The sequence below is a fragment of the Dioscorea cayenensis genome, chromosome 2 (genome assembly GCF_009730915.1).
Source record: "Dioscorea cayenensis subsp. rotundata cultivar TDr96_F1 chromosome 2, TDr96_F1_v2_PseudoChromosome.rev07_lg8_w22 25.fasta, whole genome shotgun sequence".
Lineage (NCBI taxonomy): Eukaryota > Viridiplantae > Streptophyta > Magnoliopsida > Dioscoreales > Dioscoreaceae > Dioscorea > Dioscorea cayenensis.
Window position 1 is genome coordinate 21,650,083 of NC_052472.1, and position 58,209 is coordinate 21,708,291.

Here is a 58,209-nt window from a genome sequence, read left to right on the forward strand (position 1 = left end):
TATAAGGGGGTTGTTGGATTTTGAAGTCCTTTATGTATTTTTCAATAAAAATGAATAAATCACAGGTATTAAAATAAAAGAGAATCACAATGTTAAAGTTGCATTTTGTAACTTACCACTTTGTTTTTGGTTTTCTATGTCTTAAGAAAAATAAAACACTCCATCTAACAACAACAACAACAACGATAGTTATAATAATAACAATAATCATCTATATATTTAAAATAAATGTATAATCTGTTCAGAGAATATAATCTAGCTTAGGACCATTTCAACGAACAACTATGAATCTTTTTAAAAATACTTGATAGGGATGCAAGCATATATACCAATATTGTAATGAAGTGTGCTGAGAAGCAAGGTATCGATCTACAAATAAAACAAATCTACTAGTAATAATCTTTAATTTGAAAGTTAGCCTAATCAAGTAGTGCAATCTGAAACAACGAAAAAGAAAGAAAAATTCCAAAGTACTAAAGTAAATAGGGCTAAACAAGCAAGAGGACAGGGTAATTGGGCGTAGACTCCCTTTAGGGTTTTATAAGTTTAGGATAATGGTTGTAAGTGTAGTAATCCTAATTGAACTGAGACAAATCTTAAAGTATACTATTTTATTTCTCAAGGTAAATATTAACTAATCCGGTATGATAATGATATAGAGAACCTTACGATAGCATTGCACTCTATAAAATCTTAACACGAATGGAAGGAATTCAAAATGTAGATAATCCTTCTTTCAAAGTGATTACCGCTAATTCCATACAAAGTAGAACCAAAATATCTATCTAGAAGTACTCCCTATGATTGCAAAGAATACGGAATTACTCGCCAATTCACTTGGAAAGATTGTGGGAGGAGAACTCTCGATTCCAAATTACCTTATCTCTAGGCGTACTCACAATTCTCCTTCAATCGTGGCTTTCCTATGCTAGGTGGGTCTCATGACTCTTGACACAAGAACATCAAACAAGAATCTAGGTCTTTCACCTCAATAGCATTTAAGACAATAAGAACACATAATTAAATTCAAAAATAAAAGATTGCAATTGAAAATCAAAAAGCATGAAAGATCCACAACCAAAGTCAATCAAATATTAACTCTAGAGTTCATCTATGCCCAAACACCTACAAAATTAGTTCTCCATCAAAGGAGAGCAATCTAACAATTCACAAGAGACAACAAGTATGATTGAAAGCATTAAAACCCATTTTCAATTGTGCCTCTTGAGATTGCCAAAGAACTTCCTCTTTTCTTTCCACGAACACCGCCAAGGTGCTCTTGGATGGCTTCAACCCATGGGTAAGCCTCCTCTCCTTGATGAACCGCCCTCAGAAATCTAGAAAAAAAAACTCTCCCCTCTTTACCAAAGCTTAGCCATCAAAAGATTATTTCAAAACTCTCATCAGAATCTTTTATACCTAGTTCACTTATAGGCAGCTTACGACATAATAATGAGGCCATGACGAGCTGGAGATAATGAACCACGTGTCTTACGAGCATACTTATTGCCATAAGCGCTAGGTCGTAATTTTCTCTGGATTGTTCTTGTCATTATCCTTATAAGCGTATGGTCCTCCCTGAAAGCTCCTGTGGACAATATATGGTCTAACTTACAAGCGTAAGTCATGTCTATAAGTCCCTTTATTTAATCCTTATGTACCCCTTACAATCATAAGCATACCCTTAAGGTTCCCTACCTGAGGCTTACGGCCGTAAACACGGCTGTAAGGTACCCAGAAAGAGTTTTGTTTGGCCTATTCTTCAGTTATTGATGTTGAGAGAACTCCATCTTCTTCATTTAGCCTATTAATTATTTCTTTTGACTCTCTCTCTCTCTCTCTCTCTCTCTCATCCTTAAGCACTAGTTGGTACCTAAGAATATGTTTTTCACCATGTTTAGCATCATTTTTCATAAGAATACTTTAATATACATGGAAAAAGTGTACAAAAGGATATTCAATAATACACAAATGTAAAATTTTAAACTTACGGCTTGTCTGCCCGTAACACACGCGACAAATCATTTATAGCTCCTTACGACCTTGTTCTTACGCTCGTAAGGTGGTCGTAAGTGACTAGGTATAAAAGATGCCAATGAGGGTTTTAAGATATCTTTTGACCAAGCCTATGGTGAAAAGGGGAAACTTCAACAAACTTTCTAGGGCAATCGATTAAGAAGAGGAGACTCACATACCTTCGAGAAACATCATTAAAGCCGTTGAGGACTCTTTTCTCGGTGTTTGTGGAAGATAGGAGGAGAATTCATCGGCAACTCAAAGAGAAATATTAGAAAAGGGAGTTTTATACTTTCAATCATGTAAATTATCTCTTGTATTTTGTTTGATTGTTCTCCTTTGATGGAGAACTAATTTATATGTGTTTGGGCATAGATGAACTCTAGAGTTTATGATTTGATTGACTTTGGTTGTGGATCTTGAATGCTTTTACATTGATTATTAATTGCAATCCTTCATTGTTGAATTCAATTACGTATATCTATTGTCTTGAATTCTACTAAGGAGAGATTGATGAGTGTATAATTTTCATGTATTTTATATCATTCTGTACACTCTATCGGCATGTATGAGAACCATATTGTGGAACTCAATGCTAAATATTGTGTGTTTTGCATTAACATTCATAGGGTCACGCTTCAAGATGAGAGAGAGACAACGAAAGCATTTCAGATCTCAAACGATGAAGTTGGTGCTCTCTCAGTATCATTAGAACAAGGATAAGGCAGACTGGGTGGCTTACGGGCAGCTTATGGCTAACCTAACCACCGTAAGTAAATTCCAGAGAACCTTGCGGGCATGCTTATGCTATGAGAGATTCATAGCTAATTCAGAGGATCTCATGGGCATGGCTTATGCTCATAAGGATACCTGTAAGGGCTATCTAGAGGAGCTTACAACCATAGCATACGCCCATAAGGGTGATCGCAAGAAGCAGAACAATGAAGTTTATGATCTAGCGCTTACAACCATAAGCGGGATTGCAACATATATAGAAGATCTTACGGACGTGACTTACAGCAGTGAGTATTCTCGTAGGGCTCACGATTATCTTCTCAAGTTCCCTTACAGCCACATCCTTACGCCCGTAAACAACCCATAAGCAGTTGGGTATAAATAAACCTGATGAGGATTTTTAGGGCATCCAATTCTTTTCTTTTGGGCAATTCTTGGAGGCGAAGTTAGGGAAGATAAGAGGCAAATCTCCAGCACCTAAGGAGCAATTTCAAGGGGCATTTGGCTCAACATTCAAGGTGATTGAAGATTGTAGTCGTCAAGCTCATCATGACGGCGTGCACGGAAACTTCTTAAAGAGTTTCTTCGGCGATTATTCATCAATATAATTGAAAAGGGGGTTTTTATGGATTTCATGTTTACTTCTATTATTTGTATCTTGAATGTTTGCCCTCCATCAATGGAGGCTAATTTGTAGATGTTTGGCCGTAGTTGAACTATAGGTTTTACTTCTTTGACATTAGTTGTTAGATCTTTCATGCTTTAATTGTTTTTTTAATTGCAATCACTTCTATTTGAATCTAATATCGTGTTTGAATGCTTGGTTGCTAATGAGGCGAAAGCCCTAGCTATTATGTTTGATGTGCTACGTGATGAGTATAAATACCCACCTAGCATAGACATCAGTGATTAGAGAGAATTATACGTAAGCCTGGGTATAGGATACTTTGGAGCTAGACTCCGTCTTCCTCAATTCTCTCGAGTGAATTATTAGCAATCACTGTGCTCTTTGTAATTATGTGGAGTGGATTTTAGGAAAAATCACATTTATGCTCTGTATTCAGATTAGAAATAATCTCTCTTTGGAGGAGATTATCTACTTAAGAGATTGTCATTAGCCCACAATAAAGTTTCATAGAGTGTTACTGCAATCGTGTGGATGTCTGTATCAGCTTTGCACCTATTCAACTACTCTTCGCCTAAGAAATCGAGATTTAGTATAATTTTGGAAATCTTTCACTTCAAATAGGATTGCATATCTAGATGATCTTTGTCCTACACTTCATAACCTTAGAGGGATGCTACGCACAAACATCGCTCTCTTCCTTGACTTCTATCCCATTATTTCTCATATTTTCTTATTTTACTTGTTATTGTTCACACACATGACATTTGATCATTAAGGCTAATTTTCGGATTTAGAGTTACTACTAGTATTCACTTTCTTCCCTGTGGACCGACACTCTACTTTTAGCACAATATTATTACGCGATCAGCATGTACATTTGTGTCCCTATCAGAGATCCCTAGATTCATATTTGATGTGCTTGTGTGATGAGTCGAGAGACCCATCTTGCATAGGCAAGCTGCGACTGAAGGGGATTATTTGTTTGCCTAGAGATATGGTACTCTAAAATTGAGAGTTCTCCTCCCATAATCTTTTTGAATGAATTAACAACCAATTCTATTTGTATATCAATCACAGAGAGTAGTTTCAAAGAAAGATCTCGATTATATTTTGTATGGGATTAGGAACAATTACTTCAAAAGAAGAATTGTCTATATTTTGAATGATTGTTTATTCTTGTAAAGAATTCATAGAGTGTACTACAGTCGTAGGGTTGTTTGTATTAGCGCCATATAAGATTAGTTACTACTTACCTTGAGAAAGGGTAGTATAATTTAGGAACTTTCTCAGTTCAATTTAGATCGCTAGACTTATACAACCATTGTTATGGACCAAACAAACTCTAGATGAAATCTATGCCCGGACACCAGCTTTCTATGCATGTTTAGCCATACTTTCTTTTCACGTTTTCAATCTTGTTTTTAGCTTATTTTCACTCTTTACTAGTTGATTAGGTTAATTTTCTAGATTTAGATTTAGATCTAGTTCTAGTACTCTCCAGTTCCATGTTGACTGATACCCTTAGCACACTTTATTATTCAATCGGCATGTACACTTGCATTCTGTAGATGACCGAGATTCGTCCCTATCAAGTTAGCTCTCCAAGATGACTAAACATTAGCTTAAGAAATTTGATACATAACAAGACCAAATTATTTGACCAAAATGATTTAATTTCTTGAAGCAAAATGGCACTAAGAGAACAAATTGTTTTGAAAGGTTTAATGGAATATTCAATGCAAAATTAACGAATGCAATTAAACCTTTTCTATTACTAATGTCATAATTAATGCAAACAAATATTTAAGTGCAATAATATTTTTAAAATGATTCATAGTTGTTCCTTAAAATGTTTGTTATACATCAATTTTATATTTTAAAAGGATTCATAATTGTTTATTAAAATGTTCTAAAGGCGGTTATACATCTATTTTAAATATAGGGTAAACTACCTAGATTATCATTAGATTATGGGGTTGTTTATATTTTGGTCACTAAACTTTTAAAAATTTCAATTACATCCATGAACTAATTATTTCCTTCCAATTAAGTCCTTTTGGCTAATGGTGTTAACGATAAGTTGACTTCGCTCACCATGTCACTGGAAACTTTCCACGTCAGCTTGCCTCATATGCCACATTTCTCTTCCATATTTTTTTCCCTCCACAGTGAAAATCCCCATCTTTCCCAATTTAAACCTCAAAACCCTAATATTCTTTCTATCTTTCCAACAATCATTATGCTAGGTGAAGTGAGCTATTGAAGAAGAAAGTGAAGAAAAGAATCTGTGTATGAATGAGACAATGTTTGACAATGGCTTTCTATCTCCCAAATATGTGTATTGTTATTGAGTAATGACAGACAGTGTCGGCATACATGTACGACATGACCGCACAACTTCTTTCATTTTCTTTGCTATTTAGTTTGGATCTATGTATGAATGAGACATACAAAAGGACAAATATAAAAGTGAAAAAAAATCTCAAAACAATACTATCCAGACATGCAATCATTTTTTTTTACAAATAATTTCAAAGCCTAAGCTATCTGTCTTCAAGTTGAGATTCTTCTCTACTGGTCTCTATTTCACTTCACCTTATTATTACAGTTTTCAAAGCAAACTTACAAAAATCAACACTAAAATCAAACACCAAGGAGCTTCTTGGCCAGGGGAAGAGAAGAGGATGGGCTTCAAGAAAGGGTACCTACCTTAATATTATTCTCTACATGCTCACCTCTGCGGTAATTGCTCAATCTCTTGCCTGGCGCCATGAACATCAAGGTTTCCTTGTGGATAAACGAAAGGGAAAGTAAAAAAAAAATATATTTATTGTAGAGGGAAAAGAAACGAAGTCATGTGGCATTTGAGGCAAGCTGACCTGGAATGTTGCCAATGACGTGGCGAGCCACGTCAGATTGCCGTTAACGTCATTCGGCAGAAGAACTTAATTGAAAGGAAATAAATAGTTTAGGGATGCAATTGAAATTTTTTAAAGTTCAGTAACCAAAATAAGAACAACCCCATAGTTTAAGGGCTATCTAGGTAGTTTACCCTTAAATATATGTATAGACAAACTTAACGAATGCAATTAAACCTTTCTACTACTAATGTCATAATTAATACAAACAAATATTTAAGTACAATAATATTTTTAAAATAATTCATAATTGTTTCTTGGAAAGTTCTTTGAGCAGTTATATATCTATTTTAAATATATGCAAAGACAAAATTACTAAATACAATTAAACATTTTCTATTACTAATGCAATAATTAATGCAAACAAATATTTAAGTGCAATAATATTTTTAAAAGGATTCATAATTGTTCCTTGAAATGTTCCCAAGCCATTATACATAATACATCTATTTTAAATATATGTCTAGATATATAAATTATTATTATTATTAGAATGGGAACACTTATTAGATGGATTTAGATGGAGCATTTTATTTTATTTATTCTTTTAGACATGGGAATCCAAATTCACATAAAACCAAATACGCATATTAATAAAAAAAACAAAACGGTTACTTAAGAAATGCAACTTCAACACAGTGATTCAATATTATTTTAATACATGTGATTTATCTATTTTTTTTAAAAAATACATAAAAGACTTCAATAAAAAGTCATATACAAATTACATTAATTTATAAAATTCCATGATGAACGATCTATAAATATTACGCACAATTTTGAATCCAGAAAATCCATTTTTTTAAGCATGAAATTGGTTCTCATTCTCGGTCTTTGCTTCATCAATATTTTCAGGAATAACATCTTCCATGACAATTATTTTTCCATTATCTTGCAATGCCTTCCAACAAATGTTAATTATCTTTACTTTTCTTAGAGAGTTAACCACGAGAAGCTCCTTGAGGCAAAATATGAGCTTGTTCAAGCCTTGATGAGCTGCTTAGGGCAAAGTGAGCCTGTTAGCATCCATGCAAGCTTAGTGAGACAAGCAAATCAAGCTCACCCTAGCTAGTCTTGGCTAGCTCAAACCTTGCCCAAGGAACTCTTCGTGTTGAGAAAGCTTTATCAGTCTCAATGCGTGTTTGCTTAGACTAGTAAAGTGAGCTCACTCAAGCTCTCTTGGTGACTGAAAGCTCACACATGACCAGACAAACCCAGGTCAGCTCACAAGGCATGATGAAAGAAGTTAAAAGGAGTAAAGTGGTGACTTATTTAAGCATTAATGATGCATGATTTAGAAATTTTTTTTAAAAAAAAATAAAAAAGAGGCAGTCGTTATTGTTAAAAAGAAAATTCAGTCTCTTTACTTGTTTTTTTGAGAATTATCAAAAGCTGCAAATGTTTTTCCTTTTAATCAACAACGAACACATAACTATTTTATGAAAAATATTTCACAATTTTTTTTTATGAAATAATAATTTAAAATATTTAATAAATATGGGGAAGTCACGTGTGAAGAGTGAACACACAAGAAAAGTAACGAAAACGTAAGTTCTATAATATTTGTGCCCTCATTCTACGCAGTTAATTTCAAACTTGTCAAATTTACGGGACACAAACGTCCAACGTAAGAGAGATCATTGCTAACAAATTAAATGGTCTATGGTAAAATCATAATTTTATTATACCAAATAAGCTAATTAATTAAAAATATCATTTTTATGAAAACATGACCTTAATTAAGGTCCCATTACTCTTAGGCTTTGCTTGGATGAAGGTTTTGTGAGGTTTTGTAAAATAAAGTAAGGTAAAGTAATGGGAGGTAAAGAAAGGTTTTTAAACCCTTCCTTGCTTGGGGCAAGGTAAGGTAAATGGAGGTTATGAAACCTTGTTGTGTTTGGTTTGAAGGTAATTGGAGGTAAGGTTTTATAGCAATATTACCAAATTACCCCTATGTTGAAAGACAAAAATTGTAAATTCATTTACAATTAAATGAAATTTACATGATTCTCTCCTTGTTTACATAAATATCTCCATTGATTATTGCTATATTAATTAATATTCTTGATCATTTTGTAATGCTGATTCAATAATTTCTTTTAATGTTCTAAAGTAGATATTGAAATGTATCAAATGAGTGCATGTCAATCTTTCTATATTGCTTTGAACTGAAGCACTTTTGAGTAGGTTAATATGTAATTTTTATTTACAATTTTTTTAAATAGTTTAATTATATATGTGTATGCTTGTTGTGAAGATTGCTCTATGTTCTTCCTATTTCTTTCATATTCTCTCATTCACATCATTCTATGTAACCTTTCAGCATTATCATGCTACAATCAACACGTGAAGATGTTCTAATAAGCAAGTAAAATAAGAACAATGAATAACATAAATCAAAATAAAAACATCAAACAAATTAAAATGTTATACAAACACACAAAGAAAAACAAGAACAATGAACAATCTAGTTCCATTTTAGCACCAAAGAAAACAAGCAACTCCATCTCTGCTCTCAAAAACCACCACCACCCACCATTGAAGTTGATTAAAATCAACAATAAGCAAGCATACCTTGAAAAGGAGGGAGTAGAAGGCTGCGATGTGGCTGCGATTAGGGTTCGAATCGGGCTACCGCAAGAGAGAGAATGAAGAAGGGGCCAGAGAAAGCAAGATGAGCAAGTCTATATATGTTTATTTTTTTTAAATATGTTGGAATTGTTGTAAATGACCAAGGGCATTTTGGTCAACAAAAAATTAATTCCTATTCAAAACCTCCCTAACCCTCCAATTTGGAGGGTTGGAAAATTGGGGTTAGATGGAGGTTTAAAACCTCCATCTAACCCCCATAACCTTTACCTTCATCTTAAGTTCCTCCTCCAAGCAAGGTTCTTCCCAAAACCTTATTTTATTTTACCTCCCAAAACCTTCAACCAAGCAAGCCCTTAAGACTGCAGCCTCATAAATTTATTAAATAATTCATATACGCTGTCTTAATAAAAAAAGAAAAAAATTGTTCATAATGTTTTAGTTGGCTATGCAGTATTTAGTTTAACAATAATAAAGAAATCCAGACATGGGGAAGTGGAAAATATCAAACTTGGGAGGCACAGGATATTCATTTGTTATTTTATTTTGATAAAGATGTAGCCAAATTTGACCATATTCGAATGATAACATGACATATAAATTTACAATTGATTTATTACAGCAATCTAAAGGAATCTATCGATTTTAATTATGTAAAATTACTAAAATTTTAATTGATGGATGGTTCTACTGACTGGTGTAGTCAATAACTAATATTTATATGAGAACTCAGTTAGTGGAGTGTTTTATTGTTATTAGTTCTATCCATTAAAAATTAGAATGGATACACGTAATAGATAGATCTTTATTTATTTATTCAATATGGGAATCCAGATTTACATAAAACAAATTGCACACCTCAATCAAAGTAGTTAAGTACAGCTATATATATACATATAAAAATTGTTGTAATTAGTGCCACTTCCGCACACTAATTCACTATTATATAAATACCATGATTTATTTATTTTTATTAAAAAAGTACTGAGTACAGATGAATTACAAAGACTGCATAGAAGGCTTTGATATGCCAAAAGTTACAATTTATGTTTACTTGTACAATTCCATGACATAATAATAATAATTACATGCAATTTTGAATTTAGAAAATCCACTTTCTTTAGCAAGAAATTGAAATTCTTTCTCACTTCTTCCTTTTCCCCCAACAAAATAAGTTAACATAATAATATCAAGAAAAAGAGTGTTTCTTGCTTCTTCCGCATTTTCAGGAATAACATGTTCTATGAGAACTATTTTTCCATCATCTGGTAATGCTTTCCAACAGTTTTTCAAAACTTTCACACAATCTGCATCACTCCAATTATGAAGTGTTCCCTGTATGCAAACATCTCACAGTAATTAGGCCATTTTTTAAAATAAACTTTTCAATTATAATAATTATTATTGAACTACCAGGAACTAATCCATTTGAACATGAAATGAGCTGACTAGTTGTTTACATGCATAGTTTACATCAGAGCACCCACCAAGTCAAGATCAATGTGTGATATGGTTTTACTAGTTTTATTTTTAAATTTTATTTTACATTTGATCTAATACCTTTGAGTGAATGATGATAAGACAAGGTATAATCTGATCCATGTTTCTGACAAATATATTTAATACAAAAATTATTATACTCAATTCAAAGAATAAATCATCTAAAAAAGTCCTTAATTTAGTTACTATATATGCATGTCACTATTATTTATTACTTTTTTTATATATTTTTAAATGTATAAAAACTAATCAACTAACCTTGATGATGATGGCATCACCAGTTGGGACACTTTCAAACATGTCACCCCCTACAAACTCCACTCCTGCATTGCAAACAATCACAACCAATATTTTTTGACGTAAATCCATGCATAATTTCTAACCACATGCACATAGAAAATCAACTTTAAGTCAAATTATATAGGTCAAGATAAACCTTGAATGGGTTTTGCTTGAGAGACAACATGAGGTAAATCAAAGTTGATGGCTTTGATATGTGGGTACTTGGATAGTATGATGGAAAGAATACCACCATGGCCACCAGCCACATCCACAAGCACATTAATGCTTTCAAATCCATTGTAGTTTTCAAGTATCTTTTTCATGAGCCTGGTGCTCAGGTTGAACATGGCTTTATTGAACATCTCACTGAAATGGGAGTCTTTGTCCTCATACTCAAACAATGTCATTCCATAAGTCTTCACAAATGGGTTACTCCCATCTAACACTGCATGCTTTAGATTTGGCCTACATACATAGATAAAATCTCAGTAAACTCTACATACTCAAACAATGTCATTCCATAAGTCTTTTTACTTATTTATTTATTTATTTATATTATGAAATACATAAATAAATAAATAAATAAATAAATAAAATACCATGTATCTGCCCAGTCCTTGGAGAGATGCATGAGCAAGAGTGGAGCCAGAGAGGTTCCATCCTCATCTTTAGTGAAAAACTCGCAAACCGGGCCCAATCCATAACGCCTCTTGCTCTTCCCATCCTCTTCTCCGACCACCACCTCGCAAGTCACCACTTTGTGCGCGGCCAAGAACCGAAGCATTCTGTCGAGCACCTCGTGGGCGTCAGGGTTGCTGGTTTGGATCTTTGACGCGATCTCTTCCGGTGAAAGCATAGCGCCGGGCCCAACTGCTGCCATGACCTCCAGCACGTCCAGCTCGATCATGGCCTTCAGCGTCATCGGCAACGCGATGCTGCAGCACTGGCCCATGGCGTCGGCGAATGCTGATATGTCCCCCATGATTGTTGCACGGGAGGTGTTTGTGTTTATTCCCAAGAGAAGAGAGTTTGTGGTTACTTTGAGTAGGGATGGCAACGGGTAGGGTATGGGTAGGGTATGTCAAAACCCTTACCCGTACCCGTAACCCCTACCCCATACCCGCTGCCCTTCACCGTGCCCTGAGGGTAAAAAAATCATACCCTTATCCTTACCCTGCATGACGGGTGATACTCGCATGATGCATGCTTCCCGTTGTTCAAATTATCGAATTAAATTTAAATAATAATAAAAATAAATTAATTATACATTATATTACAATCTTTAAACACATCCATAAATTCAAAATTACAAGTTGATATATATTTGCTTATCTTAAATTATATAATCACATAAAAATGACGTCTATTTAGGACTCAATGGTAACTCTACCTTTTGTTTTGTTCATGTTTAACCATCTTGGTTTTTGTTTAAAATTTTTTCATATATCTACTATTTATATTTTATATAGCTTCAAATTTTATAAATATCTAGTAATAATATCTAGTAATATTTTGTTCTCATAAGTTATATCCAATTGATTTTTTATTAGTATCTTATTTTTCATGATGTTCTTATAATTTTTATATTTGTTTATTTTTTAATTTAATTATGATTCTTAATATATATCTAAAATTCAATTTTGATAATATTATCAAATATAAATATAGAAATTAAATAAAATTTAAAATAATATATTAAGAGAAAATTTGAAGTATTATTTTCAAATTAATCACTATGAAAATAGATATTGAGTAAATTGTGAGTAAATGTTTAGTTTTATAAAAAATTATATATATATATGAGAGGGTAAGGGTACGGGTACGGGTTTTACCCAAACCCTCTTTTAAGTAGAGGGTAAGGGTAAGAGTGCAGGGTAGGGGTGAGGGCATACCCTTGCAGCCCGACCCGTCATTGCTCAAAAACTAACGGGTATACGCGTGCAGTGCCGTACCCGGTCAAAGAGGGTAATACCCTCTTTGACCTGGTACGGTACTGCTGAGATACTCGCGTCGAGTAGGAGTACAAATTGCCATCTCTAACTTTGAGATGTGTTGTTGTCTTGCTTTGGTTTTGGGTGCATTTTATAATGAAATATTTACGTCTGAAAATTTTATATGGAGATATAAAAAAATTTATTTAATAATAATAATTTTTTTTTTTAATTTGATGTTACACGTGGCCAGCTTGGATTATTGGTTTCGACCTACCACGGTTTGATTAATATATATAGTTTGTTTATTATTATTATTTTCAACAAAAGAGGGACCATTTTAATTTATACATCAAGAGAAAGACAGCATTGGCTTTAGCCGGCCGGCCATTAGAAGCTATAGTCGAATATATAATTTTAATAATTAATATAAATACTTGAAATTAACGTTTTCTTTTTATCTAATAGATATTAATTCTTTTATGATATTATTATTTTAAATAATTAAATCTTATATAAACATTTTTTTTTATGCAAGAGTATTTGGTTGGAGCTTGCAGGTAGATAAAGATGTCAAGTGCCCCCGGACAATATAGTAGTGGAACAATTATGATGTATTAAAGATCATTTTAAATGTTTATTATATGGTTCAATTATGATGTATTAAAGATCATTTTAAATGTTTATTATATGGTTCAGGTTAACACACATGGCAATAGCCTACTCTGTGCATCCAAGATAATATATTAATAACCATAGCCCTCATAATATTAAATATTTATGTGTTGCAATCTTGCAGAGATGAATATTAATAAATGAGGGATTCGACCATTTGTTTCCTCACTCATGCTCACATGCCTTTTTTTCACACGCCCACATGCTTTTTCACTTTTCACTGTGATAAGCGGAGTTTGTCTTGTAACTCTAACAAAAGACAACCCATGTTACTCATTTTATTTTAATAAAAAATTATTATTATTATTTTTTGGTGATTTTAACTAATTTACATGGATTAAGAAAGTCAATTAAAGTTAATTAATAATATAAATTTATAAAAAAAATATTAGCTTTCCAATATTACCTTTATTTAAAATATAAGTTACTCCTAATAAAATGTGTCCTTCAATATGATTTGTTGGAAATTGTAGAAGTACATTAAATATAAATGATAAATTTAGAAAAAAAGTATTTAATGCTCATAAATTCTTAAAATGGACAAGTAAAAAAGACCAAAGAAAAGTTATAAAATAGATCAAGTAAAGAAAATGGGAGGGAGTACTTTATTATACTATTATTTATTTTAACGAAGTTAATTGTGATCTGTAGTAGAATACCATGCACCAATACTTTATTATTCTTCATTACAAACTATACTAACTAGAAACAAAATTTAGGGGGTGCTGAATTAAAATTTAAAAAATTTATGAATATTAAATAAATTTATTAATTCAAAATTGACATAATAATAATTAATAATTCAAAACTAAAATATACATCCATCTAAAAAATTTTGGTTTATGTATAAAAAACCTATCATATCTACATAATTAGCAAATAGCTCAACTATCAATTAGACACTAAATTGACAAATAAGATAATTAAAAAAACAATTTAGCACAAATTCACAATCTAAATTCATTTATGCAACAATTATTTAACAAATAATATACAAATAATCAATTTTTATAGCAATTAATCACAACAAATATCTAACAACTTTTACAACAATTTTCATAACAAATAATAAACAAATATTTAACAAATATCCAATAATTATTTAATAAATATAAAAATATTTTTAAACAATAAATAATCACACCAAAATTAACCAAATTAAATTAGATATAAAAAAATTTAAAAAAAAATACATAATAAGTCCCTAAAATGAAAGATAAAATATACTCGGAAGCCGAAAGTTGATCAAAGAAAGAAAACTCACAAACTACAATGATTTTATTAGAGATTTTGAGATAGCAATTTCATTTTTTTTATGGTTTTATTTTTATTTTTATTTGTTATTACTATTTTTCACATTAATATCCTAAAAAATTGATTATAATATATATTGATAAGTTAAATAAAAATATATCTAAATATAAAATTTTAAAACAAAAATATTTTAAGATCCATGTTTAGTTAGCCATAACACCAAATATCAATTTTATTTAATATAATAATCTTATTGTTTTTATTTAATTTATTATAGATATTGTGGGCAGAAGTTTGAAAAAAAATTAAATAAAAAAATATCACTTTCCATACAAATTATAATTATTAATATTGTAATAATTATATATATATTCAATGGCAAGGGGGTGCTTGAGCACACCCTTGCCCCCTCTAGATCCGCCTATGGTAAGAGGTCATTTGGTTCACAACAATAATATATCACCACGGTAATGAAATTATATGGTAATTTACAAATTGCATTTATTTATAAAATTCCATGACCGAAAAATTACAAATTTCACACACAATTTTGGCCCTGAGAAAATCCACTTTCTTCAGCAAGAAATTGGTACTCTTTCTCAGTTCTCTCTTTTCCAAAAAAATAGGTCAACATATTAATATCAAAATGCAAAGCCCTCTTTGCTTTTTCAATATTTTCAGGAATAACACATTCTATAATAATCATTTTTCCATTATCTGATAATGCCTTCCAACAATTTTTCAATATCTTCACGCAATTTCCATCACTCCAATTATGAAGTATGCTCTGCATAAAAACATCTCAATGTGATCAACTTAATTTTTAATAATTTGTAATTATATTAAAAGTGATTGGTCTTTCAAGAATCCATTTAAACATAAAATGAACTAAGTTATTTACATGGTTTATGTCATGAATGTGTGACATGTTTTTATTAGTTTTATTTTTACCTCATCCATACATGTATATAACTATATATACATATTTAAAGTCATACCACTCATGATGTTTTTTGAAAAATATATTTTAGAAAAAAAAATTATTATTATTCAATTCAAAGAATAGATCATCTAAAAGTCTTCAATTTAGTTACTATGCATGCATGCCACTACTACTTTTTTTTAATTAATTTTTTACGTTATTCTTTTGAATGTATAAAAACCAAACAACAAACCTTGAGGATGATGGCATCACCACTAGGGACATTTTCAAACATGTCTCCCCCCACAAACTTCACCCCTGCATGCAAACAATCACAACTAATTTTTATTGTGAATCCATGCATGCATATATATGGTTTCCAACTTTCCAAACATATATATGTAGATAAATAACTACAAGTTAAATAAGGTCAAGATTAACCTTGAATGGGTTTTGCTTTGGAGACAACATGAGGTAAATCAAAGTTGATGGCTTTGATGTGTGGATACTTGGATATTATGAGGGAAAGAATGCCACCATGACCACCACCCACATCCACAAGCACATGAACACTCTCAAATCCCTTGTAGTTTTCAAGCATCTTCTTCATGAGTACAGTTGTATGGTTGAACATGGCTTGGTTGAACAGCTCACTCATATGGGGGGTGTTGTCCACATGCTCATAAAATGTCATTCCATGAGCCTTCACAAATGGGGTACTCCCATCTATTACTGCATACTTCATATTTGCCCTGCATGTATATATAGAATCCAAGTGCAACTCTCATTTTTAGTTAGCTTACTTATTATATTCTTAAATAAATAAATAGCTAATTCACTGTTATTAAATATAAATATAACAAAACTATATCTTTTTTGAAAAATATTTAAACATTCAAAAGTTTTCTCTTAATTCATCATGATAAAGTTTTTTTTTTAAAAAAATAATAATAAACCATGATTATATGTATATTATATCATACTTATACAATTATATTGGCTATAATATACATAGGTTTATCTATAAAAAAATTTAATAAAATTAAATAATTAAATAGGTTATACTACCGGGCTTCCATCCAGTCACTGGAGAGCTGCATGAGCAAGACTGGAGCCATAGAGACTCCATCCTCATTCTTTGTGAATAACTTGCTAACCGGGCCCAATCCATAGCGCCTCTTGTTCTTCCCATCCTCCTCTCCGACCACCACCTCGCAAGTCACCACTTTGTGCGTGGCCAAGTACCGAAGCATTCTGTCGAGCACCTCGTGGGCGTCAGGGTTGCTGGTTTGGATCTTAGACGCGATCTCTTCCGGCGAGAGCAAAGCGCCGGGCCCTGCTACTGCCATGACCTCCAGCACGTCCAGCTCGATCATGGCCTTCATCGTCATCGCCAACGAGATGCCGCTGCCGATCTCCATGGCCTTGTTGAATGCTGCTATGTCCTCCATGGGTGTTGCACAGCAAGTGTTTGTGTTTATTCCTGAGAGACAGTTTGTGCTTTACTTTGTGATGTGTTGTCTGTCTGACTTTTTTGGTTGCATTTTAAGGTAAATATTTGCCTGTTAAAAATTTGATATGAAATTTTATTTAATAATTATTATTTATTTTTTTAATTTAATGTTGCATGTGGCCAGCTTGGACTACTAGTTTGATATTCTCAAACCGCTGACCAGCTTCGATCATAGTGCCAATAAAGAGTTGTTTTTTATTATTATTTTTCCACAAAAGATCAACCATATTAATTTATCTATAAAGGGAAAGATAGCTGTAGGCTATAACTATTAACTATAGCATGGGGGCCATCACAAGATATGACCGAATATATAATATTCATTAAAATAAAAGTTTGAAATTAAAATTTTATTTACCTAATAAAAAATTATTAATAAATAATTAAATATTTTGCGGATAATTATAATGAAACACAACCCATGTTACTCATTTTCTTTTGATTAAAAAATTTGAGCTTGTGATTTTTTTCTTTATAGAGTACGATAGTTATATGTAATGTTTTTATTTTTTTTAATTAAAAAAAGTATACTTTCATAGTTTCATTCCAGGAAATCAACCTCTAAAACACTAAAAAAAAACATGTGAGGATTACGTTCTCAAAAACAAAGATCAAGTATAAAAATAGAAACCTTTGTTATTATCATTGATCTTTTAACAAAGGGGAAACCTAAATATTGGAAACTCTTGACTAGATCTAGATCGCTTCAGTCATCAATAACAATACCCCATTTTAAGCTAGTAATATGAGAGTCCATTAATTTCAACAATCACCTTATCAAAATGCTAACTAATAAGAGCCTCTCACTCCAATACATTATGCCACTAGCGGATAAAAAAATATTTGATAAAAGTTGTACACCACCAACAATGAAAGCTCCAGTGGTGTCTTTGATCACCCCAACCTACACCACCCTTGTTTGCATTGGTCATCACTGTAACATCAGTATTTATCTTCACTAAATCTGGTGTAGGTTTTGTTCAGTTGATCACAGCAGAGGTTGCCTCAAATGCTTAATTGCTATTAATCTGTTTCCTAGCTTTTTGCCATTGAGATGACATTTTCCAAGCTAAAGTAAGCATGGCCTCTGATGATTTGAATTTCCCAACCCACAGGGCATGGCTCTATTATTGCAGTTATACCACAGACAATAGCATCATCAATGCTTTTTTAATGAACCCACGTATGGTCCCACATCGGCTAATTAAGAGAGTGGCCATGTGCTTATAAGGGTAGGGTTAACTCTCACTATTAGACCGGTCTTTTGGGGTGTGAATCTCACCTTTGTGTGCACAACATCGATGTTTTCATTAATATCAGTCAATGTGGGGCCCTGGTGGAGTGATCTAGGGGAGGCTGACTGGCTTCACGCTAGGGTCTCTTTGGCCTATGCATGGGTGTCGGCATGGACCTCCATATGAAGTCAAACCCTGGCGCTCAGAGCTAGCTAGCTTCGTGTTGGAGCTTGAAGGGGACGTCAGGTTTTGATTGCCCGCAGGGGGGGCTATGTAATTTATAAACTCTTTTTACCTTAAAGTCTCCCTTTTTGTTAGGAAACTATAACTTAAGAGCGCAGTCACAATCATAGAACAAGTTTTCTAATACCACCTTGCTCCAATGGCCATCATCAAGAATAAGCTCATAAACTCTGATCTCTGGCAACTCATAAGGCAAGACAATAGTAATTCTAGGATTAGTAACATCTAGAAGCCATGGATGATCTTTAGAAACTGAGATAGACGAATCATTTCCCACATGCCAACAACATTTCACATCAAGGCCTACCTAGCCATGATACTTTGCTATACGAAGCTAGACTTTTATCACATAAATAACTCCCAAAAAGATTGTTGTGGGAAGTATCTTGCTTTAAAGATCTTGGCCACCATTGATTCAAGTTTAGTGATGATTCTCTGTACTTGCTTGGCCAATAGAGATAAAGTAAAATGGGTAAACTACTCAGATAGTCCCTAAACTAGAGGGTTGTTCTTATTTTGGTCACTGGACTTTAAAATATTTTAATTTCGTCCCTAAACTATATATTTCCTTCCAATTAAGTCCTTCTGGCTAACGGCGTTAATGACAAACTGACGTGGCTCGATCGCCACATCATTGGCAACTTTCCATGTCATCTTGTCTAAAATGCCACATGGCTTTTTTTCGTTTACCTATACAGTGAAATTTTGTTTACTTTCCTAAACTTCTCACTTTCCCTTTCCTTCATCCACGAAGAACTTGATGATCATGTCGCTAGGCAAGAGATTGAGCAATCACCGTAGTGGCCACATGGAGGAGAATAATATTGAGGTAGGTGCCCTTTCCTGAAGCACATCATTTTCTATTTCCCTGCCCTAGAATAACATTGGTGTTTGATTTCAGTGTTGCTTTCTATAAAGTTGTTTTAAAAACCTGCAAGAACAAGGTGAAGTGCTATAGAAACCAATGGAGAAGAATCTAAACTTGAAGACAGATAGCTTGGGCTTCAAAATTATTTGTAAAATGATTGCATGTCTGATAGTATTATTTTAAGATTTTTTTTTCACTTCCTAAAAGGTTACTGGACTCGTTTGTGCTACATTCTCAATCATATTTGTCCTTTTGTATATGTCTCATTCATACATAGATCCAAACTAAATATAAGAGAAAATGACTTACTAGTTTACATTCGGCCCTGTTATTCATACTAAACAATAGTCCTCTTATTTACTAGTTTACATTCTTTCCTTCACTTTCTTCTTCAATAGCTCACTTCCTTCCTCACCTAGCATCATGGTTGTTGGAAAGATTGGAAAAAAGATTAGGGTTTTGAGGTTTAAATTGATAGAAATGAGTGTTTCACTACTATAGAGAGAAAAGAACATGGAAGAGAAGACGTGAGGCATTCAGACCAGTTGATGTGAAATTGGAAAATGACATGGCTAGCCACGCCAGCTTGTCATTAACACCGTTCGTTATACGGACTTGATTGAAAGGAAATAGATAGTTTAGAGATTTAATTGAAATTTTTTAAAGTTTAATAACCAAAATAGGAACAACCCCCATAGCTTAGGGACTATCTGTGTAGTTTACCCAATTAAAATTGTGAATAGACACTGCCATCTCATCCAATTATATGGGTTATGCATCTTCTACTCAGTCAAAATGAAATTACCATGATAAGATAAAAAATTATGGAAGGATAATTTAATTACAACTTTAATATAAAACATTTGTATTTTATTTTATTTTATTTTATTTTTTTTGAAAAACATGGATAAGTTAATCACAAAATATATTAAAAAAAAACATATGCAAATATCTTATATAACCATTATGAGTGATTATGTTATTGGATCACAAGATAAGAATGCAAAAAAACATTTAGGAAAAGATCCAAAAAAAACTAGTAGGTGAATGGATCATGATATATACTGAGGCGACTCAGCCATTCATGAAGCTCTATTTTTTGGATCCATGATCATGCTTACAAACTCACCAAGACCAGAAGAAAGAGCCGAGGAAGTGAAAACTATGCTTAATAATAAATACAAAAGTTTTTTACTTATTTCGTTCATGTCCAGAGCTATAGATAATTAATCAACACATAAGTATAATATCAAGTTTAATAACAATGAACAAGGGTGAGTTGAAACAATTAATTATTGGTGATGTGGTTAGTTCATTCCAACCAAATCTTCAAAACTGTTATCATAATGAGAATCTCCAAAAGAGTATCATAGGGGCAGAGACGACGACCAGACACGACGCAGTCGGGTCACGTGGTCGCTTCTCATTCACTTTTAATTTTTTTATTTAGAGTACACTGAAGATAAAATGAAATCTGATTTTGAAAAATTTAGGTAAAGATAAAAACCCTAGTGCCCTAGCTCGATTTTTAGCTCTCGCCGCCGCCTCCCTCTATACCCGATTTCAAGGTGAGCAGCCCCCACTGACCCCTCCCGCCGCTCACTCCCTCCTCTCTCTCTCCTGCATCACCGTGTGGCTGGGTCGTGTGACTGCCGAGATGGGGGCACATCAGCTGGGTGACTGCTCGCCTTGAAATCAGGTATAGAGGGAGCGGCGACGACGAGAGCTAAAAAATATGAGAACTAGGGCACACAAGATTTTATTTTATCTTTACCTTTAAATTTTTTAAAATCAAGATTTCATTTTATCTTCAATTTTAATACTTTTAAATAAAAAAATTAAAAGTGAATTGAGAGAGAGGAGCAGCCACGTGACCCAGCCACGTCATTCGTGTGGCTGGGTCGTGTGACTGCTTCGCCCCATATAGCATTACTCTCTCCAAAATATCCTGCATTTGAAAGTTGCATTATACACTATTTTTCCAACAATAGCGAAAGTTGCATTTCGTTGTTCCACAAATACTATACATTAAAACAACAATTATGAAATGCCAATATAAGACTTTTGAGATACAATTAACAAATTTAATAAATGATATTAAATTTTAAAATTAGATACCATGAATAACTTCTACCAACAATATTTACAAATATCCCTAAAATTGGTCTTTGTAATTGCTATTTTGTTAAACCAATGTTTGCAAAATGTCGATATAAGTAATTTAAGAGACCTTTAACAAATGTTACTATATAATCCATATAACAACAATTATAAATGTTGCAATATTTCAAAATTGATGTGATAAAAACTTATAGCGATATTTGCAAATGTTGCAGAAAATGAAAAAAAAAACGTTGCTCAAGCCACATACAATTATTGGAATAAAATCCATATTGAAATTGTTTACAAATGTTGGCAAAATATAACAATAAATGTCGGAATATATAGGTACTGAAGTTTTTTTTGAAATGTCATAACAAAGTATTCCGACTGTGGCAATTGTAACATATAATCGATATTTGATACAAAAGTTGGTATAGAGTTACTCTAATGGTTTTTTGTTATTTTAAGACATAACAAATGTCACAATAACCCTTTTTTGTCGTAGTATATACACATAAAGATTAATTAGAAAAACCTAGCAACGTTCATAACCACCACTTGTTATGGTTTGCAAGGCTCCGCATCTCTCCGCGAAGATATTCTAGAGGCGTTTATGATTTAAATTACTATTAAATGGCAGTGTCAAGTTTTAATATATATGGATGATGGAAATACAGATATCTTCCTGTAGGACTAGGGCTTAATTTATACTTAAGTGATGCTATTTTATTAACTCAATTTTATTTAAAAATTTCGGTCATCAGATGCATATTAAATGATGAAAATAATATCAAAAATGCTAATTAAGAAGAGGTATATTACTATATAGAAACTATCTAGGTATGTAGGAACTAGATATGCAGCCTTAGAAAAATGACTTTACTATACAAATTCATAATCAATCTTGTTAATTCTTCTAAAATTGATTACCTCTAATTCTAAAAGCCAAGAACTCTTAATTCTTTAAATTCCTTTGCCGAGTGTTAGTTGAAGTTACTCTTATTAGAACTTGGTTTTATATTTGGCATCATTTGACAAGTGTCAACGGTGACGTGGCAAAGTATAATAATATGGCACCAAGGATGATGTGGCAAAAGATGATGTGCCAAGATGACATGGCAATGGAGAAGTATCATCGTTAAGGTAAGAGCTATCTTTAGAAGAACTATTTTTTAGCAAGACAATCAATTTAGAGGGTCTCTCTTGAAGTGCAAGTTACATGTGAAGAACAAAGCTAAATGGAGACACATCTATATTTGGCAAGTGAATCAAGCTTATGTTCAACTACCTTGGAGGCCAATTTTGTTGAGGAGCCAAATGAAAACATAATTTCTAAATTAGAGATAAGCTATTTATGGGCGGATCTATTTAAAGACATTATCATATATGGAGAAGATTGAAGAACTAAGCTTGGATAAATAGAAGATAAAACTTAATAATGTCTTTGGTATGATTGATATGTGCCATATAGGGTGTGACTCTTGTGAGAGTAGACCTGAAGAGGCGAGCAAGTTGCTGGAAAGTTGAGATCAGGATGATTCAACTACATAAACTCTGTCTTAAACACAGTCAGGAGGATTAGAGACATTTGCAGGTCGAGTTGTAACAGTAGATGTGACTTAGTCAAGATTAGCAGGTGGGCCCATGTTACAAGCTTGGTTACAACAGAAGTTGTAACGTCTAAGTTTTGAAAGTGTCAAAATTAGGAGCCACGAATATTCTAAAAGAGGTATATGGTATAATTGGGATGTGGAGACGTCTATACAAGAGACCATGCTTTGAGATTTAGGATGAACCACTTAGACACCCAATGTGTGGGTAAGAATGAGTGGGTATCGGATAATCTAGAGAGGGTTTTTGTTTGCCTTTGTGAGGATGAGCGTCATGCCCTGACCTGCTGACCCCCGGGACGTGACAACCACCGTGACGATCCCGAGGAGGGACACTCCGCCACTCAACCCTCGAGTTGCAGCAAGGCTGACAAAACACCGAGAATCAACAACCTTAAACAACAATTACAAAATAGGGAAAGTCAAAGGTACGCAATGGAAGCATCAACCACAAGACCTGATAATAGAGTTCAAGAACTGCACTGATCACAAGTACAATGAAGTTTTCAAGAATTTAGACAAATATACAAACCATGCTTTTAGAGTTTCAAACACACTAATGTATCCATGCTCGACTATAACATATACGTGCTCAAGGATAACGTACATGAACGTGGTACTGAATGAAAACAGACAGTGGATGCCCAGCACACCGCATTAATACCGCATTACTGCCTACAAAAGCCTGGGGAGAAAAAGAGGGTTGAGCAACCTACGTCACTTAATGAGTGGGTTTACACAATACTATAAGAATATACCAAAATACACAATATAACTCACCGAAATAATGCTTTACTAATAATACCAACAATTTAGAACATAGATAAATATAACAGAAATCATCAATTCAATATAACAAAAGATAGTGTCAAGAAAGCCTTTTTACCCCAACTAGGGTTTTACAACAACAAATCCATGAAAGATCAAATACAGTGTTTGTACTACAAAACAAGTTCAACATCAAACCAAACTTTTATAATAATGCAAATGGATCATAATAGTTCCACTTATAACAACTATATAATACGAGTATCAAAATCCATAAAATAGATACTCACCGTTAAAACCACAAATTTAATATAACACTACAAACGGAACGCAACATGGTTTAAAAATCTCTCTAAACCTTCACCATGGCCGCAGCTAGGTTTAGAGCCATCAAGGAACTCATGTCCTTAATGTTGACCATCGGTCCACCGTGTGGTGACCCTGGCTTCCCGATGAACATCCAGTCAGGGCTCTATACTCTCACCTGAACAGGGCAAATAAGTCTGTCGGTCTTCGACGCCACCTCAACAAGCTGGCCGTGAAAACCACCTACTGTAGTAGGATGTTACCAACCAAGTAATACAAACATACATCTTGCAACGAGGAGTCCATAACTAGGATAAAAATCAATATCCAAAATATTTGTCATTTCCATACGGAAATGATAAATACAAGCATATCCAAAGATTTTGACATAAATCAACGCACAACTTACGAATCTTGTAACAATCCAAAAATCCTTTCCTTTGAACAATAATGCTTTTCAAGTATGAAACATCACTAAATAAACTCAATTTAAGTCAATCAAAACCTTGATTTAAGCATAGAAGAAAATAAAACTTTACTTCGCAATATAGAATAATTATAGGTATTCTCCTAGTAGAATTATGCATAATTAATCCCACTCACAATTTTGATGATACCACTTTCCCAAATACTAATCCTCTACCTGATCTTTGTCTCAAGCAAACGCTTCACCTCCTTGCCAAAACACAACAAAACATAACAAATATTAATATGAAAGCCAAACGAGAAACCCAAGTTTGACTTCTATCAAACAACCCTAAATCGATCCTAGGGTTGACTGAAAACTTGATTTATAGGTTACCAATAAATTCCTAATGTTCTGGGCTTTAATTTGGACCAAAGAAATACAAGAAAAGACCAAAGATTTTTGGTGCTACAGTAACCTCGGGAATGCTACGGTGACATACTGCTACAGTGCCAAAGCTGCTATAGTGAATAATGGTTATAACAATGAGTGACAGTGTTGTACTCATGTTTATTTCCCTCTATTTTAGTGGAATTTTATCTCCAAGATTGGGCCCCAGACGTAGGCAAGCGTTGTAACTAACTGGGTTACCAATTTTGTGTGCCTCCTTTTTCTTTTAGTTTGTGTATGATTGTGTGAGTGCTTGCATGCAGAAATTGAGTGAATTCTCATCCCACAATACACCTACCAAAACTAACAACTCTCAAACATGAATTTAATATCCCTATCTAAATTCAATATTTAAGAATTCATTTAAGTTCTTAGCTCTCGTTTAAGAGGCTTCCAATAGATCATAGGTCTTATGGCTCTATGTTCTCTATGTTCTAAAATCTAACCTAAGACTACCTTTCATATATAAGTATTAAATCTGATCATTAACCTATGGCTAGTACATCTGAATCTTTTGAGAATGTAAAAAAGAATAAACATTTAAGATTATATAGTTTGTAAAGTTACATTATCCTTTAGGAAAGAAGTTTAGCAATCCATAAGTTCTAAAACAAGGAGTCTAATAAAAAAAAGTAATACATCTTTGAGAATACACAAAGAATGAGCAAGAAAAGGAAATTATAATATGAAATTCAATTGTTAAAAACTCTCCTTCCTAGCCTTGGGTTGTTGTTACTCTTCTTCTTCAAATCTAACACTCCATATGGACCATACTTTATTTTCAATTGTCTTCCATTTTTGTAGTCTTTTTGTTAGGGAACTTTGGATTTTATTGCACTGGAGCTACCGGTGTGGCTCTTTGTTACTACAGTGCTACATTTTTTTGTTTTTGTAATAACTTGCCCCTTGCTTTTGAGAGCTTTTACGACCCTACTAATGAGTATGTTAAACAATTATAATAATGAGCCTCCTAGGGAGCCCGCTAAACGAGCCTGTCAAATGTGCATTTTTTTCTCAAGTAGGGCTGCAAATGAATTGATACATTCATTGAAAGTTTGAAGGCTCGACTCATTAGAGCTCAGCTCCATTGCTTATTAAGGTAAATGAGTGATTTTTGAGTGCGAGTTCTAAGCTCATAGTTAGGTAAATAAGTGGAGCTTGAACACCACTAAGCTTGACTTGTTAAGACTCATGAACAGCTCATTTATAGTATTAATACAAGCTCATTTAAAAGAATCATTAAAAAACCGCATATATAAGAATCATTACTAATATTGTTTATAGTATCATTAATATGCTCATTAATTTATAGAATTGTTTATAGAAATGTAAAATGGTTGTTGATGAGATCAGTAATAATAATATGTTACAAAAATATTACTCATCAATTTAGTATATATTTAAGTAAAATATAAGATTAGTTTATAATTTTTATTATAAGAAGGTTTAATATTATTTTTAAAATAATAATAATAATAATCCATTATTTATGAAAAAATGGCCAATATTTACCAAGCTAATGAGCCGAGTCTAAGACTTAGAATTTCATGAATATCGGAACAGGGTCGAGCTTAACTCGGGCTTGATTAAAGAAGCCTCGAGCTTGGCTCAAGCTCGGTTAAAATAGTGCTAAACCAAGCTTGATCATGGTCAAGCTCCGCTCGTTTGCAGCACTACCACCACCTATTCCATCTATCCCTCATCATCCTATGATAACTCGCACTTGTGATAATACCTATGTCCCACATATGCTTTCTGATTACATCACTTTTTATACTACTACACCTTCCTCTCATTATCCTGATCCAACTTCCCACACTTAAGCAAAGAAATTCCCTCATTGGAGACTTATACCTACCCCATCTAATGCCAAGATCGTTGGTTGCAAATGGGGGTTTCGTACAAAATGTAAACCTGATGGTTCTCTAGACCATTACAAAGCGTGTGTAGTTGCTAGAGGTTACCATCAATCACCTGGTATTGGCTATACCAATAATTTTAGTCTTGTTGTCAATCCTACAACCATTCACATTAACCCATCACTCACAAAAAGTTGGCTAGTCAGACAACTTAATGTTAATAATGTCTTTCTTCATTGTAACCTTCATGAACCAGTCTATATGAGTCAACTACTTGGTTTTATTGATCCTTATAACCCTCATTATGTTTGTCTCCTCCACAAAACTCTTTATGGTCTCAAACAAGCTCCTCACACTTGGTTTCATAGACTAACTCACAAACTTCTAGATCTAAACTTCACCCCCTCGAAATCTAATACCTCTCTTTTCATTCACACCACTCCCCTCTTTCTTTTAGTCTATGTGGATGATATCTTGGTTACATGTTTTTCACAATATTTTCTTCCTTCTTTTATTAGTGACTTGAATGCCACTTTTTCCCTGAAAGACCTTTGCTCTCTACATTATTTTCTTGCCATTAAAGATACATTCACACCAAATAGTCTATCTCTCACCCAAACCATGTACACCAAAGATCTTCTCACTTGAACTTATCTTGACAACTCCAAACTTGTGCCTACTCCCATGATTATTGGCACCATAATCCAATATCTAGAAATCTTGACAAGATAATGAGGAAGAAAATAATTGCATACTATAATTACCAGAAAGGCATGAATCATGTAAAGTTTTGAGGATTGTACCAGCAAAGTTAGCTGAACTAGTAAATTTTGTAGAATTATCTTTCGTTAAATTCTAATTCAAGAAGTTTTTCAATTTGTGGTACTATGAGTTGGTAAGTTCTAGAATATGTGCTGTATTTAGAACATCATTAGATATGTTAACATTTGAGCTCTCTCATTGAACATTAGTCACAGGATAGCCATGCATGTATCTTAAAACATTTTTTGTTCACATGTCCAGGCTTCTTACAAAAATCACAAAACCGATCCTTTCTTCTCTCGCATCTCCTCTTCCCATCTAATTTCCACCTCTATGTGTATTATGAGAAACCTTAATATTCATAGATGTTGAGTCTCCCAAAAATTGTGAAGAGGTTTCCCTCTAGTTTTCATCTTGAATAAGAAGGGAATAAGCTTATGCCACTTGAGGTAAGAGGTTTCATCATAAAAAATATTTCTTCATACTATAGTACATTACTCATTAAGACCCATGAGAAACTAAATCAACCTTTTTTCTTCAAATTTCTACAAGATTTGTGCCGAACCACAAAACAAGGTGGTAACAACCATAAAGACTGCAATCTATCCCCCATTTTTCTTGATCTTGATATAATATGTTGCAACTGAACTTTCACCTTCTGAACATCATACCTTCGAGCTCCATTTGAAAGTCAAATCTATCCTCAAGTTCACTCCAAATCTCTTGGGTACGTTGTGCTAGAGAGAAACACACTTTTTGAAATCTGTTGGAACTAAAAATAGTCCCACATTGGATGGAATAACAAAGTGTCATATATAGAATAAGGAATGATTAAATCATTGGGCCTTGAGGCTTTTTGACAAGTAGCCCATTCCAAGTTTATAAATTCACATGAACACTAGTCCACATTTCCCAATATAGGGTCCACTCATACAGTTATAAATTCTAACATGGTATAAGAGACACAACAACCTCACAGCATAGTAAGATCTTGAAAATATAGTGTAACCCAATAAAAAAAAAGAGATATAGGACCTCTAAGAAACAAGTGGTGTACAAGTCCATGTGAGGGGAACCTGTAAGACATAAGTGGTGTACAAGTCGAAGCAAGTTCAAGTTTGAATAGGAAAACAACCGAGTTGAACTCGAGGGAGGGTGTTCAAACTAAAAAAAGTCACATATTAGATATGATAACAAAGTGTCATGTGCATATATAGAATAAGGAATAGTGAAGTCTTTGGGCCTTGATATAGTTCTTTTAAACGTCCTAAGCTTGACTATTTCACAAGTCATGGTTCTTGTGAAAATCAATTCTAAGATAGTAGCATGAATAAAAGATAAGGCCCTTGGAGCTTTTGCTTCTTCCTCAGTATGAGCTCTTCTTTGACTAAGTGTCGGATTGTCTCCTAAAGGTTGTATACTCACTACAAGAAAAACATGAATTTGGCATGATTTATTTGTCACGGTTCTGATTCGGTGGCAAATTTGTCACGGAAATTGGCACCAAACCCAAAGGCAGTGAAAAAGTGTCACGGTATTTGGCACGGTTCATAAATCGTGACAATTTTGTCACGGTATTTAGCATCATTTATGTTTTCTTCTAAAATTTAAAAAAAAAACCCGTGCCAATACCGTGCAAAAAACTGTGACAAACACAACAATCCTTTTGTTCTCATAGTTTTTGGCACGGTAAAGGCTTAACAGTGACAAACATCAAGCATTTGGCACGGATTTTGGCATGATTATGGCTCAACCGTGCCTAAAACTGTGACAAACATATCATCCCTTTATTTGTCACGGTATTTGGCTCGGGCTAGCCTAAGCCGTGCCAAATACCATGCCAAATAAGTTCATAGCATTGGGCACTGTTATTCGCACGCTTAAGGCTTGACCGTGCCCAAAACCGTGACAAATAAAGGGATGATGTGTTTGTCACAGTTTTTGGCACGATCAAGCCTTAAGCGTGCCACAAACTGTGTCAAATAAGTTCATGTCATTTGGCACGGTTATTGGCACGATTTAGGCTCGTCCGTGCCAAACACCGTGACAAATAAAGAGATGATATGTTTGTCACGGTTTTGGCACGGTTAAGCATTAATTGTGCCAAAAGCAGTGCAAAATGTAGTTCATGCATTTGGCATGGTTGTTGGCACGATTTAGGCTTGCCCGTGCCAAAAACCGTGACAAACACATCATCCCTTTATTTGTCACGGTGTTTGGCACGAACGAGCCTAAATCGTGACAACAATCGTGCCAAATGACATGAACTACATTTGGCACTGTTTTTGGCATGGTTTATAATACTTTTACTCTATTTATAATAATTACATAGTAATTTTACTATTTTGATAATAATTATGTACCCACAATAAAAAAAACTTAATTTTTTTTTGCATAATATTTTCTTACAAAATCTCTACTATTCTTCACAAAAATATATTAAAATTTGGTAGCATAATTTAATTACCCATACACATAATATTCTATATTCATAATAATTATATTTTATTTATAATAATTACATAATAATTTTTTCTTTTGATAATAATTACGTACCCACAATAAAAAACTTATAATAATATTCTATATTTATAATAATTATACTTTATTTATAATAATTACATAATAATTTTACTCTTTTGATAATAATTATGTACCAAATAAAAAAACTTAAATTTTTTTCCTTGCATAATATTTTCTTACAAATCTCTACAATTCTTCACAAAAATATATGAGAATTTGGTAGCATAATTTAATTACCCATACACATGATATTCTATATTTATAATAATTATACTTTATTTATAATAATTACATAATAATTTTACTCTTTTGATAATAATTATGTACCCTCAATAAAAAAAAACTTAATTTTTTTGCATAATATTTTCTTACAAAATCTCTACTATTCTTCACAAAAATATACGAGAATTTGGTAGCATAATTTAATTACCCATACACATGATATTCTATATTTATAATAATTATACTTTATTTATAATAATTACATAATAATTTTACTCTATTTAATTATTAAAGAATAAATAAATTATTATTATATATATTTATAATAATAATAGTAATAATAATTTAAGGCTTTTCATTCTTTTGGGAAAACCATAGTTTTAGTTTTCCATTTTTCCCAACCCGCTCAAAAATTCTCAGTCTTTACTGCCCACCAAATCTCAAAATTTTCTAACCCTAGTTCTAGTTCGCGCTGGGGTTTTGCCTCCCGAGCTGAACCTCCGGCGCCATCTCGCTACATTCGTCTTCTTCTCCTCCCACTCACCACCTGCCGACCAACCCAAGTGCCCATTCGACGAGCCTTCAACCTCGACAATGGGAAAGGAAGCTAGCGCCAAAGCCTACGAGCCTTAAACCTTGGCGGTACCGACTCGCCGCCCCTGTGGACGTCCGGCGGGGTCTAAGAACAAGCCAAAGCCCCCCATCATCACAGATAAGAAGGTACCAAGGAACAATGAGGGGCGTTGCCTTGCACGATCAGTAGCCGAGGTCAGATGCTCCAGGTACTTGTTTTTACCTGTGCTATGTTTGTTCTTGAATCTGTGTTGTGTTTGTTCTGTTTTTTGTCTATTTTGTGTTCTTGAATCTATGCTATGTTTGTTCTTGTGGCCACGAACCAGAACTTCACGCTAGGTATGCTGAGAAGTTACTAGGGCTTGATTCAAAGCTTGCAAAGGGCCTTTTGATTCCATTCAAAGAAATCAAGGTATTGATTGGGATGAAGTTTAGACTGATGATAGGATGAGTCAATTAATTATTTTCCTTAATTGGCCTCAATCCCTTTTAGATTTTGCTGGTGTTCTGTTCATTGTTATCTGATTGCTGCAGATTAATTTTGTAATATTCTAATGTAGGCGAAACACAACCTTTATTTTTATTTTTATTTTATTCTATACTAGAATATAGTCATGAGCTTGTGATGATATTTTTGATTTATTGAGATTAACTGTAAGAGGGCTATTCATCAGTGCATTTTGTTTTGCAATGAAAGAGGCTAGTGGTGCTTTTAAAAGGATAGTCTTATTTAAAAGAAATTCTTGAGTGGAGGGATTATTTAATATTGAGTTTGGAATGGATGCTAGCTTCAATGCAGGACTATCCTTGGCCCATCTAGATATTAGTGAGGATTTTGGAAGCTATCAGCCTTGTTTATCTGTACTGGTCTTTCCTAGATGATAATTTATCTGCTTCATAACTTCCAATATTTGACTTTTTCTTCCTAGTAAAGTACTGAGGAATCCCAAGTATTTCTAATTAAGACTAATGTTCAATATGATGGCAAACATAATTTGACTTGCAGCTGCACTAATTGGACGTATCAAACTATCCAATGCCTTTATGGTTTTTATTTTTTAATGGATGCAGGAGGAATTTGACAAAGCACTAGTTGATAAATGCAGTCAAGGGGTGGATGAGAATTCTATTAACCAAGATGAATTATGGGATGAGATAGCCATTGGGAATCGTAAGAGAATGATAGGAAAAGATAATATTGTTAGGCAGATGTCTTCATCCACTTACAAGCCACGCTTGGGATCTTCTGAATCAAATGAACAACTTCGCAACAAAGTTAAGGAATTGGAGGAAGAGCTTGCCAGGGCTCGTGTTGAGGCTGATGATCGGTTACAAGTTGAGTCAACTCGTCGAGAGTTATTTGAATCATCATTGCTTGCCGCACTTCGTGGCCAAGGTATTGACCTTTCTAGCATGTCTATTTTTGCTCATATGCCACATGCCCCTCGAGCACCGACAGGAGAGTCACAGACACATGCCGATGAGCACTCTCCAATGCCAAAGAGAGTTCGTATTTCTCCGTCTACCAATAATTCTCTTGAAGATATGGAGGATGATGTGTAGGATTTTTTATAATATTAATATACATTGTTTATGTTAAGAGTTTTGTGGATTTATATAGATTGGACCTTATTATTATCATGCTATGATTGTAATAACAATTTTGCTTATTTTACAAATATTGCAATATATATTTTGATGAAATTAAATGCAGGTTCTATTATTAAATAAATCTATTTATAAATTTTTTTAAAGAAAATTGTTCCAAATTTCGTGACAAAAACCATGCCAATATCCTTACTAAATTTAAAACTGTGCTAAAAAACGTGACAAAAAATGTGCTAAAAATTGTATATGTGCCCAAAACCATGACAAAATTGACAGTATAAACAGTGACAAAAATCGTGACAAAGAAAAAATGTTCCAAAAAAATACCAAATAAACTGTACCAAAAACCGTGACAAAACAAAATCGTGACAAAACAAAACCGTGCCAACAAAGGTCACAAATAAATCGTGACAAAACAAAACCGTGCCAACAAAGGTCCCAAATAAATCGTGCCAAACACCGTGACAACATAAAACCGTGCCAAAAACTGTACCAACTAAATCGTGCCAAAAACCATGCCAAAACACAACCGTGCCAAAAACTGTGACAAAACAGTGTCAAAAAATGTGACAAATAAAACTGTGCCAAAACCGGTGACAAAAAACCGTGACAAAATAAAACTGTGCCAAAAATAGTATCAAACAACTATGCCTAAAACCGTGACAAAATTGGCACAGTTTAGTTAAAGCGTGACAAAATTTGGCACAGTTTTACTATTCTATGACAAATTATATTTGTCACGCATGCTATAGGTGCGGTTATATTTCCGTGCCAAAATTCGTGCCAACATCAGTTTGCCACGGTTTTTTGGCCAAAATCCGTACGAAATCTACCGTGCCAAATTCCTGTTTTTCTTGTAGTGGCTCCTCTCATCTTCAACTGATTGCCACAAACCAAGCCCCTTCAAATAAGCTTTTATTTTAATAGCCCAAACTTGACAGTCTTCACCATTGAAAACTGGGGGTGAAAGAGCGGACGTATTGCTAGTAGCTATATTGATCATCCACAAGTCCTTTAGATCTAATAGCTCAGATACCAAATGTTGGGTGTAAGAGAATGCTGAAAAATCAATAGTAAACACCAAAGTTTGATGAAAACCCGACAGAATGCTGAAAAATCAACATAACTACCCTAATACCACGTTGATTTACAGCTGTTACTAGAAGAACTTCAACACATCCAAGAAGAAATAACAAGAGACAAGAACTAGAACAAGAGAGAAAGAAGAACTTTCATTAGAATGAATGTTGAAGTATGTTTAGAAGGTGACTTGTGCTTTAGAAGCTAAGTCTAGCTTCTCTTGTCTATTAGTGCATGTATTGCACGCCTACAGGGTGATGTCTTATCATGTTGATAATTCACCCATATCTATGAACTAGCTATCGTACTATTGTGTAGCTTTTGTCTTCTATCTCTTTTGTTCACATGGGTTATTAGCTGGCTAGCATATCTTGGTCAGTATAAGTATGTGTTTTTTTTTTTGGGTTAATGAATCAGAGACTTTTGTTGGCTTTCTCCAGCTCTAATATACAAGTTATTATAAGTTTATCACTAATAGTGGTATCAGAGACAAAGTGGGTCTTCTTCTCCCTTTAGATGGCCGGTATTGGCAGCAGCTCAGGAAGCTCGTCTCAAACCAATGTTCCTTACTTCAATGGGGATAATTATAACCTCTGGAGCTTGAAGATGGAGACAATACTTCTTTCTCGCGATCTATGGGGCCTCATGGAGAACGGGTATGATGAAAAAGAAGATGACAAACACCGGCTGAACGAGAGCATCAAGAAGAATGCAAAGGCTCTGTGTATTATACAGTAAGCCTTAGATGAGAAGACTCTCATCAGGATTTCTCAAACTCGAAATGCTAAGAAGGCTTGGGATATTTTGAAGAAAAAGTACCAAGGTTGTACTAAGAGTGCAGCTGCAAGGCTCTATGCCTATCGTCAAGAATTTGAGACTGCCCACATGAAGAGTGGAGAATCCATTCAAGATTATGTTAGTAGGGTGCTAACGTTGGTGTACCACATCAGGGCTCTCGGAGAAGAGCTCAATGAGCAAACGGTGGTCGAAAAAATTCTTAGAAGCCTCACTCCCAAGTTCTGCCATGTCGTCTCATCAATCATAGAAGCAAAAGATCTCTCTGCACTCGGTGTTAAAGAACTGAGTGGATCCTTAAAAGGACATGAAGGCAGGCTTGACATGGATCCAGACCAAGTTGAAGAGAAGGCTTTTCATATCAAGCCAGATACCACATTAACTAATCCTTCTATGCATGTAGGAAGAGGGAGAGCTCGTGGAAGTTTCAAAGGTCGTTCTCGAGGAAGAGGGAGAGGGAGAACCTCCAAATGGAGAGGACCACATGATGAAAACTGACAAAGCAAAGCCAACGTGTAGTGTTATAACTGCAAAAAGTTTGGTCATTATAAAGCACAATGTTGGTATAAAGACAAGGCTGTCAATGTTGTAGAAGAGGAAACTGAAGTGACCCATTTATTCATGGCGGGGAGTGGATCATCTTAAAAGCAAGAAGATGTATGGTTGCTTGATAGTGGATGCAGCAACCATATGATAGGCATCAAGAGTATCTTCCATACCTTGGATGAATCTGTGCAACAGACTGTTCGCCTTGGAGATAATCGAGTAATGAAAGTAGTTAGAGTTGGGACAGTAAGGCTGAGATCAAAAGCCGGGAAAGTAAGGGAGTTGAACCATGTGCAATATGTGCCGATGCTTGCTCATAACTTATTGAGTGTCAGCCAACAGCTTGGTTCAAGTTGCACTATTGTCTTTGACAAGCATGCGTGCACAATCAAAGACAACAAGTCAGATGAACTTCTTGCTCGGGTTCATATGAAGGAGCACAAGCTCTTTCCTCTCTCTATAGATAAGGTTGGAGCTGCCCACATTGTCATGGATAAGTCAGATGTATCTACTCTCTGGCATCAAAGGTATGGACATATTAATTATAATAGTCTGCAGTTATTATCCAAAAAAAAAAACTTGTCCAAGGACTACCAGACATTACACCGGGGAGTGCATGTGAAGATTGTGCATACGGGAAGCAGACAAGTCTTCCTTTTCCTGACGAAAGTGCAAGGAGGGCAGAGCAACCTTTGGATTTAATTCACAGTGACTTGTGTGGTCCCATGCAAACCAAGTCCCGGGGAGGTAACTTGTACTTTATGCTTCTTACTGATGATTGCACAAGATACACGTGGGTGTATTTTCTTCAGGCGAAGTCAGAGGCACTGCATCATTTCAAGACTTTCAAAAGTTTGGTAGAGAAGCAACTTGATCGTCCCATAAAAGTCTTGAGAACCGATAGAGGAGGATAATTCATTTCCAAGGAGTTCCAACTCTACTGTGAAGAGCATGGAATAAGGCAGCAACTCACCACTCCTTACCTGCCACAATAGAACGGGATAGCTGAAAGGAAGAATAGAACTGTCGTAGAGATGAGCCGATGTATGCTGAAACAAAGAAACCTACCAACAAATCTATGGGGCGAAGCAGTCACTGCAGCTGTGTATATCTTAAACCGATCTCCAACTAGAGCTTTGAATGATTGCACACCTTACAAAGGCTTGTTCGGCATGAGACCCTTTGTTGATCATTTAAGAACTTTCGGATGCTTGGCTTATGTTCTCATTGCACCACTACATCGAGCTAAGTTTGACCCGAAGTCAGAAAAGCATGTGTTTATTGGGTACAGTGGAGAATCCAAAGGGTATAAACTTCTAAATCCTTTGAATGGAAATGTAGTAGTCAGCAGGGAGGTTCCGTTCCATGAAGGAAAAAGTTGGGGTAATTGGAATAGAACTAAAGTTTCTTCATAAGCTGTGCCAACGAATGTAGATGAGCAAGACCACAGTGATGATGACACATCAGCATCAGAGGCAATCCAAAACCATTCTCAAGAATCTTCAGTGCAGCCAGAAAACTCTCCATTTGTTGAAGATATATCTGAAGACTCAAACTTAAAATATAAAACTTTGGAGGAGTTGTATAACTCTTGTTCTTTTGCTTTTGCAGTAAGTGATCCCACCTCATTTGAAGATGCTGTAGGCCAAGAAGAATGGAAGACAGCGATGGATGAGGAAATGACTTCTATTTTGAAGAATGACACATGGTTTCTCACCGAATTGCCAGAAGGAAAGAAGCCAATTGGTTTGAAATGGATTTTCAAATCAAAGTACCAAAGTAATGGAACTCTTCACAAGAGAAAAGCCAGACTGGTGGCTAAGGGTTATTCTCAAGTATATGGTGTCGACTTTGATGAGGTATTTTCTCCCGTTACAAGGATGGAAACTGTAAGGTTTTTTCTTGCTATCGCTGCTCAATCTCAATGGCCGATATTCCAGTTGGATGTTAAAGTTGCCTTCTTGAATGGAGACTTGCATGTTGAAGTATATGTTACTCAGCCTGAGAGTTATGTCCATACAGGTAAAGAAGGAATGGTATACCGACTCAAGAAGGCACTCTATGGGCTACGACAAGCACCGCGAGCCTGGTATAGTAAAATCAATTGTTATTTTTCAAAGCTCGGGTTTACTCGGAGTCAGAATGAGCTCGCCGTGTATAAACACGTTGATCAAAACTCTAATATTCTTCTTCTCTGTCTCTATGTGGATGACATCCTATATATGGGATCCTCGCTTTCACTAGTAAGAGAATTCAAGGACAACATGATGAAAACTTTCGAAATGACCAATTTAGGACTATTGCAATACTTTCTTGGTCTAGAGGTTTCTCAACAAAGAGACTCAGTGTTCGTTCACCAGAAAAGATATGCAGAAAACCTTATGAAGAAATTCTGGTTGTTCAACAGCAAGGGGTATAGTGCACCATTAAATCCTAATGAGAAACTTCATCTGGATGACAGTTCTGGGAATGCTGATGAGAAAAAGTTTTGATGCATGGTTGGAGGACTCTTGTTCCTCACACATACACGTCCAGATCTTATGTTTGCCGTTGGACTTGTATCAAAATTCATGCAGAAGCCTACAAAGCATCACATAGGCACTGTAAGAAGGATTCTTCACTATTTGTCTGGAACCATCAATATGGGAATTAGATATGACCATGTTGAAAATTTTCAGCTTCAAGGATTTGTTGATAGTGATTGGGGTGGTTCGGTTGATGACCGACGAAGCACAACGGGTTGGGTTTTCAACCTTGGTTCAGGTGCAGTTGCATGGAGCTCCAAAAGGCAAGAGGTTATCGCACTCTCAAGCACAGAGGCCGAGTATATTGCTGCGACATCAGCTGCCTGTCAAGCAGGCTGGATGCGTCGTTTGCTTGAAGACTTGGGTGCTTTCTCAACCCATTGGTACCACGATTTATTGTGATAACCAATCTGCCATAGCCATTGCAAGAAATCCCACTCAGCACATTGACGTGCGTTATTATTTCATTCGAAATCTTGTGGCTGAAAGTGTGATTAAGATGGTTAACTGCAGTACAAAAGAACAGCTTGCCGATGTGCTAACAAAGGCGTTGTCTGGTCCTATGCATGAGCACCTGCGAGGACGGCTGGGCGTGATGAATTTCTGAACATGGGGAGTGTGTTGAAGTATGTTCATAAGGTAACTTGTGCTTTAGAAGCTAAGTCTAGCTTCTCTTGTCTGTTAGTGCATGTATTGCACGCCTACTGGGCGATGTCTTATCATGTTGATAATTCACCCATATCTATGAACTAGCTATCGTAATATTTTGTAGCTTGTCTTCTATCTCTTTTGTTCACATGGGTTATTAGCTGGCTAGCATATTTTGGTCAAGTATGTGTTTTTTTTGGGTTGATGAATCAGAGACTTTTGTTGGCTTTCTCCAGCTCTAATATACAAGTTATTATAAGTTTATCACTAACCAAATACCACGTTGATTTACAGCTGTTACTAGAAGAACTTCAACACATCCAAAAAGAAATAACAAGAGACAAGAACTAGAACAAGAGAGAAAGAAGAACTTTCATTAGAATGAATCAAAATTGAATACAACTGTTGATGTTCTCTTTTTATACAAACACTGTAATCTTTTTCTTACACTTGTAACTAATCTAACAGTTTTCAACAAGGTGACATAACTTGGCGATTTGGCATAACTGCTTTGCTTATGTGTCTAAGTATGCTGACATGGACTGCTAACGTGACCAATTTTAGCATCCTCCTTTTTCTCTAACTTTTCTTTGTTTCACTGCTTTAACTTTTATTCATTCTTCAGTGCTTAATTTCTATAATATTCCAACAATTTCCACGTGCTTAATATTTTTTTTTAAATATAGAATTTGAATTCCTTTCAATGCTTGGGATTTAACAATAACATTTACAAGATAATTAGTATACCCATTATAAGAATTTCATATGTATCAATTAATGTTTATCATTTACTTTCATATGTTATTTTATTTAAAAATTATTTTAATATTTTTTTAATCTTATAATGTTCAAGATTCTTGAATATAATATAAAATACATCTAATTTCAAAGTTTGAAAGTTTGATGTATATATAATAAAAATATATGTACAATGACTTCTAATTCAAAATTGGTTCTTCAAACATATTTCTCAAATAAACTAAAAGTCTTCCAGGAGGACCTAGACCAAATTTGAGGATTATTAGATATAAGGATCAAAGAGAAACCAGGTGTTTCATGTATCACCCAATTTTATCGCCATCCATAAATTTGGGGAAAAAATCAAAATTTTGACTACCACTAATACAACGAAAACAATTAGATTTTAATCTTATATAAATATATTTAATCTCAAAAATGACAATGCAGTATTTTATATAAAATTATGAAAATATCAACTGATGAATTGTTGAACTAGTCAATATAAGTCCATTATCAATATTTGCAAGAGTATTTGGTTGAGAGATATTGTAGTGTTTTATTATTTTATATATAATACATTAACTCAACAATTATTTAGCTTATTAGCATTGGATTCTTTGCGTAAAGTGTTTGTATTTTATTAAAAAGACTACTTTAAATCTCAGCATATATAGAATTACACAGAATAAAGGCACATATATTATTAATCTTGTATTTGAATTCTATACATGTGATCACTGTTCAAATTTGACAAATAATTAAAATTCATTTAAACTTTGTAGATTGAGTTTAATTATATATATATATATATGATTTTAGATTTACATTACACGCTTTAATCAAAGTGATTATTTAAAAATACATAATAATAATTATAAATCATAAACAATGTAACTCGCAATTGTCTATTATTTTAATAAATAGCAATTTATTTATCTTTATTGAAAAACAAGTGCAAAATGAAAATGGATCAGAAAAACTACAGAAAAGTTGTGATGTGTTGTCACTTACACACATCTACTTGTAGAATTCCATGACAGCAAAATTATAAAGATTACACGCAACTTTGAACTTTGAAAACCCACTTTCTTTAGCAAGAATTTGATACTCTTTCTCAGTCCTCTCTTTCCCTCCAACACAATAGGCCAACATCATCACATCGGCAAGAAAACCAGTGCTTACGCCATTAGCCTCTTCAAGTGTTTCTGGAAGAACAAGTTCTACAACAATAACCTTTCCATTAGCTGGCAATGCCTTCCAACAATTTTTCAATACCTTCACACAGTGTGCATCACTCCAATCATGTAGTATCCACTGCATATGAATATCAACCTCATCATAATCAAACCAATATATATATATATATATATATATATATACATAAAGGCTAATTAATTATCTAAAAAAACAACCAACCTTCATGAAGATGGCATCACCACCACTCGGTACACTTACAAACATGTCTCCTCCTACAAACTCCACTCCTGCATGAAAATAAACACAACTCTTTAATAGGTTTTTTTCCTTTTTACAAATGTTTAATACAACACGTGCTCTTGGCAAGATATATATGAACATCCTAGACTGAGGACAAATGCATACATGCTAATAGAACAAGAAGTCGTTGGCAACTCTTCAATGTAATTAAATCCATGCATGGTTTCTAGACATACATACAAAATTAACTACAAAAGGCAAATAAGATTAAGAATATTAACCTTGAATGGGTTTTGCTTGAGCAACCACATGAGGTAAATCAAAGTTGATGGCTTTGATGTCCTGGTACTTAGAGAGGATGATACCCAAAGTGGCACCATGGCCACCACCCACATCCACAAGCACATTGATCTTCTCAAATCCCTTGTAGTTTTCAAGCACCTTTTTCATGAGGATGGCGGTCTGGTTGAACATGGCTTTGTTGAAAATCTCATTGAAAATAATATCTTTGTCAGCACGCTCAAACATGTTCATTCCATGTGTCTTAATAAATGGTACACTTCCATCTAACACTGCATGCTTGATATTTGCCCTGCGTGTACATCATCTCAGTTAATTAGTCATTTCTTTATTATAATATAAAACCCTCATTTTTAATTAGCTTACACATATTCTAAAATAAATAAATAAGCTTTTCTTTTTCATATAATCTGATGTTAATTATCTTTATTTAAAAAAAAAAACCATTTTTCTCATATATGAAAAATATTATTTCCCAACTAAGCATCTTCTAACACCTTATACTTAAATACACATAAAGTAGTTTTTTTAAAATTTATTAATGATAATATACACTCATTATTATTTTAAAAAACTAAAATTTTATTTTTAAAGTATTTAATTTTTGTTAATATTAATTCAAAATTTTCTCTTAGACCTATTAATCTTGACAACAATTTTTTTTTTTTTTACAAAAACGATAAATGCTCCCCCCCAAAAAAAATAAAAATAAAATAAATAAAAAATAAGCGGCTACAGTGGTGCACCAATTACGATTTTTTTATCTAATTGTTAGAGATTTATTAACTTTGTCAAACATCACAAGGGGCAATTTAAGTCCCACCATACGCATGCCTAAAAGACATTTAGGAACCAAAACAAATTAATAAATCCCTCATGTTATGCAATCCTAGAGGGGAGGAAAATGTGACATTCTCTCACAGGAAGACTCATTGAACAATGTATGAATAATTATGATGCAATATCTCTACAATATTTACATAATATTGTCTACCCAAAAATTTGACCTAGATCAATAATTCATCATTCAAATAATAATCCAATATACTATTCAAGTCCAACCGTCACCATCATTTTTAGTTATATATAAAAACAAATTTATCTCTTCCATATATATATATATATATATATATGCATATACATGCATGTAAGTGTCTCTCATCACCATCACTAGACAAACTCCAGTCCGAATAAACTATTGACTCCACCTTTTTTTTCATTATTATCTAAAATTATTTATTATATTTTTCCCTTAATATGTAAATATTTCCAGTCCTCTATTGTTATAATATATATAAACCACTTTAGAGCATGCCTACATATCGAGTTAACATCGTAATACATATAAACCTTTATTCTATATAAAACCTCTCACTTCTGAAAAAAAAAAATATGAATACCTTGTATACAGGACTAGTCTTAATAGACTAAGCTGTCATGATTGTTGTTCATATATGTATATATATAATAAAATAAATCGCATCAAATAAATCAAATAGTGCGTCTATACCATGCCTCGACGAAGATAGGGTGTTGATTCTTGAGCACCATTGGAGCCACAGATCCATCACCCTTATTCTTAGTGAAGTACTTGCAAACCGGGCCCAATCCATAGCGCCTCTTGCTCTTTCCATCTTCTCCCACCACCACCTCGCAAGTCACCACTTTGTGCGCCGCCAAGAACCGAAGCATTCTGTCTAGCACCTCATGGGCATCCGGGTTGCTGGTTTGAATCTTCGACGCGATCTCTTCCGGCCAGAGCCGCGCGTCCGGCCCGGCTTCCGCCATGATATCGAGCACGTCCAGCTCGATCATGGCCCTCAGCGTCATTGGCAACGCGATGCCACAGCCGAGGTCCATGGCGTAGGCGAATGCTAGTATGTCCTCCATTGGTGTTGCACGGGAGATGTTTTTTTTTATTCCCAAGATAAGAGAGAGTTTGTGGGTAGAGAGGCTTGTGTTTTCCGGCCTTGGTGTGTTTTGCTTTTTATAGTGAAACTTGATAGTAGAATTTTCTATGAAAATGATTTATTTTTATTTTTTTAATTTTAATTTTAATTTTTTAACTTTGTTTTTGGACTAAGAAGTTGCCAACATTGACGGTTACTTGACGATGAGGTTGGCAATGAACCCCGCCGTCGATTTTTTAGAGTCAGTGGTAGTTTTATTTATTTATTTATTTTGAAAAGAAAAGGTTTTGGCGCGCCGTAATAAAAATTATAAAAAATAAGTTCAATTGTTGAAGGATGTGATTTATTTATTTATTTAGTGACGCATGAGTTCCTTAAAATTAGGATTAAAGTTTTACATTATATAATCCAAAATTATTATAATGAATGAACTCATAGTTATTTACTAAATGATGGAGCGAAATTAGTTTTATTATGAAAAATAAATGTGATAGTATGAGACATGCATTTAAGAAGTATTGAAGTTGAGTTTCATTGAATGTAATAGTTGTAATAGTCTTAGTTGTCATTATGGGCTTGCTACTTAAATCGCCAAGTGCTACGATTGATACATTGTATCGCTTGGTAATGGCGCATGAGCTAAATGATCAATTCTCAGCCTGTAAACATATTCTGAGAAATATATATAGCATTTGTCGCTTTTTAAAAAAAAAAACATTGTGATTATTAATTTAAAGTTAATGATTTTAACTACATATATCACTAGCATATATGCATAGTAATAGCTAAAGCCTAAGGGGGGTCACGGTTTCTTCACGTTTATCAAAATAATAATAATAATATAGAAAGTTATAATAATAATAATAATTTTTTAGATTATTGAAGTACAAGATGAAAACATATTAAAGTATAAGAAATTGCTTTTTAATTATAAATTATGAAAGAAAACTCATGGCAGTACTCTTTTCCGCAATACTTTTTATTATCTTTTGACATTTTTCTTGAAAAAAATTAAGGGGCTCTTCTTTATTTGTGTTTTCATTAGTGCATTGAACGGGAAAAAAAATAATATTAAAATAAATTAACTTATGATAGCATAGTATTTGTTATTACCATATGTTTGATTTGATTTAAATTAAAGTTCTAATTTGGAACAAAAAATACTAGACTAATGTGGAGATATTATAATTTATTATTTAATTATCTTTTGGTTTTTTAAACAACATTTTTATTAGAATAAAAAGGAAAGACAACAAAGATTATGTGTAATTTTCTATTCATATATCATGTTAAAACATTATTCTTTTTTTTCAATTGAGTTGTAATTTATTCACTTTATTAAAAAATAAAATAAAATGCCCACCAACCTCTGATAATGACTTTCTTTTACAACATATTAACAAATATCATTTCAACAATTCAAACTCCTTTGTATACTTGAAATTTATCAAGAACACGCTACTTCGATCATTTTCATTTAAATGCAATTTTTTACAAAAATATTTTAATACTTCTCTTACCGTTATACTTTTCAAGATCTTTGAGCATGATAGGAAATCCATGCACCCAGATTGAAATTTCTACCATTTGATAAATAACACAAAAATAATGCCCTTGACGTTCAAGCCTTTAATTTCCCGTCAAACATATTTTCCAATTAAAATTAAATTTTTCTTTGAGAACATATGTTACCTTTGAGGACTTCTGGGAAATAATGACCAATGAGAAAACTCCACACTTTTAGCTACTAAGACTATTCTTTAGTCATCCGTAAACTTGGAAATAAGAAACCATATGCCTTGACTTTCATTCACTTGATGAGCTCTAGTGATCATGATATTTTTTTTTTTTAACAAAATGTGACAAATGCATATGTTTTCAAGGGTGTGTCCATGAGCAAAATTGATCTTTTGATCTATGCACCCTCATTCGTTTGGTACGAAGATTAGCCTGTAAGTTCACTCTCATACTAGGCAAGAACATTTTGGCACTTATGACTTCTGTCGTGTTTTAAATCAAGACAATAAGACTCTCGTAATTATGTTTTTCACAGTAGAATCAGTGCTACTGTACCAAAGATCCTTTAGCATCATGATATTTATCTTATATTTTTATTTGTTAAAAATGATATTTTTAAGATTTAGTTAATATAATAATACTAATCAATCCTCTTGTCTAAGCAGCTACTTTCATGGTCAAACTAGAAGAAATAATTATTACTGACTTTTGAAGAGAAGTTGAGAGTTAAACACAATTTATTTGTGCTAATATTTATTTGTCATACTTTTCTTTATATGATAAGATAAACGTGCATGGACTAATAATATCAGTACCAATTATATGTGCAACCAAAAGATAATAAGGCTTCTAGCTACTTTGTACATTACTGTTAAATGCTTACTTTTCTGCATAGGTTTTTTTTTAAGAAAAAAAAATTACTCGTAACTTCTCTTGTATTTACCACAATAGTTCCAAGGGCATTTTATTCATTAAAATCTTGGAGTTATCTTTTTAAATGCCCTTCGGTGTTAATTGTGCACCAGAAAGCCTCCTTTGATGCTTCTGGCCGTAATTTCTTTTTTGTTTAAAAAACTACTGATTTTTTTAAAAAAATATTATTTATTTATTTATTTATTTATTTTTTAAGATGAAAGACTAGCCACAAAAGAATTTATGTGTACATTGCCTTGACTGCGATTTGTAGGACCGGTGCACATGTGGATGCAGACTATGCATTGATCACCCACAGTTCATACCCCACAATTTTTAGACACGCACCCTCATCACACAGAATTGATCTTTAATTGATCTTTTCCTTACTGCAAAGTGAACTTGTATTCGGAGTATTAATTGACCTAAAAATCATTAGCTAAACTTTAATAGTTGATCAACATATATTTTAAATAAACATATTCCATATTTCTCTATACAAATTGAACTATTTCATATATGACTCTGAACTCAGATTCCATTTTTTTCTTTTTTTCTTTTTTGGATAAATCATTATAGTTGATTGTAATGGATGATTAATCTCACAGGAAGAACGCCAACGACCTTCGGGCCCTATCGAGACACTGGGTCGCCGATAGCTCTCACCGAGCTGGTGAGCTGATTCTCTACCGGCGACATTTCTGGGAGTCATGACATAGTGACAGACGTGTCTGCCTAGGCTCACGTGAGTGCGTGCCCTCGTCCCCCACTTGCTCCACCGGAGCTGCGCACGCCCCCTGCCTCTAGTGGGTTCGCCCCGCTCTTCTTTCCCAAAAAAAAATCTCACAGGAAGAACGGAAACAGAAAATATACCCTCTCAAAGAGATTTACTCATTCATCATTCAATTCACCATAGAATCATCCAAGCAACAACTCAATATTAGAGTATTCAAGCTAATAACCAGTTCAATTCTCTCTGGTCTAAAACATATAAGATCTAAGCATCCAAATGACTGCTAGAATAGAACAGCTAAGGCGAAATTCACATCAAGGAAATAAGTAACTAGCAATCGAATGATTACTTATTGTTCTACTAATATAAGTACTAATAGACCTGGAAAACCTTCAGTAACCTGCCAGAATCCATGGCCTCTGAACTCTCAGTCTCCTCTCCAGAGAAAGACCAAGCCACCACTCATCAATATTCAGCTCCCCTTACGCCTTTTCCCTACTCCCTTTTATAGTCCCTCCTGTCATTGCTCGTATATATGGGCACATCAGTAAAAATGACCAGCACATTCTCCGCGCACGAGCCCATTTTGACTCGTTGGTTGCATTGCTGTCTTCATGGCCATCACATATGGATATGTAACATTCATTAACATATTTTTGAACAAACTTATAGTAAGGATATCTTAAAAAAAAAAAAAAACTTTATGTTGTTTGTTTGAAGAGTATTTTTCATTTCTTATTTCTTATTTCTAATTTCAAGAAGATATGCATATTAATCATGTAAATTTGAGTATTTATACTAGTTTTAAAAACATCAAGATATAAATACATTTATTTTTAACATAGTTCCATATTACATGGTTGCAATATATATATAATACATATATATCTTGAGAACGAGTGGTTTATGCATAAGATAAATTAGACTTTTTCCCCATATATATAGAGGAAGAGAGAACGCGGAACGTCTCAGATGAAAAAAAATAAAAGAGAGAACATGAGAGGAGAAAGACACGAAAAGCGAATGGGTTTGGGTGGACCTAAGGGGTGTTATTATAATAATTTTTTCAGCCGAGGGAGTGAGGTGGTAAGAGACCATTGGACGCTGGTTCAATGGCCCCCTCGGAGATGTGCATAGTCATTGAACACTAATCTAGTGTCCCCTTAAGAATGTGATTATGTGGGTAGATTTGAAATCTATGTATGTCCTTAAAGTCCTTAAAAGACGTATGCTCATATATATATATATATATATATATATATATATATATATATATATAAACACATTAGTTATTATAATAATTTTTTCAGCAGTATCAGGTATGGGGTGGTAGGGAATTGTTGAGTGCTAATCCAACGGCCGACTAGGGACATATGTAGATTTGAAAACTACACGTATGCTTATATACACACACATCAATTATAAATTCTTTTGTATATTTGATCATAGAAATGCTGTATATATTTATTATACACTTAATTAACAATCATGTATAAGGTTGTCTGTAAACATGCTTCTGCAAATGGTCTTTATATACGTATGTGTGTGCAAATCTCTATTATATATTTTTTAAAGTTGTTGATTCTGAAATATCTTAATATAAATTAAAAAATCAAAAATCAAAATGCATATTCTATTATTCACTATTTCTTTTGAAAAAGAAGGTTTGTTTTTATAAGATAAGTGTATTAATGAATAAGACAAAGGTTTCGCCCTAAAAGGCAAGTGTGTGTAAATATAATAAAAATATAACTCCATAAAGATACAAACGAAAATAAGACATATAAAAATACATAACTGTTAATTTAAAACATCATATTAATTGCATGTAATTCTCAATATTTACCCATGAACAAATTTGTTATGATTTGACATTCGAAAAGTGAATATATATATATATATATATATATATTCACAGAAGTCGGGAGATTTTATAAAACATGAACAGGACATATTTTATAAAAAATATTTTTAAAAATAGCTTAATTTTTATAATTTTCTCATCGCATAATTAAAGATTAAAAAAAAGGAACAGACAAAATAGTGAACACCTTAGTTACATAATTGATAATGTGATGATGATGAATTCCATGTACAGATCAATCAACTGCAAAATTTATAAGTAATCATCATGCATGACCAATTTGACAACTCATCCGATGAAAGTAAATTGACAAAAAAAAATTTTAAATGCTTTCAGTGTTTTATGTTTTCTGTTATTATTGGTATGATCTGTAATTGTTTTTATGAACAACTTATTTCAATCCCAACGTCTAACACTTTTCATATATATGTCTTTTTTTGTGATAAAGATAGACAAATCACATGTGAGAGACGAGCATACAAAAGGAGCTAAGCTCTACAACACCTGTGCTCTTCACTTTTATAAATTTGAAGTTTAGCATGTTTCTTTAATGAGAAAATTTATGTAGAAGACCTTATGCCTAGACTAGAAGATCATTTGCTTCCTATATGTTATCTTTGGAATTGTAGAAAATAAAATATGGTCTCATTATTTATAGTAAAAGAGAATTATGTGACTCCATTTTTTTTTATTGTTTATAAAAAAAGAAAAGGGTTTTGATGGCATGTAAGAGTGAGAACTTATAAATTTAGGTGTGCATGAAATATCAGTGCCAATAAAACAACTAAATCTGTTATAATATCAACCACAAATTAAGGACTAATTAAGAGTCTATTTATTAGGAAGACCTCCTTTATATGACAGTTTCTCAACTTATTTTATAAAATATAATATTAGGTTAACAATGTTTAATTAATTAGACTCACAGTAAGAATATGGTAATAAAAGACAATGATTAAACTGATTGTTAACCCAAAAAAAAAGTTTTTTTTCCTAATTGGATGATAATCGTGTTATTATGAAAGAATTTATTAAATAATTATTATTTCATAGTAAATTTGTACTCTTCAATATTCAATTAACAATAATAGATCATTCATCTTTTGTAAACGTACCATATTAGTATTTTATATAAAGATTAGGAAGTGGTTGATTAAGACAACATAATTTAAAAAAAAATATATATATATATATATATATATATATATATATATATCATAACAGATGCAACTTAAACACATTATAATACTTTATTATCCTACTACATCATGATTTATTTATTTTTATTAAAAATTAAAAAAAATTACAAAATGGAGTGCATTAAGAGAAGCGCATCAAGGATCTTATGTTGATAAATTTCATCTACTTGCAAAACTCCATAATGGAAAAGTTATGAAGACAACATGCAATGTTGAATCCTGAGAATCCACTTTTATTGGCAAGCAATCTGTACTCCTTCTCAGTCCTTTCTCTCCCACCAACACAGTATGCCAACATGATAACATCACCAAGGAGACTGTTCTTCGCTTCATCTGCATCTTCAGGGATTTCAGGAATGATAAGTTCTACAACAATCACTTTCCCATTGTTCGGCAATGCTTTCCAACAGTTTTTCAGTATCTTCACACAATGCTCATTGCTCCAATCATGGAGTATCCACTGCATGTAAACATCTCACTATAATTAGGTAAAAAAAAATTTCTTTGTATTTTTTAAATGTAAAAAGTAATGTTATCCTGGTAATAACTAAGCAATTAAGACACTTGAGTACTCCTATGTCAGAGATCGAGGGTTAAAAGTTTTTTTTTTTTAACAAATGCGACAAACGTCTATACACCCAAAGGAGTGCGCATAGCCAGAAACTGATGGTCTAATCATGCGCCCTCACCTAGCAATACTAAGGATTGGACTGCAAACCTGTTCTCACACTCGTGACTTTTTAACACCACTATGTTTATTGTGTTTCAAATTCAAATAATGAAAGTTTCGCAAACTAAACCTTATGCAATGAGGTAAGTGCTGCCGGACAAAATCCCCTTTGATATGAAAATAACAGTGTGTTTGGATTTGCTTCTCCGCATTCATAAAAAAAATAAAAAAATTGTGCGTAAAAACTACAAACCTTCATGAAGATGGCATCACCAGTTGGGACACTTTCAAACATGTCTCCCCCTACAAACTCAACTCCTGTATGGAAACAATCACAAGTAATTATTTGTAATGTAAATCCATGCATGGTTTCTAAACATATATATAGAAAAATTAACTTCAAGTTAAATAAAATCAAGATTAACCTTGTATGGGTTTTGCTTTAGAGACCACATGAGGTAAATCAAAGTTAATGGCTTTGATGTTAGGGTACTTAGAGAGGATGATACCCAGAGTGGCACCATGGCCACCACCCACATCTACAAGCACATTGATGTTCTCAAAGCCCTTGTAGTTTTCAAGCATCTTCTTCATGAGCATGATAGTCTGGTTGAACATGGCTTTGTTGAAGATCTCACTGAAATCAGGGTCCTTGTCCTCATGTTCAAACATTGTTACTCCATGAGTCTTCACAAATGGAATACTCCCATCTAACACTGCATGCTTGAGATTTAACCTACATTGTATTATCTAAGCTAAGTTCTTTGCTTTTATTTATTTATTTAAATTAACTTGCAAAAATTCATAATAATTTTTTTTTTTCAAAAAAAGCTCTGAATATCACTCTACTAATTAATATCTATTTTATGCATATATACACCTTTTAATTATTCATTAAATTAACTTGTTGCATTTCATTAAGAAAAATATATATATATATATATATACCATGTTTCCACCAAGACCTTGGTGTGATGCTTGAGCAAGAGTGGAGCCACAGAGACTCCATCCTCATCTTTGGTTAAGTACTTGCAAACAGGGCCCAATCCATAGCGCCTCTTTCTCTCCCCATCCTCTCCGACCACCACCTCGCAAGTCACCACTTTGTGCGCGGCCAAGAACCGAAGCATTCTGTCGAGCACCTCGTGGGCATCCGGGTTACTGCTTTGAATCTTAGACGCGATCTCTTCCGGCCACAGCCACGCACCGGGCCCAGCTGCCGCCATGATCTCGAGCACGTCCAGCTCGATCACAGCCTTCAATGTCATCGACAACGCGATGCCACAGCCGAGGTCCAATGCGCGACCATACGCTGCTATGTCCTCCATTGGTGTTGCACGGGAGGTGTTTGTGTTTAGGCCTAAGAGAGAGTGTGTTGTTTGAGAGAGATGATCTGTTCTCTTAGTGGTTTTATAGTGAAACTTTATGGAATAAGTTTGTTGGAGAAAAATAAATTTTTTTATTTAGTGTTTACTATTTTAAGTTTGATTTAAAGATCAGTCGCCAACTTTGACGTCCATGTTTGATGATACGTGACCAATATATATATATATATATATTTATTAATTATTAGTAGTCAGACTTTGTGCATATTTATTTATTCAGCACAATTTTAAAGTCCAAACTCACGTAAAAAAAAAAAAAAAAAATTCTTTTAACAAAATTTATCTATAATTTTTCACTTATATTTTCAGCGCTTTTCAAATATATTAAGTGCAATGCTTGAAAAATATCTATAATTATATACTCATACCATACTTGTCCCAAAAATGAAAAATAAAAAAAAAATTATGAAACAATAATGCTTGAATTTCAAATACATGTAAAATAAGTACATGAGTAAGAATTTTTTTATATTCGAGTTAAATCAAAAATTTACTTTCTATTTGTTTGATTTTAATTTTATATTTCAACTGCATCTCAAATAATAAAAAGATTTTCAAAATAAGTCAGAGTAGAAACATGGTGGACTTCAGATCTGTGAAAATTGACGTATTTAAAAAATTATTATAAAGTTCTAGATTATTTGTGAACCATAGGACAATGATAAATAAAAATAATATGACGAAGTATAAGCACCAGCTTTCTTTGGAAGATACGGGATATTCTTTGCATTAATGTTTTATTATCTTTGAGGTTTCATAGTTTTATAAGAAAAATTGCATTGAATTAGAAAAACAAATTAATATTAAAATAAATTACCCAATTAAAACAGTATTTATAGAGATACTACCTAATTAAAGTGCCTCATTGATTATTTTAATGTGACTATATGTTTATTTGAGTCTTGGAGTACGTATCATTTCATTTTCAAGTGCAATATTATTATTATTATTATTATTATTATTATTATTATTATTATTATTATTATTTGGATTTTAAACAGTTAGTGGATTGATATACGAAAAAGAAAAGGGATAATATAAATGTTTCAACTGGGGATCATGCTCAAATTTCAATAATGTTTTTGAGATAAGAGTGGTCATGAAAGGCACTTATATATATATGCTTTCAAGATTACTTAACAGTTATAAAAACTTAAAATTTTAGAAGTTAATTTTATGTAGTTTAACAAAAATCATTAAAACAACACTACATTGTTCTTCAAATGGTCCATCAAACAGTGTTTTAAACTAGAGTAACATTTCTCTTGGAAGATGTAGACCAAACTTATAGACTAGTACAAAACAAAAAACTATAGAAATTAAATTTGTGTTTCCAAACTTCACCTACTTAGTTGGAAAAAGAAAGAAAGATCATCTTGTTAATAACTTTTTTTGGTTTGTGAATAAGCCACTTGCATACACAAAACAATATTCATTGTCAAACTCAATCAATATCTTATTGTATTTTCTTCTTATTGAAAGTTGGAGGTCCATGTAATAGCAATAGCCATTAAAGCTAATTCATTTGTTTTAAAAATTTTGTTACTTCCTTAATTGAAAAAATAGAAAAATTTTATGCATACATATGGGGAAAAAAACTTTCCCATATCGCAATCTCTCCACATTTAAATTAATATTATGCATACATATGGGAAAAAACTTTTTCCCAAATTTTTCCTTAATTGAAAAAAAAATTCCCATATGCATAAAAAAAACTAGGTGTTATTTATTTCTTAGAAAAAATAAATAAATTTTGACTAAAAGAACAACATATTTAAATGTTTTTTTTAGTACTTAATTAAATGAAGTGGCGACCATGTTATGCTAAAGAAATCCACGTTGAATATGACTAGCATGAAGGCATTATTTTCAACAATTAGATAACCTAAACAACACGTAACTAATTAATTAATATTCATACTTACACCAAGCTATTACATGAGTAATATTATATATTATCTTGTTCCATGCATGTATCTCCAACTTGACTTACATGGCGGCTTGGCAGCCTCTGCTGAACCAACCAAGAAGAAGGCTGATTACGGAAATCTACATATCTAGCACACTTGATACCCCTTTAATTGTTGGAAAATTTTATAATAACAGGATTATTAAATTTGGAAATTTTTCTACCAACTATTTGGCGATCATCGCAGCCCCATTTCCCTGAGGGATCCGTGGGGGAATTGGCACACTCAATTTAATAAATCTCTTACTTCTTGTTGAGATTTGCTCCTTCGAGCTGTGACTTGGAATATTTGGATGGAGAGAAATGTGCGCATCTTTGATTGTGTTTGTTCATCTACATGTCATTATTAAGATTATTCATATAGTGCTTATGTGGATGAATGCGACTCGACTCAAGAAAGCAAAATTGGAGGAGCCGAGTGGAAAGCTTAGGAGAAGCCTTGACTTCCTTTCCTCATGCGACTTTGAGGCGAGTGCTCGTGCCCTCGATCTGGTTCCTTCTCAGAGTGAGGGCGAGTGGCTTGGGTGCTTTTTGCCCTAGGGGGGGTCTGTCCTTCTAGTGGCTTGTTGTTCTTTTCAGTGGTTTTGCTGTGTCCTGTGTTTGGTTTCCCACTCCTGGTGGGTTGACTATTGGCACCCTTTGCTGGTGTTTTGTTTTCTTGTGTTTTTTTTCTACTTAATGCATGTGGTTTATCCACTTTTTTTCAAAAAAAAATAATAATAATATTTATCTTATCTAATTAAAAGATAACTTAAATATATCTTTTATAAACAAGTGCATTTTATCAGGTAGTTGACATACAATGGATAGAAAAGTTACATCTCTTCGTTATTATCTCATAAATATGATATTTGCATCTTTTCATTGATAACGAATAAGATATTTTAAAAGATTGTATATTTTGAAAACAAGTCTGTTCATAATCTATTAATGTCTGACGAAATGAGTTTTCGAGACATTACAAACAAGCTTAAGTTTTAAAATAAAAGAAGATCAATACTTTATCAATCCCGGGTTTTCTCTTCACTAGTCTTTGGGTGCAAAAACAAAAGGCTTATCTTATCCACTAAAGCTATTTGCATTCAAATCCTACGAATCTCGGAGGAGAGGGCAAATAGCAGCTTTTTAGGAAAGCGATCATTAACACATTTCAGGCCTATCTATTATCTACGTAGATTTCCAACAATCTAAAAAGCATTATTCTAAATGGATTCCGACACTATCAAAATGATGAATCAAGATTTCATTCCCCTGGATCGCTTTGATGGGATAAACTTCTCAAGATGGAAAGATAAACTAAAGTCCATGCTTACTGCTTTGAAGGTTTTCTAAATATTTGATCTAGATTTGGCACAAATTCCTCCATTGAATGATAATGAATCCAATGATTTAATTACTCAAAGAAAGAAAAGAGAGGAAGACGAAGTTGTATGTCGGGGACTCATCCTTAATTCTCTGTTTTATCGTCTTTATGATCTATATACATCTGAGAAGTCCGCACTTAATATATGGAATGCACTAGAATTTAAATACAAGGTGGAGGAGGCAATACCAAAAAGTTTCTTGTTTCAAAATATTTCAATTTTAAGTTTGAAGATAATGTGGCTATCTTGCAACAAGCACATGAGTTACAAGTTATAGTAAATCAATTAAGAATTGCCGAGATCGATCTTCTTGTTGCTTTTCAAGTTGTAGCAATCGTGGCCAAATTGCTAAGTTCATGGAATGGGTATCAAAAGAAATCACTCCATGATTCCAAAAATTTTACTTTGGAAGAATTACAAAAGCATCTTCGAATAGAGGAAGAGTCAAGGGGAAGAAATAAGAATGATGAGTCCTTTAATGGAAACAACTAGGCAAATGTTCTCAATCCATCATCTAAACCTAACAACGGCAAGCAAATCAAAGGAGGTTTTCTTGGTCCAAAAAGCAACTAACCAAGTTCAAAAATAAAAGGGATTGCTTTGTGTGTGGAAAATCGGCCACTATGTAAGGGCTGCAAGTTCAAGAAGGTGCATAAGTCAAAGACAAATTCTCTAGATTTGAAGTCAAATATTATTGCAACTATTTGTGAAGTTAATTCCATACAAGGAAAAGTGCCTGGTTGGTGGTATGACACATGTGCCACTATTCATGTTTTCTATGACAAGTCTTTGTTCAAGACATATATCACTGTTGATGATGGGCAAAAAGTACAAATGGGAAATGAAGTAAGATCTAAAGTTATTGGTAAAGGAAACATAGAACTAGTTTTTACTTCGGGTAAAAAAGTGATCCTTACTAATGTACTTCATGTTCCAGACATGAACAGGAATCTAGCGAGTGGAGATTTGTTAAGTAAACCTGGAATAAAATCTGTGTATGAATCCGGAAAGTTGATCTTATCCCAAAATGGTACCTTTGTTGGGAAAGGATTTTCTTGTAATGAGATGATTAAATTATCTGTTGTACTTATTGAGAATAATAACAAAGTTGATTTTGCTTATATGGTTGATTCTTTAATTTTGTGGCATAAAAGACTTGCACATATTGGTTTTAATTCTATTAAAAGAATGGTAAAATGTAATATGATCAAATGTGATATAAATGAATTTAAAAATTATGAATTATGTGTTAAATCAAAAATTACAAAAAAAAAAACCTTTTCAAAGTGTAGAAAGGACTTCAAATTTGCTCGATTTAATACATTCGATGTATGTGAATTGAATGTCATGCTTACTAGAGGTGGAAATAGATATTTATAACTTTTATTGATGATTTCTCTAGATATACTTATGTATATTTGTTAAAACATAAAGATGAAGTTTTAATGCTTTTAAAAATAATAAAGGCAGTAGAAAAATCGATTAGAAAAAGAATTAAAAATTCTTAGAAGTGATAGAGGTGGAGAATATTTTTCTAATCGATTTTAATGCATACTGTAAAAGAACTGGCATTATACATCAAAAATATGCACCTAGAACTCTAAACAAAATGGTTTATGGCTGAAAGAAAAATAGAACATACTCTTGAAGATGAGTTAAACTGCTATTATTGTTGCATGCTTGAATTACCTTATAATCTTTGAGTGAAGCACTTCTTTTGCTACTTGTCATATTTTGAATAGAATTCCTATGATGAAAAATAAAATTTCTCCTTATGAGTTGTGGAAAGGGAGAAAACCAAATATTCATTATTTTAAAGTGTGGGGTGCCTTTGCTTATTTCAATGAAACAATAATCCAAAAAGAACTAAGTTGGGTCTTAGAGGATCAAATGTGTTTTGTTGGGTATACTTCTAATAGCAGCCTATAGACTCCCTAAATTCGAGTCTTAATGTGATAATTGAGTCCAGAGATGTAGAGTTCTTTTGAACATTTTTTAATCTCAAATAATAAAGCTCAAAATTTCCTCCAATGAACTATCATCAAGTGAGACATCTCAAAAGTTAGTAAGCTAAACCAAGTTCTCAAATAATAAACAAAGAACCCTAGTGAATTAGAAGAAGTACTAGAGTTCGAGAAAGACAAAATACTGCCTTTGGGACCTGGCGAGATTGACTCACAAAATATTTCCTTTTACCCTTGTATAGTAGAAGGTGATAGAAGGAAGTATTGAAGACAATTCCTATTGTCCTTCAAATTGAGGAGATGATCCACTTTATAAAGGAGGCTGGTGGCTTCTAGGGATGCAAATTTTGGAAATATGCTGCTAAATGATGAAATGGATCTCAATAATATCAAATACCACTAATGGAAATTAAGTCGATTTACCTCATGCTTCAAACCCTGTAATCGATTGCGGGTATTCAGAGACTTAACATCCATGTAGCCTCTGTAGCCACTTGCAAGCAAGGTTAAGGTAGCAAAGGATTTTGACGCAGAAGAAGGCATCGTGCTGATGCTTTTGCTACCCGTGAGCAAGAGTACTTCTATTATACAATTCTTGCATAAGCTTCAATTTACAACTTATATGTTCATCAAATGAATGTTAAAATGTCATTTTTAAATGGAGATCTCGGTGAGGGAGGTCTGGCATGGACACGATCTAGAAGGGTTTGCATTTCTCACCGGGAAACGAGTAGCATAAACTTTGCAAGTTAGTTTAAATCATTACATATGGTTTAAAAGCAAGCACCCTAAGAGTTAAGCACTAAGAAATTTGATGATGCTATATTACTGGTTTCCACACGATAATGTTGCTTGCAAATGCATATATTGTATTAAAATCATGTTGTGGTCATATAGCACTTGTTTGTTTATATGTGAAAACGACATGTTAATTGTTAGCAATGATATGAAAGGTGCCAGTGGCGAGAACAAAAGGGTTTTCCTATCTTTCCAAATTCGAATATGAAAGATCTCGAGAAGTTGATACCATTTTGGGGAATCAAAAGGCCAAAAGAAACAGTGGGGGTTATGTATTAAATCAATCACACTATATTGAAAAAGTTTTGAATAAATTCAACCATTTAAAAATTAAAGGAGGCAAACACCTCCTATAAGGATCCAAGTATCAAATTACCAAAATGATGGAGAGTAGCTGCATCAAATGGGTATGCAAGCGCAGAATCGGAGTCTAATGCATGCCATGCGATGCATTAGACCAGTATATTGTATCTGATCGTTAGCTGCATCAATTACAGATTTACTAGCAACGGCCTAGTTTGGAACTGTTGGCAGGTTATTAGCTAGAATTTCTTTGGTTTTCTTTCAAAGACTAAGAACCTTGCCTTACATGCCCAAAATTTCCTTCTCTATTTTAGAAGGATATACTCGATGTAAGTTGGATATCGAATTTAGGAGATGGCAAAACCTTACTACAGCTGGATGTCTACTTTACAGGAGGTGGTGCAATCTCTTGAAAATCTAAAAACACACACACTACATAACTCACTCGGACCACATGGAGCCGGGTTTGTTACTTTGGCAAAAACAGAGAGGCCGAAGTGGTTGAGGACTCTTCTTTTAGAAATTTCATTGACTTCAACAATGCATCAATTTCAATATTCTCGGTGATAGGCAAGCCACCTAGCAAGAGTAGCTATAGTGATGTTTATAGTAAGAAAGTCTAGACATAAGGATCAGCTTTTAAGACATGATTACGCATAATAGTGAAACACTAAAGATGAGTGTCTCTCACATTTTAGCTGAAATCTAATAAGAATGCGATCCTTTTCCGCTCTAAACCTCTTACAAGATATTTAGTAAAATCAACATCTAGAATGATGGGTTTTAAAACTCATAGATTTATCCACGATAGCAACCCTACCCAAAACATGAGTCTCGCAATTTACTCTGGGTTCAAAGTGCAAAACAAGTAATGGATTAGTGGATGCTGAGCACTTAATTTTAGATCGCCAGTGTGGGTAAAGTACGTACATGTTGTCACTGCTTAGAGGGTTGAGGCCATCAAAAACTCATGGGCAGCCCGCTTTGGGAGCAAGTGTCTTAAAAGTGACAAAGATATCGGAAGAATTTCACTCTATGTGAACTTGGAA

General features: G+C 33.4%; 5 protein-coding genes across 5 annotated transcripts; 1 reads left to right on the plus strand and 4 right to left on the minus strand.

The window, feature by feature from the left end:
* Positions 1-9,851: 9,851 nt before the first annotated feature.
* On the minus strand, positions 9,852-12,738 carry LOC120278102 (caffeic acid 3-O-methyltransferase-like). The gene is made up of 5 exons (XM_039285017.1): positions 12,709-12,738; positions 11,268-11,706; positions 10,823-11,133; positions 10,645-10,709; positions 9,852-10,221 (listed from the first exon to the last, which is right to left on the minus strand). The coding sequence occupies exons 2-5, from the start codon at positions 11,648-11,650 to the stop codon at positions 9,937-9,939; spliced, it is 1,044 nt and encodes a 347-aa protein (XP_039140951.1). The 5' UTR covers positions 11,651-11,706; positions 12,709-12,738; the 3' UTR covers positions 9,852-9,936.
* Positions 12,739-15,066: 2,328 nt separating this feature from the next.
* LOC120274824 (caffeic acid 3-O-methyltransferase-like) lies at positions 15,067-16,972 on the minus strand. The gene is made up of 4 exons (XM_039281362.1): positions 16,519-16,972; positions 15,892-16,202; positions 15,704-15,768; positions 15,067-15,315 (listed from the first exon to the last, which is right to left on the minus strand). Exons 1-4 carry the CDS (start codon positions 16,899-16,901, stop codon positions 15,067-15,069), a joined length of 1,008 nt encoding a protein of 335 aa, XP_039137296.1. The 5' UTR covers positions 16,902-16,972.
* A 20,443-nt stretch (positions 16,973-37,415) lies between these two features.
* LOC120274833 (secreted RxLR effector protein 161-like) lies at positions 37,416-38,052 on the plus strand. The gene is made up of 2 exons (XM_039281375.1): positions 37,416-37,828; positions 37,959-38,052. Exons 1-2 carry the CDS (start codon positions 37,416-37,418, stop codon positions 38,050-38,052), a joined length of 507 nt encoding a protein of 168 aa, XP_039137309.1.
* Positions 38,053-39,766: 1,714 nt separating this feature from the next.
* Positions 39,767-42,534, minus strand: LOC120277936 (caffeic acid 3-O-methyltransferase-like). Its single transcript, XM_039284817.1, has 4 exons — positions 42,082-42,534; positions 40,553-40,863; positions 40,251-40,318; positions 39,767-40,148 (listed from the first exon to the last, which is right to left on the minus strand). The coding sequence occupies exons 1-4, from the start codon at positions 42,459-42,461 to the stop codon at positions 39,852-39,854; spliced, it is 1,056 nt and encodes a 351-aa protein (XP_039140751.1). The 5' UTR covers positions 42,462-42,534; the 3' UTR covers positions 39,767-39,851.
* Positions 42,535-48,777: 6,243 nt separating this feature from the next.
* On the minus strand, positions 48,778-50,766 carry LOC120278339 (caffeic acid 3-O-methyltransferase-like). The gene is made up of 4 exons (XM_039285185.1): positions 50,326-50,766; positions 49,803-50,113; positions 49,631-49,695; positions 48,778-49,167 (listed from the first exon to the last, which is right to left on the minus strand). The coding sequence occupies exons 1-4, from the start codon at positions 50,703-50,705 to the stop codon at positions 48,871-48,873; spliced, it is 1,053 nt and encodes a 350-aa protein (XP_039141119.1). The 5' UTR covers positions 50,706-50,766; the 3' UTR covers positions 48,778-48,870.
* Positions 50,767-58,209: the final 7,443 nt, after the last annotated feature.

What these genes read in the sequence shown, in the direction of transcription:
- LOC120278102 (XM_039285017.1), bottom strand. Translation starts at nt 11,650, where the DNA reads ATGGGGGACATATCAGCATTCGCCGACGCCATGGGCCAGTGCTGCAGC. An exon ending in TCAAGCAAAACCCATTCAAG is followed by an intron (nt 10,710 to 10,822) that starts GTTTATCTTGAC and finishes TTTGCAATGCAG; the next exon opens with GAGTGGAGTTTGTAGGGGGT. An exon ending in GTGATGCCATCATCATCAAG is followed by an intron (nt 10,222 to 10,644) that starts GTTAGTTGATTA and finishes GTTTGCATACAG; the next exon opens with GGAACACTTCATAATTGGAG.
- LOC120274824 (XM_039281362.1), bottom strand. Translation starts at nt 16,901, where the DNA reads ATGGAGGACATAGCAGCATTCAACAAGGCCATGGAGATCGGCAGCGGC. An exon ending in CAAAGCAAAACCCATTCAAG is followed by an intron (nt 15,769 to 15,891) that starts GTTAATCTTGAC and finishes GTTTGCATGCAG; the next exon opens with GGGTGAAGTTTGTGGGGGGA. An exon ending in GTGATGCCATCATCCTCAAG is followed by an intron (nt 15,316 to 15,703) that starts GTTTGTTGTTTG and finishes GTTTTTATGCAG; the next exon opens with AGCATACTTCATAATTGGAG.
- LOC120274833 (XM_039281375.1), top strand. Translation starts at nt 37,416, where the DNA reads ATGGTTGGAGGACTCTTGTTCCTCACACATACACGTCCAGATCTTATG. An exon ending in GGTGCTTTCTCAACCCATTG is followed by an intron (nt 37,829 to 37,958) that starts GTACCACGATTT and finishes GGTTAACTGCAG; the next exon opens with TACAAAAGAACAGCTTGCCG.
- LOC120277936 (XM_039284817.1), bottom strand. Translation starts at nt 42,461, where the DNA reads ATGGAGGACATACTAGCATTCGCCTACGCCATGGACCTCGGCTGTGGC. An exon ending in TCAAGCAAAACCCATTCAAG is followed by an intron (nt 40,319 to 40,552) that starts GTTAATATTCTT and finishes ATTTTCATGCAG; the next exon opens with GAGTGGAGTTTGTAGGAGGA. An exon ending in GTGATGCCATCTTCATGAAG is followed by an intron (nt 40,149 to 40,250) that starts GTTGGTTGTTTT and finishes ATTCATATGCAG; the next exon opens with TGGATACTACATGATTGGAG.
- LOC120278339 (XM_039285185.1), bottom strand. Translation starts at nt 50,705, where the DNA reads ATGGAGGACATAGCAGCGTATGGTCGCGCATTGGACCTCGGCTGTGGC. An exon ending in AAGGTCTTGGTGGAAACATG is followed by an intron (nt 50,114 to 50,325) that starts GTATATATATAT and finishes AATACAATGTAG; the next exon opens with GTTAAATCTCAAGCATGCAG. An exon ending in TAAAGCAAAACCCATACAAG is followed by an intron (nt 49,696 to 49,802) that starts GTTAATCTTGAT and finishes GTTTCCATACAG; the next exon opens with GAGTTGAGTTTGTAGGGGGA.